The sequence below is a fragment of the Argopecten irradians genome, chromosome 12 (assembly GCF_041381155.1).
Source record: "Argopecten irradians isolate NY chromosome 12, Ai_NY, whole genome shotgun sequence".
NCBI lineage: Eukaryota > Metazoa > Mollusca > Bivalvia > Pectinida > Pectinidae > Argopecten > Argopecten irradians.
In genome coordinates, this window is record NC_091145.1 from 1,725,593 (window position 1) to 1,797,681 (window position 72,089).

The 72,089-nt window shown below is 35.1% G+C and overlaps 1 protein-coding gene across 2 annotated transcripts; it reads left to right on the forward strand.

Annotated features, from left to right (window-relative positions):
- Positions 1-10,518: 10,518 nt before the first annotated feature.
- Positions 10,519-33,059, forward strand: LOC138304873 (transcription factor GATA-3-like). 2 transcript variants are annotated; one of them, XM_069245224.1, is made up of 6 exons: positions 10,519-10,718; positions 11,118-11,502; positions 15,052-15,525; positions 18,235-18,392; positions 24,440-24,565; positions 30,746-33,059. In XM_069245224.1, exons 2-6 carry the CDS (start codon positions 11,295-11,297, stop codon positions 31,157-31,159), a joined length of 1,380 nt encoding a protein of 459 aa, XP_069101325.1. In that variant the 5' UTR covers positions 10,519-10,718; positions 11,118-11,294; the 3' UTR covers positions 31,160-33,059. The 2 variants fall into 2 exon arrangements, with proteins under 2 accessions (XP_069101325.1, XP_069101326.1); XM_069245225.1 differs by having other exon boundaries at positions 18,247-18,392.
- The last annotated feature ends 39,030 nt before the right edge of the window (positions 33,060-72,089 follow it).

Below are 72,089 nucleotides of genomic sequence, written 5' to 3' on the forward strand. Positions count from 1 at the left end.
TATTTCCCAGAAATAAAAGTAAAGAGAATGTTCCCCGAATACGAAGTCTTAGCAGGAAATGTATTAAGCTAAAACAATAGAAACGTGTAAACTACCACTTGGATATTAGTGGAAATGCGGCAGTGAATGCCATATCTTGCACTACTTGCCCATTTAATGTTCTTATTCTAATTTCCACAAATATAACGTTATGTTTTTTCTTGATGAGTTTATTTAATATTAGTATTTATCAGTCGTCCCTATGTCGCCATTTCTCTGTATAACGACATGTTAACCTTAGTTTTGTCGTGTTGGCAGGTGACTTTAGACACAACTAAACCTGATTTGGTCGACAGAGATGTACGTAATCTATATATCTTCGATATTCTAATGTTTGGTAAGGTACCGGTCCACTTTTCCAGATCCCGAAGGTGTATGTCTGTCGGTGCGGACAGGCTTCGTGTCTCCATCGAGTCCCAAACGGACACTAGTCTCTCGGAAAGTTCCCGTCGGTTCTTATCTGGCCGTCACGCCGTGCCAGTCGAGATAGCCACCCCGCGACCTCTGATCGTAAAACATTGTACATTATACTTGATTGTATTATAAATATTACGTCCAAAACATTTCCGCATGAAAAGGATGGGGTAAAGTTATAGTATTGAAGTATATTGTAAAATGATATATCTTTTATTTGCGGGCGGACCAAGGCAGATGCATTATCACAGGAGAGTCTGAAGACATCCCGACGCGGCCCGCCGTACATCTCTGTCGTAAATACCAATTCATCGTGTTATTGATCAAAGGACTGGGAGGCTACAAGTCAAATCAAATATGAGAAAATATATGTGTCTGGATTACAACACACGGACAAATGTGTCCAGGTTTTCCAAAGTTTCGCTGATTAATTCTGTCTGTCAGATCTAAGTTGCCAGGACCAATGTTTCAACATAAGATCCACAAGCCAACGTGGCTTAGGAACGAAATGTACTCAAAATGATTTGACAGAATATAAGTTCAGTACCAATAATTGATATGTGACATAGAGTTTGTGTCATTATAAAAGGTGCATATTTCACATAAATCACGCGTTCGTGCGTATAATTCATGCATTGTTACCGGAACCGGAACAACAAATAAAAGCGTCTTACTGACGTAGATGTAAATCCGTAAGTGAACAGGATATCCTTGTAATGGCGCTGCTTAAAAATGCTCCACCACCGACAGAGCGTAAATGACATTCATCATTTGAACAATAATTGCTGTTTAATCGTATATATATATGTCTAATTAACACAAAAACTATAATGAAATAATTTATTTTGCCTTTGGTGCCTGCGCAATCGGTATTTCATTCCATATAGGGTATAGTGACACGGAATTTTTTCGGAATGCAATTAATTATTTCTTTATATTTTCAACTTAAAGTAAAATTAGAAGCTCAAACTTTAAAATGGTGGTAATGGTGTAAAAAAGTAACTTTTGTAACTGTAGAAAAATACTAAATCGTTTGCTCATGTTTTTGATGGTGAAAAAATACTATTTGTCAGCGGTGGAGCATCTTTAAAATTATCGTTTTTGGATAATATATCAAATGAGATCACGACGAACAATTTATGTAATAACGGCATTGACAATGATGATGATGATGATGATGGTGATGTTGATGGTGATGTTGATGATAATAATGATGATGATGATGATGTTTGGTTTCATAAACTGTTTATACTACGTATTCCGATTCATTTTGCAATGGCTATATCGAGTTTTTTTCCTACTAGAAAACTTATCAAAACTATTTTGAGATTGTTAAGAATGTTCGCGTGGATTGAGCGCGAATATAGTGGAACACTTGTGATGTGATGAAACTAGTGATAACTGAGATTTTGTTTTGAATGGTGGATGGAAAAAATAAAATCAGATACGTATCTCTTGTATGTGTACATTTGTCAGAGAAGCATGTATTTGAAGTTTTGTCGATAGAGGTCCAGAGATAAGCCCCAAGTACCTAGTCAAGTGTTCACATTATGAAATTTTTAAGTTTATAAAGTTTTGCATCAGAGTTGATCAGATAGTCCTTTATATTGCTTTATACTTGCACATATATTTCGTCACAAAGGGGCTACCGGTCGGGGGCGCCGCGGGGGGTAAGGCGAGCACCTGTTCTGATGATGTGTGTATGTGCAATTAAACCCGAGCGTATCCGAAAGCTACACCTACAAGTTTTAGACGGTTTCTATGGAAATTCGCATCCATCCCTCAAACTAGTCAATTTTACAAGTTAAGTTCCATGTACCAATCCCCTCAAACCCTATTCGATGCATAGTTGTTTTAGAACTTATATTAAACAAAAAAATAGGTTTCGGTTTTACAAAAATGAATCAAGATAAAACATTCTGCTGTTTTCTTTGAAGTTTCTTTTGGGATTATATTAACTTCGTGCATCTTACGTTTTATATTATTGTTCCATAGTACATAGTATTCTGATATAATTCATGAGATATGTACTTTATCCGCCATATCTGACAAATAACGGTCAGACTGCTACACAGGACACCTCTATATAACGGACATCTGTCTATAAAGGACAGACTCATCAATCCTTAACCCTAATTGATGCAATTTACTATAATTTGGCCTGTCTATAAAGGACACCTGTCTATAAAGGACACCTGTCTATAAAGGACACCTGTCTATAAAGAATATTCTGTTATGTCGCTTTGGTGTCCACTGTAGCCAGGTTTGATTGTAGTCCTTCGATTTAAATTTTGTAACGTTGCCACGGTTCTCCTTTTCGCTTCTCTTGAATAACAAAACACGTCAGCCATTCCCTGAAAACCATGTCTCTTTGCCGCACACCTTTAGAAGTCCTGATTTGCCGTATATAAGGATAAGAATTAGGTAATAAAATTTCAAAACCATGCAGTGTCCCTTGGGACGTGTCTTGAATATCAGTACAGTTTGTGTCAGTTCAGTGTCTTGTTTGTCAAATAAGACTCAAGTGTGTCTTTAAGGAGAAATATTAAATACGATTGTTGCTTAAGTTTGTAGTATTATGGGATGTTTCCGTTTGAGTAGCTGTATTGGGTCTTATCGTTGGTATCGCGGTCCATCTGGCACGGTCACTTCCGAAAACTTAGAGTACTTAGGGCGTACCTAAGTTTCTGACCCAAATTCGGACGGTGATCCGGATAGATTGAGCATTGTCGAGTTGTTCCCCATACATATATATATATATATATATATGTTCACTGTTTACATTGACTAATGAGTTATATCTATATCTATAGTATACACATACACATCTAATACTGGTGTATTGCTGAAGGTCGAACTCAGCAAATTATATATAAAAAAAAAACATAAATAAAAAAAGTAATAATCATTCAAATGTACATTTTATTTCCCGATTTACATCGATAACTTTTATATTTTTATTTAATGAGATCAAATCAATAATCAATGGTCGCGGTAACTAGGACAACCTACCAAGTATACCTGTAAATTAACACGATGGAACTTACATTTACAGCATAACGTTTACTCCGTAATTGGTTACAACTCTACAGTTGGCTGTCGATATATTTTTAGATAAATTTACTGAAATGGGATTCAATGATATTTACTATCTATATGCAGAATATGTATACATGTATATATCTAGTTTAATGATTCTAATAAGCAATAATAAGATGTTGATAGTGAAGTATCTGTGTTATAATCTGATATGTGATATTTATAATTAATGAACTTCTGGAAAGCTGTGTTTTGTTTGAATATATAACAAGGACGTCAATATGATAAATCCCTGACAATGTGATAATATACAATAATATACAATAATATATAATAATATACAATAATATATAATAATATATAATAATATACAATAATATATAATAATATATAATAATATACAATAATATACAATAATATATAATAATATATAATAATATACAATATATAATACAATAATATATAATAATATATAATAATATACAATAATATATAATATAATATATAATAATATACAATAATATATAATAATATATAATAATATACAATAATATACAATAATATATAATAATATATAATAATATACAATAATATACAATATAATAATATATATAATAATATACAATAATATACAATAATATAAATAATATATAATATAATAATATATATAAATAAATAATACAATAATATATAATAATATACATATAAATAATATACAATAATATATAATAATATACAATAATATATAATAATATATAATAATATACAATAATATATAATAATATATAATAATATACAATAATATAAATAATATATAATAATATACAATAATATATAATATATATAATAATTATAATATAAATAATATATACAATAATATGTAATAATATATAATAATATACATAATATATAATAATATAAATAATATATAATAATATATAATAATAATAATATAATATAATAATATACAATAATATAAATAATATACAATAATATATAATAATAGTAATAATATACAATAATATATAATAATATATAACAATATACAATAATATACAATAATATATAATATACAATAATATATAATAATATATAATAATATACATAATATAATAATATATAATAATAATACAATATATATATAATATGTAATAATATACAATAATATACAATAATATATAATAATATACAATAATATACAATGAATATATAACAATATAAAATCATATATAATTTTATGCAAAATATATTATAATATACAATAATATACAATAATATATAATGATATACAATCATCTATGATAATATGCAAAATATATAATAATATTATACAAATATAGCATTTTGATGAGGTCGATACATGGTTATATCGACCAAAGAAAAAATATTAACCGAGGACGTAGTCCGAGGTCGATATTTTTTCTGTGGTCGATATAACCATGTATTGACCGAAATCAAAATGCTATAATTGTTTTATTATTTTTCTGGATTTTTTACATTTTGAAATGAGTGTGATACTAAATAAGCATCGCATTGTAAATTCTGCTACATGTACCTGATGACAGTTACAATCCTATGATTTTGTAACAAGAATAATTAAAAAGCAACATATGAAAACGGTATCAATTGATGCACTTCAAGCTTTTATTACATGGACCCGGTGCATGCGTGCTTGTAAATTGCATACATGTACATGTACTCCATTACACATGTAGCTCCGTGTCTTAGGACACAGTCAATTAAATGTATAGTTTGTTCTCCATTGAAATAATACTTTTCGACATCAAACATATATTAACAGATTCAGATTGACATTAAGATACATTCCAGGGGCGTAGCTTGCTCTATAAAAAAAAGCCCGGGCTTGCACATAAAAAATCCTAGTATGAGTTATTCATGGTCTGGTAAAGTTAAAACATCTATGTCGATCCGTTAAAGTCTTGAATGTAATTTAAAATCAAAGTTAAATAACCTAAACGTAGAGGAAATGGAAACTTGAAGTTGTATCTGTTGTGTTTAGTGCTTGTGTTGTTTGGTGCGTTAATATGAATCTTCTAAGACACAAGATGGCTTTTTCAAGCTTAAAACGATAGACAAACAAAGTCAAAGGACGACAGATGAAATATCGAAAAGTGACACATCTGAAATTATAGTGACACAGAGTAGATTCTACTTAGATAGTCTGCTAAAACCTGCCTATATTATTAGGCTTTATTTATTTATTTATTTATTTATTTATTTTGCCAAATGTAAAGTCTATATATTAGGCAAAAAAAACAACAACAAACAAACAAAACTTATCCCAACACAAAATCCCAACCCAGAGTAAATACACAATCTACTGACACATACTCTTGTTGGAACGATATAGAGAAATAAAACTTCCCGTCAAGATAGACTTTAAGAAGACAATTTAATGCTGTATTTTTCTATCAGTGCGACTTTTATGCCTTTTAATATGAGGCGCTGTTTTTATATTCATTCATTTTTTCACATATATGTATAATTCGATTTTTACACATAAAAAATTTCCATAACGTAAGAAAAAATCCGTCAATCTATCATCAAATCCTCTTAGAGTCACTCAAGATACTTGTAGGACTTATCATGAGATTTTCATACACTTTGTACTCAATATTAACGCATAATTTTCAGGTACAGGTAGAAAACAGACCTATACATTTGATTTTAATTAATCTAGTTTAGCAATACCAAGCATTATCAAACATCATTTTCGGGGCTAAACAATTCCTTTAAACCATTTTCCGTCGGGGGGCTTCGCCCCCCTGAACCCCCTAACCAGGGCGCTGCCCTGGACCCGCTGGGTGCCTAGGCGGCCCCCAGACCCCTCGCCTGGGCTTGCACATGTAAAAGACTCAAGCTACGCCCCTGCATTCTTTTATGCTCAGTACTCCATTCCGTAAAATAGAAATCGTATACATACAGTAGGATTAGCCTAGGCCTAATGTTGTAAGTATCCTAGGTGGAATTTTAAAAATAAATATCAAAAGTATTCACTATTCAATGGTTCCAGACGCTTAATGAATGTTATTTGATTATTTCCTACTCTCCTACCGTGTTTATATTGAAACTTTAAAAACTTAAACTGTAGTCATCAGCTGGAAGTCATCATCATCTTTGTTAGAAACCGAAACAATCAACGTCGTCTGTCACATTTTGTGGTTACGCTTCAAACTCAGGTCATCAAAGCGTTGGTTTCAAAGCGCCAGGAACACGAAGCGTTTTGGTAACGTAGACGATAACGTTATCTAAAAATAACCGTGCAATACACTTTTCTATAAACTACTTCCGGAAAAATCGTGCAATATAGTTTTTTATCGGTGATCACGTGGTGTGTTTTCGACCAATGAGAAGTGACAAAAAATCCAGAAAAATAGTATACAACAATATATGATAATATACAATAATACGGTTGGTACTCAGACACCACGAGTTATCTTTGACACATAAAACACAAACAAACCGACACATTTACCACACGTGCATCAAATTGATTGGTCTGGTTACATCACAAGCTCTGGATAAGTCACATAATCAGCATTTCTTGGAAAAGTTTTATAGTGTATCTTATTCCGGTAGAGCCTACGTCATTAGGCGTATAGTCATAGCATGCACTTAAAGGATGATAATTATTATAAATTCTGTCGGCATCTTTAATGTTGCTGATTTAGCACAAATTACGTTTTAAATCTATAGTTAGTAAAAACCTTAATAAGACTACAATGGTTATATGCTATCCTAGCCGAAAAGCACATAAACACTTTAAAGAGAATAATAATATCCGCTTTTGTCTGTCTAGATGAAAAATTATATATAAGTGTTATGTTATGAATTTCCGTTAACGTCACGTACCTAGTCATTTGTATTATGTCTAGTCTATAAAAACTCCATAGTACTGAAGTGATAGTAAGCACATAGTTTTGTCACACATTAGGGGTTTTATGTGTATTATTAACATATTTCTGTTTATGAGAAAAAAATAGCTCACAAAAATATATAAAAGACATTCTGTTTCTGTTTTCATAATTTAAATTAAATCGTAATCTAGTCATCCAAGTTCCTATAAATATATATGGATCGTTCGCTTTCTCGATGTAGATGATATATATAATTATAACATGATTACGTTTGTCAGTTGAAACCAATAAAACGTAGCATGGGGTACAAAATAAGATTAGCAATGTAACAATATGGAATCACATGCTATAGTTCTATAGATCACGTAAATGATTTAGGTATAAATAAAGTTCGAATGTATAATACATTTACAATATTATGTGACTTTTTACATTATGTATACTTTTATGAAGTATATCAATATTGCATTAATTGATACTGTATAATACAAATACCAAGCATATATTTTTGCAGCAACCATATCAGGGAAAAATATCATAGCCGAAACTATATAAAAATTGCTATGCAGAGTGGCTATGGCATGGGGCATTAAATAATAATCACGTCAGTTTTCATAATTTTTCTACCATCCATAATGTATTCATGTAAACAGAACTATTAAATGCAGTGCATTTGTATCAGATCGATTTATGCGCAACGTGAACGAGTTGCTTCCCCTTGATAGGGAAAATTTAGATATCGACGATATTTTCTGTATCAATTTACGCAAAATGATTTATCTTGATATTTGCTCTTCAAAGCCAGCATGTTGTACAAACAGTGGATAGTTTGATAAACTACGATATAATATATGTATCCCTTCGTAAATAATACAATATGTGTATTTTATTTTCTCCGGTTCCTGCTGTTCACATATTAAAATAATGGAAGGTTATACACCGACTCCTGTAACAGAAATCAGAATATCTAACAACGATCAGATACCACTTAGATATTTGATAAGTTCTGTTTTAATACACTCGTTACATCTATGTTACATATTTTAAATATTAACCCTTACCGTGAAATATTGCTGCATTTACGCGGCACGTGAAATTCGTGTCACTGACTGTGCTTTTAAGATTGCAACCCTGGGGTTTCCTAGATCGGATCCCGATACCGCCCAGGACTTATGTTTAGCTATCTTTTCCGTATCGGAACCAGTTCCGTCTTAGGAGGGGGCTCAATGTTATCGGCTACCGAACCACCCCGTGGTACAAACTCCGTTACGTATGGAAAATAACTTAATGTTTGGTTTTGTTGTGACATGCAAATTAAGACATCAAGTGCCGTCAAATCTACCTCATAGGGGTCCAATCATAACACAGCGGTATAGCCCGCCGGACCAACGTAACACACCCTCTGTGCCCGCTCTGTCCCGGGGGCAGGGGCTCCCGACAATCTTATCACGTTTAATTGGTCGAAAACGTTGATTTCCTACGGTTAGGTGAGGAAGACGGATAGGCTATGAGTGGCTGACATGGTTTTTCACACCCCTGGTGTGAGATAGCCTTGTTCGTCACTCTAATCGTCATGTAATTTAACTGATTAGGGGTGTGACAAATTGGATGTAATCTTAATCAGAGCCGGTATTAATACGAGAGATAATTCTGATCATCATCATAATCATTCTTCACATCCAACCTGGTAAGTCGTATGTGCTATCACCAGATCTATCTTAGAACCTATAGTTACGTATAAAACATATATAATATACACTAAATATATTCTCCAGCATATAATTACACACCCTAAGTGACAAAACACACACTTAACTTGAATTCAAAACAGCATTTTTTCACCAAAATACATTAGCCGTATAAATTTCCATGCGTTACATTAAATTCTAATGCATTATTTGTCACCAGTAATTCATAAAAGCGTATTTATATGTGTCTCTTTATGTGTCAATTTCACAAAATTGTTTGAATAATTATGAGTCATTTTTAAATATAAAACTTAAATAAATGATCTAAATGTCTATTTAATTCATAACACATTATTGTAATTTTCATCACATACTGTCGACATTCATCTTTAAAGATGCAAAATTTTGTTATAAATTGTTATTCTATTTCCTCCTCGTTTTTTTCCCACTCTTTGCCATTAACCCCCGAAAAATGGTTATAAGTTGTTTGACTTCCATATTAATGAAATCTCTGTTTTCAGATGTCACACTGTCCCGCCCCCCCCCCCATACAGTCGATAACTAGCAAATAAAAAGCCTTGGAAATATGAAATTTATTTTTATATGGGGGCCATATTTTACATGGGCCACAGATGGACAGTTCGCCTGTTGTATTCGATTAGAAAAAATACAATTATACAGAGAAATGTACATAATTATGCGTAAATGTATTTTGATGCACTTAGTGTGAAATAGAGGCGTACAGAAGCCGTGGTTTAGCCGTAAAGTATTTTATTATTTAAGTTTTGTTGTTTATTAAGTTCACATGGATATGAGATACAATTTGATGGAGTGCTATTGTTGATATGAAAAGTACCCGAGTATATAAATTGTCGATATCCGGGAGGGGCGCCGTAAAGATGGGGGAATAATAATCTGTTTTTGGAGGCTTATCGTCAATGATAAGGGAGTAGACTCCATCAGTAACAGCTAAACTTGTCCCCCTTTTGTAATTACTCAACCGAGGGTGGACGCCAGCTTAGCGCTCTGTTTCTCTCATACACGTTTATTTTACATCTCAAGTCATTTTACGTACAAAAACGAGTAAACATTAGCATTTCAAATCATTCAGTTGGAATAAAAAGGCTTGCTATTGATAACGCTTCTACATGAATGTGGGCGTGGTTAACTGTTTTTGGAGTGTGTATTGTGATTGGACAAAGTATCATATAAAATATGTTTATAGTTGGTAAAGCCACGCCCATATCTTGTTAAGGAGGAAGGCGTCCTGCTACAGAAGAGTACACTGTATTTGATTGGCAAATAAAATTCAATGCATGCACTCATGTGTACTATGAGGATCAGTAAAGGGGCGGAGCTTAGGGCGGTACGTCAACCGCAACAAAGAATGGTGAGCTGTGATTGGCTGATGACACAGTGTCGCGCCACGGCAGTCTCTCTATGTGTAACGACCGGCGTCGTACAATTGAATATGTTGCGAATCTACTCATGAAACAACGTGTAGTTGTATGCGGATCTCATTTAACATCGCTGTTGAGCGGACAAAACTACTATTTATACGTACGGGACTTGTCTAGTACTGGATGATACGCATCTCTGCAGCATGGTGCAGTGTGTTGGAAAACTAACATTGTTCATATAGTTGGAGGTTTTCAGAAATGTGCGTATATAGATAATATATATAAATTTTACCATTATCACAGTGTTTTATTAATCCCTAAGTGTAGGTATGTATACATACAGCACGTGGTGCAGACTGTATGTGTTTATCATACAATCACCTTACATGTATACAACATTATCCGTGAACCGTCATAGAATCTTATCATCACCGCCTTATCACCCACCGGTGTACGGCCCTACCGCTACAATTATGATTTTAGATTAAAATGTGATTTTTGATGATTTTATATATTTTTTTACACATGCATAGTGAATAATTATGTACAGTTGTAAAAGAATTATGCTTATTTTTTGTGGATTTTATGGCAAGTGGTGATATAATTTTGATAACGAATTTTGACAATTTTTATTGAAATTATCTTTTATTTTATTTCAGATAAAGCTTATTGGTGATATTTAGAAATCGGAAAAGACACCGGAATACAGATATACAGCATATTTACTGGATTTTACACGGCTACTCAAATCTTCAACCAACCGTCTGTAGATAAGCGATTAGGACTTGAGAATTATCTTTTCCCAGTTGTTGTGACAGTGTACTTGTATATTTACAATGGAAGTACCAAGCGAGCAGCACGCTGCATCCTGGTTGCGAGGCCCCGAGGCCCCACGGAACTACCCTGAGAATACCTCCGGACTTCTCCCTTCCGAGGACATCGGGGACATGTTTACTCCACATTTTTTGGACTCTAATGGCGGTCATATGAACCCTGCCGGCTACTACCCCAACCCACGGGCAATGGGATACAGACCTTCTCATGGTAAGATTGTGCATAAAATATCAAATTCAGTCGTAGTATGATAATAATTTAATAATATTTAAACAAATATTCATTCTAATAACTCTTAAGAGTGAATACATGCATTTTATTATCATCTCGTTTTAATATCAAAAATTTGTAAATAATGATATCTAAATATTAAATCAATAGATAAAAGATATATGAATTCATATAGATTAATATGATTTAAAAAAGAAAACATGCCACGGGAAATATAATGATATGCCACGCAGATATCTTACTTAATTTAAACTATATTTGAAATAAATGAAAATAAATTAAATATTAGAAGAACATTCATATCCGTTAACAAATATATGAGCTACAAAAATTAGAAAGTAATTTATCTATTCAATTTTTCAATATTTATTTACACACTTGTACACACAGTACATAGCTTTCTGTCTCTGACTACATAACTATAGTTTATCCGCGGTCTGCCAGTTAGTTTCCCAAACATAAACATTTACATTTTTGTGTCTCGTTCACGGTAGGAATATCTGTATGATATATTGTAATTGGAGCGAGTTAAACCTGCGGTGGGGGAATTAAAGTATAATCTCTTTTTGACAAATCGCGGAAATAAAAACAAATAGTAAAGCGGATTGTGGAATGATCACACCGGCTTCCCACCTGTCTCTGACGGGGAAAAAACTGGCCGACATTTTGTCATATTACCTCCAGCCAAATAACTTTTGATATTTAGGTATAAATATATTTGACATTATACTGTGTTAAAGAGTCGTGAATCTGCTGACGGGATACACTTCACGTGAGTTCTGTTGAAGAGACTGTTGAAAAACGGAAGCGATTGAACCCGATCTGGTCCGTGTATTAGTCTGAACTCTTGTAGTAGTCTCCTAAAGTCCTACACACAGTAAACTACCAGTCTATATACACTTTATAATTCTCTTTTTCTTATATACACCACAGGTCTCTAATTTCAATATAGCATGATCAATTGTAATTTTTGTTTCGAGCGTAAAGTTCCCTGTGTGGAATCAAACGTGTAATTGTTAAAAATTCTACTACGAAGTTAGCTACCATTTAACTCCAGTTGACTGACCAAATAAACCGATCAGTATTCAGATATTAAAATTATGTAACATTGGGAAAATATTATTTCAATTTATCTTTAATTTCGTGGAGAAAAATCCCTAGAAAAATAATTTCGGAAAGTGTGTTAGTTTATCGTAAAAGAACAAAGGAATTTTCAATGGAAAAAATAAAACTATCATTTGGATAAAAATAAGAAAGCTAGTAATAAATTATTAGAAATTATTGCCGATATATTTGCACTAAAATGAGTGACATTTTCACATAATGTGTTGGTATAGCACCAGAAAAGAGAGGCCGGCTGCCTTAGATAATTGTTTTAATTTGTTGCCTATTTTCTGTCGAGAAAGTATGTGATAATTCGTAGTCCGGCGTCACCGGGGTCCCTACATTGTCAGCACAACTGTTTCAGTAGCTGACTTCTAAGTATACGGCCCCCTAACTACCCCATCAGGAGCATGGGATACCGTTTCATTTTCAATTTCTCCGGCAATTACTCTCAGATTGTTTTACACGGCAAATTAAATACGCTATATAAATATAGCTGACTTAAAAACAATTGACATATAAAGAGGGTATTTATGAATTCCTCCATATCCACGGCGACGGGTTTTCTCTTATTCATATAAACCATTTTCCGCGGAGAAATGTGACGGTGTCTGCTTTACAACTGTTCTAAATCAAAATCTACTTCAAATTCAACTACCAACATTGGCTGTCATTTCTTTAGCCACTTTCGATGTATTAGAATTAGTTTATTAATTACACTCTCTGGAATTCCAGATGTTTTTCCTGCCAAACGTTTTTAGACGCTGTCACAAATTACTGTAGGTTGTGAAAGGTTCGTCTTTCTCAGCTGCGAAGCGATAGGTTTATAGTGCCCAATTGGACCCCCGCTGTATACTAGTCTTCTCTCAGCTCCCTGGGACCCAGCGATCTCCCCCTGGGCGGGCCAATTAACCCCGTCCCCGGTCTGTCTCGTCCCTGCTCCCACTCTCGAGATCTGACCACGGAATAAGTCGGTCTGGTGCTCCATCCTAAAACCCAGACCCTCTTCTGCTTCTCATTACCCACCAATTAATCTAATTGAAAGACAATTTGCCTCAATTTAAAGGTAGAAATCCTACAGTTAAAATGTGTTCCTACTTTTCCACTAAATTTCTCAAGCCACTGTCTTGTACCAATTGAAAGGGAAAAACACAGAACAGCGTCATGATATGTAGTTCTGAAGAAAATGAAACCTAAAACCAAGTCGTGGGGCGTGGGATTTATCCACCAAGTTCCCCTTTTACACACCCCATGTAGGTCAAAAATGAAAAATCTGAAAAATGCCACATTTTTCATGTAAGTGCGAAATATGACTCCTGCCAATTAATTTAGTTGGAGAAGCTGAACTCAGAGAATAAATATTTTTGTAATATAAAATCATAAATATAAATCATATTTTTAAAAATGTACTTGTCATTGCGAACTGCATACAGGCATGTGCACATGTACCTTATCGCTAAGTTAATGGTAAAATTAGATATCTGGAAGGCAATAAATATTTTCATAACATTCGCAGAAACAAATTTGAAACAGTGTACAAACAATTAGTATTGATAGGAAGCAAAGATTTCCTTTTGACACGGCATACTTCAAAGAAACACACGGAATAATTTGTATTTTTACAATTGTACAAACAAAATAATGTCCCAAATAAAACAATATTTACAGTAAAATTAATTCTACACTTGAATATAAATGATTCTATTCACATTTCATCTCCTATTTATAATCAATTTCAAATTTTTCAGCATAATGTCCTCTGATGGGTGTTCATATATATATATACATGACATGCGATTGTTTGTTTTGTTAAGGGATATTATTTTACAGAAACAAAATAAAAGCGAAATATTTCATTTTAAATATATTTGTCTTAAATTCTCCAGAACAGTTGTCTGTAATGTAACTTCTATATAATTCTATAAACCAAAATATTATTTAATTTTGTAATAAAAAATTGTAATGAATCAAAGATAGAATTGTATAATCTAAATTTAAAAAACGAAAAAGCGTCATTATCCCTTCAAGAAACGATACATTATAATTCGGAATTTAATTTATAGCCTTTTCGATTGGATTTATATTACATTAGTATTACAGTCATTTAATGAAAAAACGTCACATCGTTGTATATATCAGATGTAATTCAGATCTAAAAGATGGGTTTGGGAGACCATTCCGATCTCATTAGTAATGCAATTCAATTTTCCAAAAATGCAATATATCATGATATGTGTAAAATAAAAAATAAATATGTTAAGAAATTTATCAGGCATTGGCTACACCAAGTATTACAGTAAATAATATTTTTTTTAAATTAATTTTTATCTAAAAAAATGATTTGAAAAAAAAGTAATGGAATTATAATCAAACGAAAATTGCTTGTGTTTTCCATGTATTTTTTATTTGTTGTGTTCATTACAGGCGGGAGTCAGGTATGCAGACCTCATTTCCACAACCCCCTCCACAGCTGGCTCACTGACAGTAAGTCCATGGTTCCCCACGCTGCCCATCAGTGGATGAGCCCCTTCACGGGCAAATCCCTTTCACACCCAAATCCGGCCGCGCCTCTCTCCGTACACCCAGCTACCTCAAACGCTTCCAGTTCCTTCAATTTCCCACCGACTCCACCCAAAGATGGAACCCCTGAAAATGTCACCACCTCTACAGAGTACACACCGGAAAATAAGCCATCACACAAGCACGATTCTTCGCAGGAAAATGGTTCTTCCTTTTTTGGGAGTCACGGAAGCAGTCACACCGCACACCCAGTGCCCACCTACCCCTCCTTCGGGAGTTCGGACTACCCCAGTGGGCCCCTAGGGTTCCACGCAGCTAGTGTTTTCAAAGCCACATCCGCACTTTCCCGACCCCGCACAAAGACCAGGTCAAGTGCAGGTAAATATCATTACTACATCTCATTTTATATTACAATAGAAATACCCGTTTGTATGATCTGTTTCAATGCTGGCTTTTAATTCCAATCCCAAGGTTAAATCACTCTATCATCGCACTAACATTCATGTATAATGTACAGAATTGTAAGCATCTCCGATATATATATACTAGACTAGCAATAAATGTCTATTTTACAGGTACCATTTGATATAGGTATAACGGCTAGTCAGTTCATCACATAAACAAATTATATCATTTGAAGGTAAAATACTTAAATCATTCATATCATATTTAGATTTAATTTTGAAAATAATTTACCACAAACTCAAATCAATCTAGGTGGATGTCTTATTTAGTGGTGCATCAGATCAAATTTCCTGTTACATTTGTTCAGTATACATGTCCTTCATCTAAAAATTGTTGGCAACACTCGAGCTGTTCCGGAATATCCGGATGAAGGGACCGGTAGTCGGTTTGACAAACAGAATAAACGTGAGCGATCTAGTTCCTGAAGAATACATAATCAGATTAGACAACTTTGTATAATTTACCTTTTCTCCCAAAATATATGTATTTTAAATTTTAAATTTAAGCATTGATGAAAACCGTTATTATTAGCCTTAATGAAAACTTAATGAATTTGAAAATTTGACTGTAATTATAAAAATAAAACTTAACATTTCCACAGTTAGAAAGTTATTGTCACAGTTTCAGGGGCGTGACACTGTTTTAGTGTCCAACGTTATTTCAAATGATTGTTTTTGCACAACCACTAAACATTCCATCCGATACGTTATAGAATAACATAGTGGTTGTTTTATAAAAAGCATATGTTGCCTGTTAGCGCCACGGCTGTTTCTAATTATGAATGAAGGGGAAAACCATGTATACAAATGAACGTGCTTGGGAAGGCGATATATACTTAGTCAGATTTCGTCTCATAACTGTAAGTGGTGGGTTAATTGTTTAACACGTGTAAAATGGCAAAGTGAATCCCTGTTAGCAATGATGACAGCCTAAAGTGGGTAAAGTTCAAGTTAAAGAAACACTCAAAGATATTTATTTCGAAATCAATCTAAAAATCATGTATACATAGTCGATACTAGTATTTATAAAGTTTTTACAAACTTAAGAAAAAGATGTCTTTAATTTTGCATTTATATAGTATTCGCGCATAATTGAATGTAATCAAAACAATTTAAACATAAACCTATTAAAATGGTTTTATTATTTTTTAGTTAGATTAGAGTTGAAAGGAATACGTATCAGTTTTAACCAGCTTAGTGCTATGGACAGGTGTCTTCATTTGTCTTGTTTTACGAGCAAATCCAGTTCTTAGGACAGCGATTTAAATAATTAATGGGATCCACTTCATTACACTCCCATCCTCATACACATTGACACATCTGCTGAATCGAACATTTCTTTGAAATTGAAGTTTAGGATCAATAATTATTAATCCCAGAGGCCTAAACTACATAACTATTCCCATACAAAATGTGTAAATCATACATGTTTTACCTGCTTGTGTTATTTTTGTTTATTCTTTTAATAACACATTGGGGGCAGATAAACGATACTGTATATCTGTGTATATAATAAATGATCAGTACGAGACATTTGTTAACTCAAATTCGATGCCATCTACAGGATCGAGGGGGGTTTATGTAATTAAATGAAACGCAAATAAAGAATGCAATTTTACGCAATAAAAAGGGAAATTCCTTCCAGTGTCACAGCTCCCCCGTCCTCGTACATCACCCAGATAATTGGTCGATATGCTATTTACACTGACTAAATAGTCGTTTATGTAATTCAGGTTTTTTTTTCTTGAAGGAGAAAATGAATTATGTCAACATATCTTATGATGTGATATATGTCCATAATTCTTTCATAAATCATAAAGTGTACTTGGCATACTATAGAATAATTGAGGCATAACCAGATTAAACAAATAACCATTAGGAATAATAAGTCGCGCCAGGTCTTAAGGCACACCTGTTTACCATGGCCAGTGTTGAATGGGAATAACTTGCTCTAATGAATAAGTATTTATAGATATTTTGACTAATCTTATAATGGTCAGGGATTTGTCCACTGACTCGAGTCTCCGTTGGTGTCCGTAGGTGTCCATTTGTCCTGAATTCACTTGCCACAGAGTGCGAGCCTCCTCGTCTGACCCTCACCCTAGTGCTCTGTAGGGTGTGACACCCATACTTTAAAAAAAAGTGAAAAATTGAACATAGTGATCGAGCCGTGGGGCTTATAACTATGAGCCTGCTAATTAGGGTGAATAGTAAAAGACGTGTACGAGTTTGTGTTAGTGCTCGCTGGGTCAAGTACTGCTGGCGACAGGTGGCTGTGACGAAGGCAAAACCTGGCCACCCTAGCACAATCCGGACCCGCCATCCGGCTCCGCTTTGTAAAGTACTTATGACTAGTTACGTGAGCTATATGATAGCTTGCCTCCTTACAGGCACTGCAATTAAATGAATACACTCGTGATTATACTCAAACAGCTTCTCTATTTTACATGTACGTTTACCGTCAGTCAAGTACTAAACACTTTGTCAAAACGGAAAAAAAACGACCAGTTATTTCGCTGATAAAATCACACACTATCTGTCGCTCTAATTTTGTTGACTAGTTGCTACATATCTAATGACCTGTTTACATCATACCCAATTACAGAGGTTTTACCTTTTTCAGTATTTGTTTCAGAAGGAAGAGAATGTGTCAACTGTGGAGCCACGTCCACTCCACTGTGGAGGAGAGATGGAACTGGACATTATCTGTGTAACGCTTGCGGCCTCTATCACAAAATGAACGGACAAAATCGACCCCTAATCAAACCAAAAAGACGCCTGGTGAGTTATCTATTTATTATTTTTCAATAATTCTACAACTCCATTGAAAATTTACAAATAAGGTAAAACAATCTGCATAAAAATCCGTTGTTCGATTGGTGAAATATTTCAGTCCGACTCTGAAATTATTACGCGCGCATCTAACTGTAGACAGACACACAGACAGACAAAGAGTTAAAGATATGTTTGTCAACAATTTTCATCAGTGCTTTTTTTAGTTTTGTTAACATTATACAAATTTAATTATTCGAGTATGAAACATGGATATATATTTTAGTAGTAGTCGTCTGAATTTAATATAGCTTGGTAATTATTTACAGAATCGTAACCATATAATATTGTTACAGATTCTGTTTGAGCATAGTTCATGTCTACTTAGTCGGATACGATAAACTATGCAAGTGGAACTCGGACGGCCGAGAGAACTAGAATTTTAATGATAGTGTTCTACCGTAGTATTTCCCCTGGGCAAATGATACGCAAACAAGCGAAACTGCATCACGACATTAATAGCTTTCACTTTCCGACAATACATATATCCATATATGTCAAAATATGATATTATTTCGCGAGCTTTTTTATGAATATTATGACATAATTTACGTCATTTGGCGTTAAATTGTGTGCGCATTTTGACGTAATGCGTGCGAGCATTTGCGGTCCTGATTTTAACCATAGAGACACCGTGGTGTAACTTTATAACAGTGAGACATCCTATATTCCACAGAGCTTTTAACACCCTGTCAGCTCAGAAGCAATATGTTTATTTTCACTCCAGTTTATTTCTTGCCGAGATATGCATGTCGAAAAACGCCCATTCGCCCAACAAACCATTGCCTCAGCTTTACAAGCGGAGATCGATCAGTCAACAACATCACATTAAGCATTTTCTTCATAAATATTTCCTCAGAGAGATAAGCTTTGTTTTCTTTAAATCTGATAAAATGGCAGAAAATCCCCATGTCCGTACTATGTTTTTTAACTTCAAGAAAAATCAAGAAAAAAATATTTATAAATGTTTGTGTAAGAAGGGAAACAACGGACATCTATGAAAGGGAAAGAAGATTTGCTAAGCAGTATAACATCAAGTAATAGGTACACAGGCGTCTGCGTTTTTTGGTTGGATGGCCGTGGAATTCCCTTTTCGTGACAGCGGGGTCTTTACACGAAAACAGCGGTGGGTGGGCGATACTGTCTAGGCTTCGAGCCCTGGCGCCGGCCAAAAGTCGGATTTACTTTAACACACTCAGTTTGGCTTCAGGGTTACAGTTCCACCGAGAAAACTGGCTGAGTTAAAAAAAGACTATAATGACCCGTGGTCCGATTTACTCGTGTGGATATTATACCGGTCATATCTAGGCTTCAAACGGAACCATTTACCTTCCCCGTGTATAGATATAATAATCCCATATCAGCGGGATCTTTCTTATCGATCACAAGTTTATTTTTTAACAATATATATTTTAACACTTATTTAAATTTCTTTTGAATAAGATAACGGAAGGAGAGTGGCACGTGTCGTTAAGAGTGCTCGATTTTATTGATACGGGGATTAGTGGGGACACACCACCGTAAACCTAACCCTTATACGCCTGTATTGCTTATTTGTTTGGTTTGATGTGATAACACAAATAAATCGAGTCCTTAAGATGGAATCTCTGAATAGAGGGACTGCTCGGTTTATTTACACTCTCAGCATTATACGGTAACCGAAGGCGTGGCTACACTCACTGACAACGACAATAGAAACTGATATAAATTCATACGGTTTTTATAAAGCAATTGAATTCCTGCGAATCGCTCATACGAGTGATAATTCACATGTACACTGTACACTAATCTGAAGGTAATGGACTTTAAATGAACATTTACCCCTCGTTATCGTGTTGCCGTAGTCATATAAAGATTTCCCCATGTTTTCCGTAAAAGTTATGACACCTCAAGATGAACCGGTCAAGTTTACAGAAGTATGGCTATTTGATTTCCTGACCAGCTGTTTACACATACTCACTTAAATCAACCCCTCGTCTTGGAAGTATTTAATAGTTTATGCCTCTATTTTCCACATAACAAGAAACTATCAGCCCTGTCAGGGATACTATTTATCGGAACTGCATGGTAGCGGAGTTGGCTGGCACCGATCGAGCACTCCCAAGATTCATAACATGCCAAATACACATGGGAGGGCATTACTCAAATCTGCAGGTTGTTGTTTCCGGAGATATTCCCACATATATCTGTATTATACGTTTTTCTTATTTATATTTAATCCATAGTAAAATAAACCTCACAAACATCCATTATACTTCGCTAATATTTTTCAATGAAATTAAAAATTCATTAATTAGAATTTTAGTCAGCTATGATGCATAAATATTTCGTTATTTTACAGCTATGGCCAAAGGTTTTAAAATGATGATTTAATGTATAACGTTCGAACCGCCGGATATAACATGAATATTTAATCAGTTGTCGGCAAAATATATCTCACTTTATCGATATAGGCCCATTATATTGTTGCTCACGACAGCAGCTAAATACATGTGTAAATAATTAACGTGAAATAAAGGTGTTCATTCTATTTTTGTCCTTACATAAATCTAGTATTTTTTCTTTCATAAATGCTGAAAATAGAATAAAATTTTATTCTTCATAAAATAACCAATTGCAATATAATTCACGACAGAAAAAAAATAAAATGCTGCTTTATCTTGAAAATCTCATTATGAATTGAGGTTTGAATACAGTCATTGTCCTGGTGATATTATCGGTATACGTAAGTGTACATATTCCCGTCTTTCCTGTGAAATTACGTCAACTCTCAGTGATATATGCTTCTGTACACATTTTAACTATATCGCGCCGGCTCTTTGATTCTTTATATTTATATATTAAAGTCGGGAAATGAAAGAGCTGAATTCAAAAGTAGTTACTAATGTCCTCAAGCAGTAGTACAGTTCCGTTGTGTCCGTGTATACATCTCTATATTATCTGATCAAGCCCTGGGCAGGTAATGCAGTGTCTCTTTTAAATTTCTCAACTGACAGAGTTTAAATTATCAAGCCTGAGGTTATGATTTATAAAACTATACGTACGGTATCGCGAGCGACCAATATGTCAGCTGGTGGCAGGACATGGCGCATTCTGTTTGTCTTAACAGATATACATCAAAATGAGGCACAAACAACACCGGGTATAAACCTTATAATTTATCTATTTAAAATCAGCGTTAAAAGAAGCAAAGACATATTTTAAAACAATAGGAATAAATATTTTGTTGCGTTCTACGGGTTAAATATCCGATATTCAATTCCTTAGAGATATAAGGTTTTAAACAACACGACCGAAATATATTTGATCGTCAATTGGCAATTTTCTTTAAATTCAACATTGAGCAAATACCGTTTTGAATGCTATTGTTCCAAATTGATCAGTTAGAACACTGCTTTGTGCAGGATCTCTTTCGCCGGGACCAAAGATGGCATATTTACAGATCTAGATGGGAGATTTGAGGTGCAAGATTTAGCGATTAACAGTCAAGAACTAGTCTTTCTGTGTACGGGCGACTTTAAACAATCAGATGGATTCGATAAGGTGACAATAAAGGCCCCGGGTCGTATCGTTTTATCTAGTGGGACATTTCGATACATTCAAAAGACAGAAGATACCAGGGTCGTATGTGTCTCAGGACATCATTAGGAAACACATGAGCATAGAGCGACACTCCACGAGCCGTGACGTTTTGTCCTGACGTCAGACAATATGTATACACCCGCTCGAGCTTGTTTGAAGTAAATTATGTCATCGTAGACCCCTTATCTTGCGCCAATTTAGATATGGGCTAAATAATATCGCCAAGATCTAACTGAAACAAACCACGATTTTCAGCTCGAATGATCAATGCTTAAAGAGCGGATACAAATGTTTATTTGTTCGTCCACTTTGAACAAAAATGTAGATCTGAGCTCCAAGCCAATCTATGGGCCGTGCCATCTGATTTGGTCAAATCGAATAATTGGGGCCGGTCTATGAGGCAAATTGTTATTTAGATATCGCCTCAAAGCTGTCAGGAGGAGACAATCACACTATTTATCGTTGATGTTCCTCGGTTTTAGATTGTAAATTGACGATTCGAACAATTTGGTATTAATTTATCGTTTTGATTACACCCCGATTGAAATCTAATCGTTTGAATTTCTATCATCATAGTCTGCTATCGCAGTGAGCCGGTGGGTGGTATTTAGGGTGAAGACTTGTACTGATATCACTAATAAGAAATGTCAACACTCGTTCATAAATACGACCCATAAAACGTAATCTACATGATAATCGACAAAAAACGATAAACTATTTCACTTTACATGACTGAATTTCACTATATTTTCATCATAAATCATGGAATATTTTTGTTCTCCTTTTCCTGATATTTAATACTGCAGATTTCTAGACTATTATTTCTTTTGTACTCTAAAATTGAAATAAATGTTTTTGATTCGAGATTTTCAAAAACTTAACCGAAAAAGAAACTAGCAATTAGTCCTTTCACTATCCTGGGCCAAAGGCTAGTTGTAATTATAGGAAGCTCCGATTAGTTTGTGTAGGCAGCGACTCGGCATAATACCCTTCTTATAATATTAGTTTGTTAAATTAAGCACGCAGTTAATAGAATTCAGTGTTCATAAAGCCCCGGAGAAGTTGGACTTGATAAACAGGCATTTAACAGCATCTATTGACTCTTTGGAAACTAGGTATAATAGCCGTGTGTAGCTAGTTTAGCCCCAAATATTTACCCCTCCTATAGCGGTGGGAATTTGCCAATTTAAACGAAATGAATAGTGTTTGTCTTCTTCTTGCTTTTACAAAAATATTTTGGTTTGAAACAATTCGGTCTTTGTGCTGTGCCTCCGTACAGCGTGCACCCTACCCGGTAGCACTCCGCTCAGATTACGGCGCATTACTGATGTGAGCAAGGGGCAGACAGGTCACTGTCACGAATTGTCATCTTCCGCCACAAAACAAAGATCCGAGCGTGTGCGTAAGATAGATTTTGTATGGTTATATGTCAACCGAGGGTAAGAAGGCGTGCGGTTTCCGTCTTCTTTTGTTAAAAGCCATGTTCAGGTAAAAGGCGCCTAGTGGTTTGAAGGTTATACACATTTTACTATCGTTTTACATACGAAATTCAAATATTAATTTTTTTATACTCTGTCACACAGTTAGCCCGGAGGGTGCTCACGTATTCTTTCTGGATGGTATTAGGGGCGCCATGAGTGTCAGTAAGGCGGGGTAGTCATTTTAGTGATATGTTGTAGCTACAGGGGTAGAGGCTCGGCGTTACAGATCATTGCCTCTCCCTAAAATTCATTTAGAATGTACACTGAAACGGATATCACCAATATACCACGACGTATTGTACACACAGAGCGAAGAGTGATAGCCCTGGGATAGCTCGCCACACTCAGTTTCCTTATTTTCTTGTTATTTTGTACTGTATAAACTAACACGACATGACTATCCGCGAGGCAGGGACTTTGTGTGTAAACACTAACTTAGACCCGCTATGTCTGTTGCAGTACAATAATAAACTCGAGTCGCATCTCTCCCTATAAACACATTGAGACCTTACTATCACCGCTGTTCATTAGACAAATCGACCCGATCGTTATAAAATGTTGATGTTTTGGCTTGTAACAGATGTGAGATCTGTTGGCAGCAAACCTATTAGTGAACAGATTGTATTAGTACTATCAGTACAACTTTCGTAGATCCATAAAACATAGTAGTAAATAGCTGATCTGTTTTATTTCGACAATTTTACTTATCATGCATGTATTTGAAGTACAAATGTATGATATTATCTATACTCTCTAATGAATCACAAGTAGTCGTTGATATCGACAAACGTGTGAAGTGTTTATCAGGAGAATCTATCAATTCTTCCTCGCATCACATTATCATAGCAAACATCCAAGTTTTCTGTTCTATCTATTCTACATCAAACACTACTTGTATAATATTATTATAATTTGATGTTTTTGTTTCTACAGTCGGCGGCCAGGCGAGCGGGAACAAGTTGTGCCAACTGTGGAACGTCAACGACGACGTTATGGCGACGTAACGCTAACGGTGACCCTGTTTGTAACGCCTGCGGTTTATACTACAAACTCCACAACGTAAGTACTATTTTATAATTACCAAGGCATTGATGTACATTAAATACTTCATTTTAGAAGAAACGTTTATTTGGCCACTAATTTAAAAAAAATGTAAAACTGCAATAACTCGGAGGGTTGATGGAAAACATGTTCGTAAAAGAGTCAAACTGCCATAGCTCGAAGGATGTGATTAGAATCAAGTTTGTATAGGAGTCAAATTGCCGTAATTTGGGACACGTTAAACATTCCTGAGGTAGGGTGGGTGTACTACCCCTGAGAAGTGCCGGCCGACTGTAGTACATGTTTAGGGTGTGTATCTGACAATACTACATTGGTCTGTTGGCCATACTCAGTGCTTCAGGGTTTCATCCAAATCTACGACATAATCAAAGTCGACAAAAGCAGGGTTTCTATTGTATAATCCACAGCTGTGCATAGCTTAGGGTTTTGTTTTATCGGTCGAATTTCGCCGGTGAGTCAAATGTCTGGTGCTCTGTGGTCAGTTCCTGCAGGGTTGATACTGACCACCGGTCACTTATCAGACTCGCCATCAAACTGGCCTCCAGAAATATGTAATCTTGTTTGTTTGAAAAGATCCAGATATGTCATACATGTCAAACTCTATTGTCTACACGACTGGTTCCAGCTTTCGCTTTGTTACATGGTGTAGACTTTAACAGTTACAAACAAATACGGTATCAGAACACATTTTGCAACGCACCATATCATCGAGCTATCGCACTGATATTGTACGTTTTTGCTTATTTATTTCTAAAGATCTACTATGAATAAAAAGTAAAAGAAACTATATCATTTTCAACATTTTCAAACACCAAATATCATCATTTTTAGCAACTCTACCTGAACATTTCTATACTTTTATCTGCCTAAATTATTCACAATATTGAAACATTTTAAATTGACCTCTTACATATTTATATATATATCAAGATTTAAGATTTTGTGAAGGTGTATCATTTAAGTATTTTTTATACAGTAAACAGATATCGCTATGAATATATAATAGACAACTAAAGATTTTGTGCGCTGGATCATGAACAATTATTACTGTCACTACCCATAAACCCAAAAATACTGCCTTAACCCGCAAAAATAAAATGTTATCCGAACATCACTTAGTATATTGCTTTTAAATTAATCGTATTTCGTAAGATATTTACATTCTTATTAATGTCTGATCAACCATCGAAAAATTTTAATTCCAGATTTCAATTTCGATAAAATCATTTTCAAAATATTTCTAAAGTTCATTTGAGCGAAAAAGTGTGTTAATCTGAAGTTGACTTTCAATTTTACACCAGTGCACTTAACAAAGGATTCGTACTCAAGTCAGACCCCTATCGCATTAACTGCTCACACTTTCACGTGGGTATAGGACTCGGAAACTACGAGGCTACTTAAGTGTTTTAGATGAAAGTGGTGTTCCCATTTTCTGTATGTAATCAGGCGTGACACTGGCCATGAAGTCATTCTGCCGTACCTGGCACCTTCAGGAACCCTTCAATTTTAAAGCATATCCCCATAACCATTAACTTTTGTCGTTGACTGTATCGACAGTCAGTAAAAACATGTCCAAAGTTTCGCTGCGAGCTAAGATCTCTAAAGCATTATGTTCCTAAAGAGACCTAGCGTGTCTCTACCATGTATTTCACGAGCCAAGCGCCATTCCTCCGACGATCGGGCATTGGGCACCAATTTTCTTGTCAAAGTTGATACTAGTGACAGACGGGCTTTCATATGAGCTCTATCCCTTTACATGCTTTAGGTCGGACCTACGTAGGCATTTCATTAATATCCATTTTAGCTGGCCCGAGTTTTTTGTATTGGTGTCTGTATACGTATTGAAATTATTAATTTGTTTATTTCCGTGTATAATCACTGAAGGCGTACAGCGATCCTCGCCTCTGCCTTGCACCATTGAAAATACCTTGCATGAATAACTAGCATAAATTCATGACCTCAAATTGCGGCAATTCATCATCGTAGACTGTAACTATCATTCCGCTAATGACTTCTACGCTGGCGTAGAAACTACCCTGAATTCAGCCAGGAGTTGGGGACATTAATAGGCCAGTAGAGAGAGGTTTCATGCAATCCAGACCCGGTATGTTACAAGGCAAGAAGTTTACGTGTAATAATTGATAATTTCATGGGATCCCTTATAAAGCGCGTTATCGCTAGGTCTGGTCTTATCGCGGCAAACATCAGTAGCTGGCGGATCATAATCGTAAAATGTAAAACATCGATGAATAAACTGACAGGAAAAACATAAGACACATCCATTTTTTATGCTAACCTGGTTTGTGTTTTCCTAGTCTCGTACATCTACACACAATGCCATTCAGTAATCAAATCAAATCTGTTGACAATAGATTTCATTGTACAAAGCAGAAATCAACGGTAAACGAGACAGACCACCAATCAGTATATATTCGCTCATTATCCACGTCCACAGCCAACTCGCCACTCGTTTGTAAGACAAACGGTGCAGGTAGAAATTAAATATAGATGAGATCAATAATAGATAGAGATCGATGATCGGTCAGATGGGTTGGTCGGTAGGCTCTAGGGAGGAGGATAGACCGACATTACCGGTATTCCTCTCACCTGTCTCCAGTAGTGGCGAACAGAGCAAAGTAAATGAGCAAATATGATTTATATCTATATCTGTGGACAGGACAAGTAACACCAGTGAAATCCCAAGGTTGTTTACAGACCTGATAAGTAACCCGACCGCATCGCTGATACAGATATAGATATTAGACACGATAGATTTATTGAAGTCTCTACAAATGGCAATCTCTGCTAGACTCCAACGTCCTGTAACAGTTGGTGTAAACGTTTATAAGCAAGGCATATATCTGGTATGTCTGGACACGATTGGGCCATAAGCGCAAGCATCCTATTGTTTCTAACAAGGATTTCCATTAATACATTAACATCATGGCGGTATGAACCAGAATTAACATTATCAATTTCCCTATATATCTCTGTACCATTGCGTATCAGTGATCGGCTGGTTAGGAAGTGACCGCTAGGGTATGATAATAGAATAGGACAATGACGTAGCGGGGCTGTCTGACCCGGGATCGCATAGAAAGCGAAAGAGACACAGCAATTAAGCGTGTTTGATTTGTAATACATTGAGTTAAATCTCATTTCATTAAATAAGTACAGAGAAATATGCCATACTGAAGGTTAAAGTCGCCACCCTTTAAAATTTTGGGCTGGATCAAAAGGACAGAATTCCAACATAAGTATGTACGATAGAAAGTAACAGACTCACTGGAGTCGGTACAAACATTTTACATGGTCGATTGGGTTTCAATTTTCGGTCTCTTCTCCATTTAAGAAAGAGCTCTCATTTGCCCTTGGTGTACATCACCTTTGTACCTTTATTCTCGAAAGAGTTCCAGTTATTTCAAGACCAATCATTGCAATATTATATTTACTACAAACATGCCTTGGCGATCTGATTCTATAGAGAATATGACATAATTACACGATGAGGTCCTTTTTGAAAAGCAGCAGCTAAAGGGGTATTGGTTTCCCTTCATACAACCTGTCACACCGTTCTAAATAGTCCAACCAGTTTTGTCGAGAGCTTGCCTTTTCAGTTTTGTCTACTTTTAAATTCAAACAACGGTATTGATTTCTCTACATTGAAGAGTTCATTAAGGCCAACAACTGCGGCAGTTCCGGTTTCAGCTTTGCGGCGACATGAAGTAAATAACTTGCATAGCTTTTGAGAAAACATACAAACTAGCTTCTCTCCGCTTACATCGTTCCATTATTAGAGGGAATTTCATACAGAAACAAATTGTATATCGGATGAGAAAATTTAAAACTCTCATAACAAGAAAAAAAATGAGTTGAATATATAAATAACGTTCCCATGCAATATTTCTGCAGTTTTACTTGACGTTGTAGAGGTCATACACTCGATCTGGTTTAAATCTCGTGTCAGTCTATCATTACGGGCCTCTCGATGCATACCCGACACACGGTATTCACGATCTACCATTGATCTGAAATTAAATGTAATACATGGAACAAATCCACTTTTATACTTTGAAAACAAATTTGTCGATCATTTAATTCGGGACGTTGAACAGCTAATTTTAGTTTCTTACATAATTATGCTCGCGCGTATATCCATGTATTGTGGAAGAGAAAGTCACGGAAAATATCCCTATTAATTACGTTATCAGTTAGTTCGTGCTAATTATAGCTCATCATGGTTTCACGGTCAGAAGGTTCCGAACTCGTAGGAATTATTTAGAGATTAACTTGATAACGAGGCCACCGACTGAGATTCTACAGTTGTGACAGAATAGGGACAGAAAGTGTCGAAGCATTGGTGGTCTGTACCACCCTGATTAAATACATGTTGTCTGAGGTAGACTGGTAAGATATATCTAATACGAATGGTGATGATGCTGGTGAAAAATCTCCTTAGCTCTGTTATCGAGACAATCCTCTTTGGTTTCGATTCAAATTAATTGTACTTCTGTGCCTTATACTTCTATGTGAGTAATGCATGTGACTGGTGTGTCGACTACCAGGTAATCTATGGAATCGACTGCTCGTGGACGGCGTGTAACCACCAGTCGTTCAAACAATACTAGTCGTATCGATTGTTATAGGGAAAACTAGTGGCGTTTTCTGAAAAAATAATTCATCAAATGTGACTGGCAAGGTAGAGCGCATTAGCATGCAGACAGAGCTGGGTGTTGTAAGTCGGTCGGTGATTGGTTTGCGATTCACAGTTGAGATGATCAGCGATATGTTACCATTACTTACATATCAGACTTTGCTTTGACGAGAGTTTTATGTTCTTGGGATTAAAACAACAGCCATGCCATTATTTTCCCCATTGTAAAATCAATCAGAATCTGCTCCATATGGAATATTTGCAACTTTAGGCAATTGGCCAGGAGGAAATGATAGCCCAGTGACTTAAAAGCTTGGCGAATTTTCCAGTAATAAAAATTAAAACCAGGATTAAAATGACAACCCGTGCTCCCACAGGAGGAAGGAAAATGATGTCTCCTGGCAGAAAATGACGATCGTTTATTTTCTATTCAGACAGTAACGATCTAAGTATCTGGTGTTGCCGGTCTTTGTCCCTCCACTATAAACACGACTCGAATCGTCCTGATTACCGCACCATGAGGTATCGCTACCTGACAAAGCTAAATGACTGCTGAACGTCAAGCGAGCACCGACCACACGTTAGCGGAGACCAATCAGCGAACATGATGATCACTTAAGATAATTAGGCTGCGAATCTCGTACAAAGACGGGATTTTGCCTCTAGTTACCCATGACAGCTTTGCGCTTAGTTACTGCAAATGTTGGTATAAAGACATTGTATCGGCCTTCTGGTTCAATGAACATCCTTTTTTGCCGTGTGTGGCTGAAATGAAGGTTGTCACTGCCCCTCTAACAATCTATGTGACAAATCGCATTACATCAAATCGTCAGAGTCTAAAGATCTTCAAGTCAAAGTGACAACTCCATGACATGGTATACTTTACAGCATGGCTGTTTCACCCCGAAATCTCCCCACGAGACTCCCCCATTGTTACTTTGTTATTGTTCCATTGTAGACATTTCAGAAAGGCATGTCGGGGTAATTTTTTCAGTGTAATTCTGGCATCGGGCCCGTCCTAGCGAATCCCCCTACTCTCTCTTTCTTTATTCTTATATGTACGCGATACATCATTGTCTTCAAAAGTAACTTCAAATTAGCGTTTTCCTGACATAATTGGTAACGATTTTGAGTTTCAAATAAAACTTAGATATAAGTCTGAATCGATGAGCGTAAAAACATATTGTTCTAGCAATGGACCCAAGGTCCGACATCTGGGCTGGCCGGGAGAGCCGGCAACTATGTTTTAATTATCGTCGGCTTGTATGTGAAGAATCCGACCGAGTTGGCAGTTTGACTCTTTGAGAAATGGTTCGAACAATCAGGGCTGTCAGGAAATAAAACAAACAAATTGATTTGGTGTAGTATAGTTAGAGTTGGCGTTACAATCTGTCTGTGTTATATGAAACTTGTCATTGTTCTTCAGTGTCGTGTAACAGGAGCTGTCATAAATGTAGCCAAAGATGAGATGAGTAAATAGTGCGTCACTGTAGTTAATGCTTTGTGTACTTTATACATTACAGGTTAACAGACCGCTTACCATGAAGAAAGATGGAATTCAGACAAGAAACAGGAAAATGTCAACTAAGAGCAAGAAGAAGGGCAAGGGAATGCAGATGTCTGACTTCCTGAAACCACTCGACAAAACCTTTGGTGGTTTCCATCCCAACATGAACGCCATGCACGCTCCAATGCCAACATACATGGGTGGCAGTTCATCTTTGGGAGGATCATACATCTCCCCAGGCTCGTCTCACATGCAGGGAGCTGGCAGCATTGGCCATGGCAGCCTCGGAGGTGGATTCAATAACTTTTCATCGTCCATACCCTCATCTTTTGCATCATCATTTTCAAGTATTCCAAGCATTTCATCATCAGGATTTTCCTCTGGACTGAACTTATCTACGACGACAAATATGGTGGGAGCAATGGCGTGAAGATGATCGGTCAAAACTGACCGGCCGATAAGTGCACGTGAACAATGATGCGCGTATCCGGCCACTACAGGCCGGGGGTTCAATACAGCGTACTGAGGATAGATGACGCTCCGGCCCCTAGAGGCCTACACTGAAATGTTGGGTCTAGGTGAAGAGTGTGTTCGTTACTAAATCGACAACCGGTGCGTTTCTTCTTTTGCCTGAAACACTCTAGCTAATTCCCTTGGACAGAGCACAGTCTGTCATACAATACTCTCTCTCATGAGCGGTAACGAGAAAAAATATACGAGAGCTGTTTCATCTAATCCTGGGAAATGACAACATAGGTGTTTCGAATGCGTGCGAACGTCTCATCTACCGCGGAAGGATCTCAGTCACGAACCACCACTGCATAGAAATATTGTTATTGCCACGGATTATGACAATGCTGGACTCTATCCGGGTCTCCGATTTCACCAGCGCCCACTTTAACGTGATTTCTTTGAACAGTAAATCTAGGTAGTGATGTGTGTTGTCGTTGTGAAGGTGACATGGAGGAACTCTCTCGGGTAAATCGACCCAGTGGTGCCCCATAACCGCACAGAAGGGTCGGCTCACGTCCCGACCTCAGTATTTCACATTACACTGACTATGGTGATCTGCTGTAGGTCCTGTTCGCTCAAGTTTTCAAAACCCATTTTTGAATTCTTTTGCTATTAAATAGGGACAGGAAAATGACTATTGTCGATCTTGGAACATTGTCAACTAAATGGTGCTTGTGCGATGAACAATATGTGTGGATTGGTTGAATAATTATTGCCTAATATGGGATTACTGTAGTAAGACTAGATCACGCAATCTTTGGTCTGCTAACAATTAACACTAATAGACTGCGTTCAGCTAAAGTGCAGAATTGTGTTTTTGCTCAAACTGAGGAGAATTTTACAATTAACATTACATATAATTATATATTAAGTAAATGACCATTGTTTTCATTGCATTTTCAGATTTCATGTCACCTGTATATATTCTATTTATTATTGTCGGTTGAGAGAGTGGTGTGATTAGATGGTCATTGTAACAGTTATACAATATACTTGAGCTCGTTTTCTAGTCCCACAATTCAGAGCTGGTTACGGTTATATAGAATTTAATGTGTTGTAAAGATCAGGCATATCCCGAGTGCTAGACTAGATATCGAGTGACGTCATCACGATGATACGTTTCCATTGTGGAAGTGACGTCATCGTGGCGATGACTCGCTCCCGTTTGTTATTGGTGGAAGTGACCCAGATTTGTTTTGTATGTGTGCCTTTTAATAACATTGTACATTAAAGAGTAAAACCAGAAGGAACTATTCGTCCTTCAAATATACTTCTGTAGACATATATATCAATGAACGGATCTACATGAAATCCAATGTACAGCAGTAGATTAGTGGTCGGTCAGGGTACATTCCACAACCAAGTCGGACAGCATGGGCGGGATACTACGCAGTTTTCTCGTGAGGAATGTTGTATGTCTAGCATGGTCAAAATCGTACTTTAATAGCTACATCAATCTTTTTATGAAATATGTTCAAATCTAAAACAAAAATATGTGCAATATTTCTTATCCATGACAAAAATCAAATACAAACCCCATCCATTAAATTGCATCGCTATGTTTATATATTCTCTCTCAGAACTTCGGTTTTTTAATTGAGAATCGACAATTTTTTGTTTTATTTTGTTCAGCCATGTTTATTTTAAGGAGACGTATGATTTGACCATGTTGTACATTTCTTCACTATTGTGAACATACAGAAGTTATTGTTAGATATTTTGCTGTTCTATGCCGTGTATAATTAAATGAATGATAATGTATAATTGATGAAAATCAGAATTTTCCATTATGACAAATAAAAAGTAAATAAACAAAATCTGTTTTCGTTGTATATTTTTAGTTAGCTTGGTTACAATAGAAAAGTGAATTAATTCCATTCTGTTGCTAGTCATTCTATACAACATCAAATTGAAACATTATTGTCCACTGATATTTGAGATTTCAATCCGGTTTTATTATTTGGTTATTATCAATGAGGAATCACATTGGTACAAGCTTAATAAATAAAAGTTCTTATGTCAACAGCTTGATAATGGAACTTTTATTTAGTGTATTGCAATCAAAGAAGATTAGTAATTAATTGTAAAAGTCAGAATAATATTTAATCTAAAGAATACCACGAAAACATCACAGATTAATAGAAAGTATGTGTAATTGATCATTTATTAAATGCTTTTAAATTTACACAAGGTAAAACAGTACTTAAAATAAATACATGTAATCAAGGCTAAGTAATAATGGCGACAATAATACATATGTATGTTATGTTAATATGAGTTACGTAAAACAATGCTGAATATACCTCAAAATAATGATACTAATGTAAAGCAAATAGATTTATAAACAAACAAACAAAATATAATAATTGATTTTTAGACTGTTTTAAAATCCTTAGTATCAACTTATAGAAGCTGATTATATGGTCACTTAGGAAATTCCTAATGCTTCTAAATAATTAAAATTATATCAAGCAACATAAACTTAACGCAGGTCAACATATCATTATTCTAACAGTATAATGATATCTACTTTTCCCCATGTAGCATGCTACACGCTCAGCTGTTTATAAATGTGTACAATACACTCTTGTCTATCTGCATACGCACAACATGATATAAAGCACACACAATAGACTGCCAAACACAACTGGATCGCACCAAGACTGCCTATATAGGAAGAAAGTACTTTAACATTCTAAAATTAGAAATCGTCTTTCAAAGAGATGCGTCTGACTATAACAATCACCGACATTAAGGATTCAACATTATTTCCCACGTGCTCGATGCAGGCCTTTATTAATTTGTCCATATTTAGTAATGCACGTCAAAAAGCGGATTTCCGTGCTTGTAGAACTCCCTCGACTCCGTCTTCTGGTCCGGTTCTGATGGTGAAGACCGTGCATCGCGAGCCATGCATGTCTTGTGGACATTTGGGAGTAGTATTCTATATTTCATCCTAACTGTGTTCCATCGCCTTAATCTGTAGCGTTCCGTCAGCAACACGTCGTTTAACTTTGATTAATCAACGACATTCAATTATACTCGACCATTTTCTTCCATATTTATTGCAGATTACTGGGGGTGAGTATCACATACCTACTACACACCACGTAAATCACAGGCCTGCACGGTAAACCACGACCCAACCATACACTTAACTCCATATACACAATAATCATTCTCCATACTCTACAATGTGTATGCTTAATATTCTTAAAAAAACCCAATATATCATAGTTTCTATACTTAAAAGGAATGAGAATAAATTACAATATTGCCTTTGGGTAGTGTATGGGGACTAGCACAGAAAATACAGACTGATGTGATTGCTGTCGTGAAAATCAAATGCCAATGCATTCTTTTTGTTTATGACCAATAGATCATCACATTCTTGACTCTACACATACACACGGGCTGTCCTGTAGTAGTTGTTGAGGAGGACAAAGTAGATATGGAGAATAAATATATTTTCATTTATTTTAATGAGGAATGATTGTAAGCTGGAAACTAAATTGGTCATAATGATAATCATTAAGCAACGAATGAGTAATGGTGAAAATGAATAAATACATCAAACAAGCAAAATAAAAAGTTGATTTTACTTGCAGTGTTCCTCACAAAGCTGAAGGTAACATGACTTTCTACAATGCGTCGCTGATCATGATTCAATAAGATGGAACTGAAATCATGAAACAAGCTTGTTAATGTCAAACAAAGATACATAATCATTTTAGATGTTTTTACATGTATTTTCTGTTAATTAAGATAATTCTGAAAGCAAGTATAGTTCTGTTTCGTCGATAAGTAACGATTAAAATACTACAGTAACACCATAAGTTGAATTGATTTGAATTGAATTTATCTTATACTACTGAAACAATCATTTAACTTCCTTGTCATTTATGTTATTATTGTTTCAATCCCGGAATTTGAATCCCTGCTCTATGCTGGTCCCTTTAAATCGTTTCATGTTTACGTGGAGAAGTTTGGTGATCCTGGGTATTAGATATTACTTATTTAAGGAACAGCGATAATTGTCTCTAAATATAGTAGCTTAAAAAATCGCAACGACATATTGCTCAAAGTGCACTCTGGTATCCTCTGGGCTTATCATCCAACTCAACAAATTTGTAATAATGATTTATTTAAAACGGTAAAAATAGTTTCATAACGTGTATTACACGCGAGATCACCAACGGGGAATATGGTCACGATAACATATAAATAGAAATAAGAGTTTCTAAAAATATTTTATTTTGCAAATAAAGTGACAGATGTATTTAACAAATATATCAGTCAAAGGCGCTCCTATAGGGAATGGAAATAAACACATTTACCTCTCTGATGGAGGGAGAAAATGTAAGACCATAGCTAATTAAATGATAGTTCGACAGAAAATATGCTATCAAAATATTTCAAAAAAATTTCAGGAATGTTATAAGCATTTAAGATAAAACGTGAGTACATCAAATGCTGAAACCAATCTCAGCATTATTTCATTTTTCAACAGAACATCGTGTAATACGCATTAATCATTTACCAATACTAATATTTTCCATGCATAACTATAATTATTTGGATACCCATAGAACTGTTTTTTTCTTTAACTTTGTTTCGAGAATTCGGTCGGGCTTCGTAATTGTCACATACCGATGAGTTTTATGGGAATAAGTGTAACTGTTCTAATTGACCCCATCCAAATGGTTTTTGGAAGTACAGCGCTTTTGTAAAAAAACGACACATTCCTATTATTAATAACAGCTATTAAATACCTCAGAAGTATAATCAGAATGCGACAGAAAAAAAGACTAAATATCTTTAACCCCTTATACTTTCCTCTGAGAAAAAGTCATGTTCACACAAACGATGAATTCGTAAGAAAATACACACGGCACGATTTGGTTAAGGCTACAGCCAGTGGAGGTGTTGTACGATATCGGAGAAGGCGGAGGTTTGACGGGAGCCGACCCACTTGGATGTTTCGCTTTCTTCATGTATTCTAGCCGTATAAAACGCTCTCTGTTTCTCCAACCGATGGGTGTGCCGTCAATGGTAGTCGTAATTTGAGAAAAATAAAAGAACACTTGTTTTGGGGGTGTTCGGTTGTGCAAGGGTCACAACCCGGTGTACAATGTAGTCATGGGAACTGTATGATATATACTAGTATATATAAACTTACATATCGAAATAACTGTATAATATATATACAAATCGGTATGCAAAAACCGGATTTAAGTAAAACATTAAAGACATCAGTCTTAAATTACAGAAAACAACCCACAGGCGGATCTTTGATCGCCGAAAAACAGAAATTGGTAAAATGACAAAACACTGTAACGTTACTTTATATAGAACACTAATATTCTAAAGTGAAAACTAATCAATCAGCAAGTCGCTGATGCGAATTCTTTCCATAAAGTTTCAACTCAAAACTTTCGCGTAGATCTCCTCTTTAAAAAAGCTAAGAACATGAATTGTCTGTACATACGCATAATCTGCATGTGGCATGTCATGGCAATGCGTTTTTAATATTTATTTTTAGCTATCTCTTAAGCAATTAAGTATTCCGTTGATGTCAACATGTTTTTATTTGAATGGCATGTCGAGAAAAGGGAAAAGATTTTTTCTGTCTGCATTATTTAATGGATTATTGTAGTAGGGTATGTTCTGCATGTTTCTGCTGTCGATATGACAGAAGTGTCACGTGCCAATGGGATGTCAGGGGCGGGTCCGCCGCGCGATAAGCTCTTCCCCCGGGCCGGGACTTCAAAACATCCAGTTATCCAGCACTGTATGTGTACAAAACATACTAATAAAGCTGGTATTCGATGTCCAAACACTAACCCTGTCTGTCTCGCGACGATACATGATTAACCTCCGGGAACTGATTGTTTTTACCGCAGGGGACTAACTAGTTCAAACCGAAATTTCCTGAAACACGACATCGAAGAAAATCTGTGTGTGACATCAATTTTGACAGTTGAATTGTATATCTTTGACATTGATTTTATTTCAATTTTTTGAATTGGACATATTTTTGTATCTTATTTGCAAATGTCATATGTCTTTCAATCTAGACATCTAATCACAAATTTCTTATTTCAAAGGTACTTATTTATTTAATGATAATCTGATTAAAATAAAATGGGTTATTGAATTTATAGACAAATAAGTGATACAAAATGATTATCAAAATACATGTTTGATATATTTCCAAAACATAATATATACTTTGTGATTAATCACTATGAAATTGTCACTAGTCCCCGATATGCTGCAGTTTCAAAAACATACCCGTAATTACCATTGATGAGGCACATATATGACACCGTCCTGAAATTGTCATGGTTGTTATACTCAAGGCTTCCAAAAATGTTTGCTTCGTTCTATAAACCAGCAGGTATACTTGTAAAAACGTCAAGAAGAAGAAAAATAACCTTACGTAAACAAATTGATAATGAACCATTCAAATAGTAATCATATTTTTTATTAGGATTCATAATTGAAGTCCTATCATATGGTTACTACCATTATTTAAAGTCTCTCTATTTACAAATAATTTCAGCATCAATTAAAACGAACTTACATCAAAGCACTGTTGTCACAGCATATTTGTTATAGTGTGGTGAAGGAATGGAAGCAAATTAAAAACTTAAAGCAATTCATCCTTTTACCTTAGAAAATTTCGAAATTCATTCATAACAGTGAGCGACATTATTTTTCAAATTCTTGCATTTTGGCTGTTGTAGGCCTTTCATTTGTTACAATTTTATTAGTTTTAAGGGACTGGGGTTTAGACGCCTCAAGTTATCAACACATTTCGTTAGTTTTAAGGAACTGGGTTTTAGACAAAGTTAATAATACTTTTGATCATTAGCATTAACTTACAAATACTAGCGGCACGAAACGACTGTATGGTGTGCTTTGATTTTAAAATGTGAATTATGTCCTGTGTAACTTTCGAAGTACCTTTCGTAGCCTGATTAAATAAAATTGATTTGTTTGTCCCTGGACGCTAAAATGATGTGATTTTGATTATTAAAGACTCGGACTAGATACCTAATATCGGTTTGATGATTTGACACGGTACGTGTGTTGCGAGCGTAATACATTCTCGTGTATCACATGTGTTATAGGTACAATCCAATGTATTGTTTATAACAAGTTTCCGTATTTAAAACGCTGTTACAATATGCAAGTCATCCTTACTTGTTCTTTATGTTTCCTTCTTTGGGGTTCTTTATCAATTAACTTCTGATCGATTCAGAAATAGGAGTAACACGATATGTTTATATAAAATATAAAATGTATCATGTTGCCTTAGAGTCGGTTATAATAAAAAAAAACTCTTTAATTTGACAGTAGTGTAAGAAACCAGTCATAATTAGCGTAGGTTCTTTAGCACTTTCAAGAAACACACATTGGACGAGGTAAACTTCGTAAAAGATTAGTTTTATTTTTATGGACATCGAGTCCTGATCTAATCTACACTCTACACTAGTATGCGCAATAGTGATAAGACATAGAATATGTAAAATATTTTAATAGAATATAATTAGGTTAATCAATTGAGTAACAAAATAAATGCCAATCTGTTGTCTGTGTTTATAAAAAAACTTGTTATTAGCAAATCGATTGGATATAATTGCCTTTTGCGTAGCCGCTGTTCCATCGACCGCCCAGCAGATGACGGTATGCGCGTATATAGTATAATATCCCTAACACAGACTACCCAATATTTATTTGTTCTTCTCTTTTTCTAGCCTTGAAATTATTTTTATATATCTAGATGGAACAATTAAGATAACAGCTGTGACCTTCGACCTAATGTAGAGGTCAAAGTAAAACGAATAACCGTTCAAGGCTTGAATTACAGAAAACCAGTAGTGACATTTTGTCTTTTGTTGTTTTTTTTTTGCTATAAACTGTTTACTTCAATATAAGTCTTCCTTCAAAATAAAAATGTGATTTAATGATTGCTTGATTTATTTTAAGATATGATTTTAATGCTATTTACAACATACCGGATATAAAAGTTGTTAACTGATAGAATACTGATTGTTTTTATATTAAACTCCGTTTAAATAAGTCATATTTAGGAAAAAAGTGATATATATTTTACTAGTAATTTGTTATCGATAGATTACGAGGTAGCAGATTCTGACTGATCGTGCTCCTGATAGCATAATCTGGACGAAGTGTTAACAATTGTGACAGAACATTTGTTTTGCCGTATGATCCACTCAGCCATTTCCGAACACATTGTCCATAGGAAAGGCATGACTGTGGGGTTTGTATCACTCAAGTACCCACTTAATGTACAGTGGACGGCAAACGTACACTTATATCCCCCTTTTTATTTGTTTGCTTTCCTCTCTTCCAAGTAGAAACAACAGTAAGTGGATTAGATGGAATAACAAAAATATTCTAAACCCCCTTCAGGAAGATATTAATCCATTGAGGAGAAAGCAGTTAAGATTAGAGTTTTACTGTCAAATGTATCGACACATTCACGGAAAAAATATTACTGGTTTTGTAATGACTAAGCCGGACATTCTGCTTCTAGTTTCACTGGATAAGTCTTAATCGGGGTTACTGGTGACGTTGGAAAGGATATGCAAAATATAGGGAGTTTTAAAATCCCAATGAATCCTTAGGGGGTTTCTCCAAAGAAGTTGATAAAAATCTTTGCATCATAAAATAAAAAAAATATTATTAAGAAATGAGCAGAGTATATCTACTACCTAGAACAATTTAGAAGTTTTATTGACATATTTTCATTTAGTTTCATTTAGCTTGATATTTAATAATAAAAGCATCATGTAGATTGTATTGATCTAAGCAATGTAGACAGAAAAACTACGGTTGACGTGATTGCTATTAATGAAAAGCCACTTCATGTGCATAATACAGTAGAGCATTACGCGAGTGGCTAATTAATACAATGCTAATGCATGCGTACTTATGTGTGCTCTTTATTTGTAGGAATCTAAAACTTTTCGCTTTAATCAGTACCTCGCGTTATAAAACCTATTCTTTATTTAATTAGAAATGAAAGCATACCGTATAAGGTAAAATAAGTTAATAGTGTTTGTCTGTTTCCTTGGAGACACCAAATATATCACCAGTCGTAGAAAATGAAGTCAATTAAAAATGCAGGTCTGAATTTCCGAAAATGTCCCGGGGATATGTAAAACATCGTTATGCGGGACTCTAACGAGTGATCTATAAATTATGTATCGGTGTAAGTTAATCCTTAAATAAAACGAAATCAGAATTTGACAGGTAAGATTTATGGCAAAATACCAAAGACATCGCCGGTTTTTAAGTGATGGAAATGGGTTTAATGCACAGACGCTAATGCAACAGGAGACACGAGGAAATTTAATTAGGAAATATACACGTTAACGATGTAATTAAAAACTTATAACAAAAAGCTTGTACATTTCGGCGAGATCTATATCGGTATAAAAATCCGATATATTTTACGTGCTTTTGGTAAAGATCAAAGAGAGTAGGCTAATCACAGGTAACTCTGAAGAAGAAATGGATCCAAGTTTTTGTGGATCCTCTTTTATAAATAGATATCTGATCGGAATTTAACATAATAAAACAACTTTAGCCGCTAAGTGTCACTCGCTCTTACAGACGTGGGCTGATAGCATCTCGCCTTACTTGTGCACTCGGGGTGCACACCCCTAACCTTCTCTTGTGTCGACTTAAGCTTTAGCAGATTCCTGTCAGCTTACATCGGTCGGCCAAGAGAACTACCAATTAACAAATGAGTCTCCTTTTTATATAAAACAAAAATTCCGTACCCATTTAATCAATACAAAGTCAGGGTAAACAACAATAGCTTTTGTATGATATCATGTTTACTGATTACAATAGAACATATGGAGCTAAATGTTACACCAATCAATTGCATAACTATTTTAAGATGTATTTCTTTAGTTTACAATATACATAGATAACAACGGTTTCTAACAAATTCATCAATATCAGTATTTTTATAGATTTGATATTCCTTTGTCCTTTGTTATAACCAATGGAACAAATTGTATTTCATTCATGTGAGTTTTACATTATAAAAATAAGTGAACAAAATGTACAGGTACATGGAACAGTCATTTACATCTGTAGTAATAATGTAAAGCTTTATAACTCAACATACCAACACAAGAATTAGAAAGCAAGGGCATAGAATAACATTAAATGTTATAATGCCAGCACATCCCCACCTTATTACACAAAGGAGAGTCGGCAATGATGAAGTAATTATCTAATTACACATTGCAGTATATTATCTAACAGTTGAGCGTACTACAGCGCTACTTACTACCGCACGGACAGTGACACTAATCCTACCATGTTTGTGTACACCCCCCCCCCCCCCACCGGAACCACAGTTGTCAATCCCACACACTCCTGCTTCTCTGTGTTATAAACAGATAGGATTAATCAAAATATTGTCCGAAAGTATTTTAACAACTGGCATGAATTAATTTTTATGTAGATCAGGATCATTTTTGATAATCATGATCAAAACCATTTATTGACGATAATGAATGCATGGAAACTATTACTAAAGAAGAAAAACACATTCCCAAACTGATGTTCAATAAACCGCGGACGTATTGCCTGCATATTATCTGTCCAGAATTATTATTTATTTTCTCTCATTTTTACATAAACTTTCAGATATAGTACTATTTTGATCGAGGTGTGCATAATTAAATACTTAATTATTTATAAGTTTTTATATGATATTAAAACACATGCGATGCATGTACAGTATATTAAATATAAAAAAGCATGTAATCGAATGGAGGAACCAGATAGACAAAGGGTATGATGAGTCACTGACACATTAATGCAACTTTGAAGTACAATGTATAATAGAAATACTAGTATTGCACTTTATACTGTTTTCAGGCCTGGAAGTCATTTTTTACGTAAATGTTACAAACGTTTAATTGTCTCGGTTCTTGATTCAGACGAAAAATGTTCATCAAAACATACTTCCTTATTAAAAGCGGTGGATATACATAATTCAACACATTATACAGCATTGTTCTGCATATATTACGTATTGTCAAGAATGCCCCGTAGCACACTGCAGCATTCGAATTCTAAAGGGAGATGTGAATTAATAAACAACATTATATAGATTCTGTTGATACGGATATACCGATATACAATATGCTGGAAAAAACAGTTCTGAATGAGTAAAGTCATGCAAACGTGGGCCTTGAAATCAAATATTGTTCATTGGAAATATTGAATCTATAAATATTCAATAGATTTAGGGGAAATGTTTGCCGCGGGGTCTAGAGAACCTTTCTGACACTATAGGACCAGACTTGTCATGACATCAGTATATATGATCTAACAACTGAAACTAAATCACAAAGGCCGTAGATAGGAAGATGTTTTACCGATAACATTAATGTTTATTTTATTGTGGTATCAAATACCATACTACACATTACTAACAAGGCATACTCACATATCTAATGACACAACAAAATAATTTTCAACTTCTTCTATCTGGTTTAAATGTTCTCTTTCGTAGATTATTTCTAATAAAACATAAATAAATTATCTTTAACTACCCACAGGGGCAATAATTAAGATCTATAGCACGAGGATGGAACAATAGGTTCCGGAATTCTCTTAACTATTGCATACCATGTACATTTCATACAACACATGGAATCCATATTCTTATGTAACATCAATTACGTTTTAGAATATGGTATATGGTTTGACTAAAATAATTTAGGAATAAAATAGTAATGTCCTGTTTTGTTTAAATATAATTTCTCTAAACAGCAAAATCTTTCAATCCGAGTTCTACACAAGGCAATTATTAACGAATTGTATAGTGCTTTACACTCAAATAAGTTGACAACAATGATTTCAGTCTTCACTAAGTATATAATAATTTCAGTTACAAAATAAAGTGTCCTGTATTATGTAAATATTTTTTTTAATTATTTTACCAGATATATTTTTGCTGTTACTAGTTGATGTTAAAAGAGTTAAAATTATTTGTACCATAACTGGGCGAAAATTTCAACATGCTTATTTCTCTCGGGTAATCGATTGAAAAGCAAAAGTTTGATACAATGAACTGAAAATCATTCAACTGTAGAGACAAAATGTATGGTGCCTTATAAACAATACAGATATTTTTGTACTACAAAATTCTTGTTTTTATACTTTATGTATGTTTAGATGAAAACAAATGTTCAGAAAGTCACTATACAATTACAAATAACAATGTAAGAATGCGCAATAAAATTATAGACCACAATTTGGCTTCATGGACTGACCGTATGACCGTATTCATTTGCACTGAAGACATTAAAAAATGAGTAAAATAAAATCCTATGCCTATGCATTGTAAATATTGTAATTCTCAAAATGTTGGTTATTTGTGGTGGTCAATAACAAATGAAAAGTTTTTCTTGATTCGTCACTATGGAAATCACATATTACTTTAAATAGGCAGTATTCACCAATACGACATTGTTTTTGTTTATTGGTCGAGTATTCATATCACTGTTTTGTTATTTTTTCTACATACTTTACGGTAATTATATAAATGATATAACAGGCTACATGGTTGCATAAAAGAGGAACCGATTAAGGCAGACTTTTTGTGAACCTTTATCAGACCTCCATTAACAACGCCGGGTAGTGCTTTCGGTGGTACAAGGAGATACATGTGAAGTACTTCAGTAGGTGGCTATATGCATTACGTCCGTGCTATACCGGGGTGTGACCTGTCCAGCGTGGACAAAGCCTCACCTGTAGGATGGACATACTTAACACCCAACACACAATAGCCAACCGACAACGATGTGCAAATAAGGTGTGAGGACACGGCCATTTGTCTGGCGGACATTGTCAGTCGCCAACGGTGCCAATTCAAAATCACCCGGGGATCAAGCGGCGTCTTTTGAAGAAGCCACCAACATTTTATGACTTTATAAATAAAATCCAATGTGATCCAAGCTGTCTAGAGTACAATTTATAACTATTTAATACCTGCGGCGTCGATTTGGCGGTACCGTCGAGTTTTTCTTTTATATTTTAACTTTTAAAGGTAATCATAATTCCTGGAAATATGAAGGTATTGTAAAAGTTCCAATATTATTTCTTTGATTTTGAATTGCCTTTAGCAATTTACAATGATATAAATTGCAGACAATCAATCAAAAAATCACAAAGCCATCATATATTCGGTATTCTTTATTCTTTTAACAACTGCTGATTAATTGTATGCAAATGTAATTTTAATGTAGCGACTGTAAAATTCTAAATCAAAAGTGCAGAATTTCCTTTTTTAATTAATCGAATAAAATTGAAGGCACGCCCCAAACCCCAGTTTAGATGTGACAGGAAGTGTTGGTATGATGCCGGATACAGAAGGTTGTAAAACATAGACACTATTGTGTATGACAACATGTCAGGAATACCAAGTTCTTTAATTGGGAAAAAACTTACATCAAGAAATACCAGTTATAACTTTTTTTTTCAAATATTTAGAAGGATTCCCTTACGTTGTGTATTGATGACGAGATACTTAGATAATGATCAGGAAACAGTTACAGTGACTTTATACAATTTCTTACACGTGTGAAAAAACAGGGATATCGTGGAGGAAGTCGTCATCATAAGAGAAATCTGACAAAATGACTCACATTTACCGATGAACTTGGACATTTTATGTATGATCCATTTAGATTTAAATGGGAAGAGATAATCCCATTTTCGACGAGTTATGGTGTGACGCCGGGTACATTTAAACCTAACATTACATTAATGGTAATGTACCACGGGCTGGCTCTATCTGTTTATAATGACTACCAATAACAAGTATATGAAGGCCAGAGGACGACCTGCTCCTCACATCTGTCTTGGATTATCAGTGTCAGTGACAGAGGAAGAACAAATGTATATAAACAATTAAGACAACGTACACCGCTGTCATCACTTGTCACAATATGTGGTCGTTTGAATTAAAAAAATATATATAATGTTTATTCATTTTAAATAAAAACTATTCAATCAAGAATCGATCCCAAATCATTTCCCCCTCCTTCCCATTTCTTACTCTATCCGGTGTGTTGTCTTTACACAATATACATGCAAGTCAAATGAAACATACTGTAAAATAACAAATTAATAATGGTAAATAGTATTTATAGTAAGAGGAAAATTATTGAAGGAATGTTCCTACACCTTTCTTTTCCACGACGACGACAATGACGACGACAGCAGCGACGACGACGATGATAGGAAATTCAATTACAATGTATTGCATTTTTGTTAACAGATTTAGATTGTGATTATTGCATTAAACCTATTCTGAACGGTGATAATTGAAAGGAGTGCATGGAATAGTTAAAACAAACAGCTATCACTGAGATATGTCATCCCTTGGCATTGACATGGATGTAACACCCACGGATACACTGTCTTGCATAGCATCAACATTATTTCATTGTTAAACCGATCAACAGTTGTCTCATCCAAGCAGCTTCGAAAGTGTCCGGTTTAAAGTGTCGTCGATACATATATGATATAAATCTTAATACGATATAAATGTGATCAGGTTTGATAAAATCTTGACCACAACAGGGAATCATAATAACATGTTTTAACTTAAAACAGAAGAATTTCACAAACAGTGGCATTTATATATATTTAATTATATCAAATCTGTTCTGAGGTGGGGATATATCTTTATATTACGAAGCTAATACCAGTACATAACATTCAGAGTCTGTTCCAAGCAACAATGACATTCTGAGACTGCTGCAAGCAAACAAATAACATTCTGAGTCTACTTCAAGCAAAAAAACTTTCTGAGACTGCTTAAAGCAAAAAATAACATTCTGAGTCTGCTCCAAGCAAAAAAATAACATTATGAGACTGCTCCAAGCAAAAAAAAATAACATTCTGAGACTGCTCCAAGCAAAAAAAAATTACATTCTGAGTCTGCTCCAAGCAAAAATAACATTCTGAGACTAATCCAAGCAAAAAAAAAAAAAAAAAACATTCTGAGTCTGCTCCAAGCAAACAAATAACATTCTGAGACTGCTCCAAGCAAACAAATAACATTCCGAGTCTGCTCCAAGCAAACAAATAACATTAGGAGACTGCTCCAAGCAAAAATAACATTCTGAGACTGCTCCAAGCAAAAAAATAACATTCTGAGACTACTCCAAGCAAAAAAAAAAAAAAACATTCTGAGTCTGCTCCAAGCAAACAAATAACATTCTGAGACTGCTCCAAGCAAACAAATAACATTCTGAGTCTCCTCCAAGCGAAAATAACATTCTGTGACTGCTCCAAGCAATCAACTAACATTCTGAGTCTCCTCCAAGCAAACAAATAACATTCCGAGTCTGCTCTAAGCAAACAAATAACATTCTGAGACTGCTCTGAGCAAAAACATTACATTCTGAATCTGCTCCAACCAGACAACTTACATTCTGAGACTGCTCCAAGCAAAATAATAACATTCTGAGTCTGCTCCAAGCAAAAACATAACATTCTGAGTCTGCTCCAAGCAAACAAGTAACATTCTGAGACTGCTCTAAGTAAAAAATAACAATTGAGTCTGCTCCAAGCAAACAAATAACATTCTGAGACTGCTCAGAGCAAACAATAACATCTGAGACTACTCAGAGCAAAAAATAACATTCTGAGACTGCTTCAAGCATAGGATTTACCCTGTAGAGACAGTACCGAGGAATATTTCATAAAAGCATTAGATATTAGATATTGCCGTAACATACACACGTACATGCATTACACCAGGATAAACTTAGTTTAGGTACATATATAGGGAAAGTATTATATTTACAAAATCATATACTCAGTACTTATAGCTACATCCTGTCCAGTGGTAAAAATTGCGTAGTTTATTTTATAGAGCCAAATTTACTGAAAAGCGTCAAGATGGACATCAGATATGGTGGTCTTTCCTATTATTATTTCCGGTAAAGTTAAATGGCTACTCAGACTAGTAAGTTCAATGACTGTATAAGTCTCTCGAATACATTTTCTTTATATATGTAGCATTACAGAATGACCTATGACACTTACCCTTGGGGTATCAATTTAAATTGTATGGTTATGATCAAAATTAGTTATATGAAAAAGTGATATAAATTAACTGAATACTTGCCAGATAACGTGTATTTAGAGGTATATGGTAGGATAGTATATGATGAAAACATCTTCATAAAATCTTATAAAATGATTCAATATTATGGATAGTTGTTACCAAATAATGACATATTATTGTTGTAATTGGTAAGTTTCTATTTTTGTCAATAATCAGAAAAATTGATATGTTATATAAATGAAATTACATCATTTCGACCATAACCCCTAATCCAGTCATTAGAATGTGATACTTGGAGGTGAAATAACAAATGTCACCAGCCACTAACCTGTTCCTAACGATTTTTTTTTTTTGACCATTTTGGTTTGTATGATATTGTTGAACGTGACCTCAGTTACACAAGTGACCGAACTATACTCATTCAACAATAAACCACATTCCGATAGAACACAAGAAGCGCCATATTTTACTTTCATTATTGACTATAAAGACGTCAATGTTAGCTATAAGTATCCAAAATGTGATTTACTCTATTTATTACATTTTCGCAGTGAAATATAAGGTTTTACGGTTAACATGCAAGATTGTTACGTCATCAGTTTGTGTGCGAAAATGACGTCATATTTTTGTGTAGAAATATGACGTTATGCTCAAGAAAATACGACGTAATAATGCATTTCAAGGGCAAATAACTCTGTACAATACAATGGCATAATAACCTTTGGCGGAACTAGTAGTGATGGTCTTCTGTAAATAGAAACGAGAAAAACAAATATAACGAATAGAAAATTCCTTGATTCTTGATAAATACGAGTAATATTTTATCTCGTGATATGGAAACTTTGATATTATTTTCAATGCTTCCACCTCACTCGATGAAATATGGATGGTATTCATCAAGAAACAAGGTATATCCTCTATTTATGATTTTCCATACAGAAACGACATTCATAGAACGTCATACTTGCATTATGTGCTGTTTGTTTAGTACAACTTGTAGTAATCAACCATCAGTTTTCTATAAAGACTACTTTCGTGAGGTCGAAAACGACCAGTTTCAACACCATGTGATCTGTGTGTAAATACAAAATCATTAGATAGAGTTATAGGCGGCGTAGACAGAATTTTGTGAAGGTGTACCCCTTTACCTACCTCTTAAACGTAAAAACTATTTTCATGGATGAGCAAACTGATAATTAAAAAAAACCTCTGGACAACATATAGGAAATTTATATATTTTATTTATATACAATATTTAAGATGCATGATGAAAGAGAAAGCTTGGGTTCATCGTGCTCATCCTGTACCATGTCATGTGGAGAAAACGTGTGTAGAAATGTACATTAGAACGACGGCCTTGAATTTTTTTAATCATTCTGAGAAACAGTGAATTAACGTTAATGATGGTAATAATATGATAAATGATATATTTCTTTAACTGCTTTATATAATATTTCATAAAATATAAAGTTGAGTCATGACTACAATACGTTTGACTTTTATAAGAATATGTGAAATTCATGAGGGATGCCCTCGCATATTGATTATATTAATTGAGCACTTTGATGTAAGATAACAAAACAGGTACAAAATATACCTGGGTTATATAATTTATATAATTTTTTTGAATGTTACGTTTGCTGTGATTTTCGTGCAATCTCATTGGCTGATACATGACCATATGAATGTCGATATTTTGCATAATAAATCAATGTTTCATTTTAAGAAAGGCCAAGTCGAGAATACTATTCGTTCAGATTAAAGTACGCATCTTCATTACCATTCTGTTCCATACAAGATCTGGCAACATTTTATTATATATATAGAGGTTACTTTCTGGTGATCAATCAAGTAAACTATCCCAGATTTTTTGAAGGGGACGAAATAGTTTATAAGAGCTGTCTCGTGTATGCATAGCTACATGTTAATGGGACAAAGTATCATTTTCAGCATATGCAGTTATGTGGAAAAAAATGCATTTGAACAGAAGTACAAGGAATATAAATATTATCGGAAAATGACCCGTGTGATGGGGCGCATTATCTTCATCTGTAATTTTCAAAATAAGAACCTTTGAATTGGTTAATATCGTGTTATACCACCCTGGTATAATATACAATAATGACTCCGGGACTCAGGTCACTTCTTAATTGTACCAGGACGGTATAACAAAATAGTTACCTCAACAAAGGCTCATAATTGTTAAATAACTTTCGCCTTAAAATCACGAAAGAAATGCTTGGAACAATCATACCGAACGCTATATATGGCGATTTTCATTAACAACAGTTACTGAAAGACACTAAGGGCCAATCAACTGGATGGATATTTATTACTTTAATAACTACTGATATGTAATTCTTGTCATAGTTTATATTATTTCCTTTATTATTATTAATTTCACTTTTGGATATGCGTTTGGGTAAAAGAGACAATTTTGCTTTAATTGTAAACAAAGCGTCACGATGACAGTGAGCGAACAGTGAGGGTGGTGTAACACAGGTCGACGTTGGTGGTAAATCGTAAAATACTTCTGACGTGTCAAGTCATTTTAAAGTCCAGAAAAAGGCATAAGGGAGGTACTCAATGTGATCGTTTGATGACTTACATCACAGTCTTACCGAAATCACGCACGTGCAACGCGCGGCCCGGGGGACACCTGTATCAGGAGTTGGGTTCTACCAAAGCTGTTACATAAGTAATGACGTATCCACAGTGTTTGTCCTCTATATAATTATTGCCTTTGTAGCAAATATTAACTTCATTAAAAACGTAATTAAACGGGAAAAGGTGCAAGGAAACATTCATCATGTAATTTAATGTTGATGTTTCTGAGGCTGAGAGATGATTTGTCATATAACACTGTGGGACATGCACTTTGCCCTCCGCTAATGACATCGAGAAAGCAGTTTTCATTTTGAAAGGGTGTTCCTGAGAAATTTTGTAATTAACTTTAGATGACTGTTGTACTCCTTGAAGATGGACTTAAAAGGAATATACAGTGTTTTGACTCCTTCACCCACGACGATTTCTAAGAGTGATGAAAACGTTGTACTTTTCATTGTTAATATATCTTCGCCATGACCAGTCCGATTCCACCATAAGTGCTATGTGTACTTTAGTGCTTAACGAGGATCTGTACATGAGAGTTCCGTGTGAAATGGCCATTAGTGGCGCGCCAGGTCACCGAGAAACCATACCATAACATATTGGTGAGTTGGAATAAAAAGGATCATGAATAGTGTTGATAAGCATTTCTTGCATAACTGGTAAAGTTAAAGTGGGTTTTCGTTACTTTTCTGTGTTCTCACGTTTCAGTCCCTTGTGATAAGCCCAGAAAACATCCTTTATCCATTTTTTTCACACGATAATCCGTCACAAGATGACAAATACAAATACAGCATCTTATAAAATATAATACTTCTGAATATCAAACTCTTCTTAAATACTGATGTGTACAACCTATACTGTATGGGACACATAATTCCTGATCTTCCAAACTTCAACTCGCTAACATCAGTCATTTGATTTCATGATGAACTGTGTTATTGCAGTAACAGATATTGCATCACATTTAATCACATAACTGGCCCGTCCAGACATATCATACAGCCATTTCATTGATAAGATACATGTGGAATAACAATAGTATGACGTCCTGTAATTTTGGTGTCATAATCTGTATATGACGTCACTTGATTGTCTCAGTAGACGGAAACGTCACATCCGAGACAGATTTCTACTGTTTTATATCGAGACGAAATTAGAAGTTTTGCTTATATTTGTATTAGTAAACGTTATGTGATAAATATAATTTTACACTCATGACTATATAATATGACTTTTATCAAACTCGTTAAATAGTTTGATATGCCAAATTGATATCAAATTGAACTCGTTTGATAAATTTCATATTACATAACCACTCATGTAAGATCCTCTACATATTCGTCAAGCTCTTTGAACGCAATTAAAGTAAAGATGTTTATAAAAATAAGAAGTTAACCGATTAAACGGTAAATGTATATTCTTTTTTTTATCTTCTCGAACTTAACATTTGTTGTCTATGTTTTGATTCATTTACCTGAGTGAATCTATTTCAAATATAGAAATTGATTTGATGTCCAATCTGAACGCCTTTCAATTGCAATTAAAATTACAAATCAATTTCATATTAAGTACATCGGATTTTTTTTCACCTTTTTACTATTTACTTCTCCATGAATATTTGTCAGGTGATAAAATAACAATATAACCTAATATATATATATCATAAACACAGACATGTATGCCTATAAGTAGTATTTCCAAATGCAGTGAATGCCAATGGACTTAACTTAAAACGCCTATCTGATTCAAAAGTAGTCCATCTCATATACATTTGTTCTATGATAATGTTTCCTGTTTTTGGTTACATGTAAGAAAATAACAACACTTGAGTTAGTAATAGTGCTGAGGATTTTGGTGAAGTCTTACTGTCGACGTGTGGTCTCTTTTGAAGATTCTACCACGGTATCATTGGAGCAGATTTATTAAATGAGGGCAAAATATAAAGAACTTTAAGCTTTGTACAGCAACTCTTTAAAGGTATGTCAGTAAAGTACCAGGTGTTCCACCGGACAACGCATGCCTTCCAAATGTGTTGGCGGATAAGATACCACTTCGTTGTCTAATTATCAGTATGATGGATTTGGTGGCAGCGGTGGGATGGCAATTCTAAAGTCGTGCGATTGTAGGTTATAAAATGATAAAAACACATATAAGAACAGAAATGCAACCTGGAAATTTACATTTAAAGATATTTACTATTTACGTAAGAATTGTATACAGTTATAATTATAATTAATTATGCAAATGTAACTGATCAGTTATCGTGATCATTATAAACATTAGTCATATTAAGTTATATGTGTTTTCTTTACTACGTTATAAGTGACAAATGTAATTCCTGTATTCTCATTGACACCCGAGTGTATATCGACTCGGCTAGTCTCGACAACATATAACGCAAAATGAATGCACTCAGACATTGTGTAGTATTTAAAAACATTGCTCACGGAAAGTTTGAAACAAAACACGTCTGGAGTGATCTCCCTTGAAAATCAATATCCGCTCTACACGGGGTTAAACGCAAAGTGACGTAATGGAGATGTTGATACAGGTGATGCTTATCGGACATTTGTTATCGCGCAGTTAATACCTTTACAATCACACAAACAAACACCGATTGTCTATACACGACAGTACATTACAGTTTATGAAGGTTTAATGAACGAGTCAATGCCACTCTCATGTTTCAATTAGTGTCTATTTCATTCTGTTCTTTCCCTGTCAGAGCTGACATACATAGAGATATATTAGTCATCAGATTTAAGCGGTGTTCTATTATTGATAAAACCGATAGATATTGTGAATTATTTTATAAGACGTTACTAGTGATTTATTGTTACATAACACAGTAATTAACCATGGCTGCTTTGTTTTATTTCACACACGTGTTTATTTATACAAAGAGAATACTCAATAATATGGGGACCAAGAATAGAAACGATACAAGGCCCAATCTACAGGTACATGCATGACAATCGATCACGTGTATATTCGTTCACTCAAACCCACAACGGTAAGGTTTTTCTCATACATTTCAGCGTATCTTGGCATCTTATCTTCATCAGTTTTAATTTTTTGCATTTACATACATTTGATTTATTAAGATAACATAGCATTAAATAACTTAAAACACTGAATGCCACAGAGAGAAAAAAACTCTCACACCAAATATCTTAATTAGCATACCTACCATGATTACTGACACGCCCCCTTTCTTAGCTGCTGATAACTTTCTGAACCGGCTCCCACAGATGTCGTAGTTGCGGAGACGAAAGACATTCAGCTGTAATTTCGTCAATGTCAAACGTCTCTAAATGGAATAACCAAATATTTAGCTTATATTTAAATGTGAGTGAGAAATGTTGAAATTTTACATCGTGTGTGACTAGCCAAAGATAGTGTCACACGGGAGTCTCCTTGATACAGTGGTAAGGGGTGAGGAATGGATGGGCATGGCGCTGTGATCACACAGCGTTAACCTCACCTACAACATGTTTATATTACACATGGTCGGACTGACGTATACTCAACTCGTGAAACACTTTTTACACGGAGGCAATTAATATTGGATGTGTAATGCATTGTGAAAGTGATAGATAATAAAACCCGAACTCCTTTGCCGTTAGGGAACCATAGATTTACTCTGTTTGTACATCTTCTCATAGGAATACTTAAAAAGTGATGGGGAACTTTATTCCAAATATTCCATTGATGAATTTCATGTATATAGGGAATTAAGATAATGGAATTCGAGATCAGGACAATTGATAACATTGAATTTATTGGAACTATTTCGTTTTAATAAGCAAGACTGACTTTCCATTACAAAGTGTAGCGAAGCATTTCCTTGTGCTTCACAATACTATTGGATACTGTAAACATGTTTGTTTTCACGTTACACGAACTTTTGAGTAATTTCACATGATAGTTCAAAAGTAAATTAAAATATTTCATGAATAGCTGTATAAAACAATAAAACATTTAAATACACGATTGCATAGGCGTCCTTGATCGCGAAATTATTTACTTACATTATGTTGGACGAGAAATATTGTTTACGCGGTGATTTATATAGTATCCTTGGGTATGTGATTCTACTAGAAAAATCAGGGTTTCAGCAATACGGACGAGATGCAAATAATGATGATAGAGGCCAACATTTCAAAGCGTTCCCGACAAATTTCATACTGTCTTCATGTCGATTTTATTGACTAAGAGAGATACAAAACAGGTGGAGCGTTACCGCCTACTAAATGTCCCCCTTCTCACATCAGTCCATTTAGTGGTCCCGGAAAATATAAAAGTTAGACGCTAACAGAACAAAGGCTGCAAATGAGAGAAACGGACAGATGTACGCCTTCACTGCTGACAAAATGACCAGCTTAGTGCCCATTTGAATGCATTTTACATCTCATGCGTAATGAGCCCTGAAAACTGTTTTTATGTTCATCTTTTGACTTGTGTTTATTTTTCTTTGAGTTTTCTTTTAGCTTGTGGAGAAAACTGTTCAGTAATATATTTTTTCTTTGATATCATTGTTAATTCGACCCATGGGATATGGCAATGAAGAAGTAAAACGTTATCAATTAAAAATCTAAGATAAAAATTAGGCTTCATTTCATAGGCGGTCTTTACTAATTTATAAATCTATGTTTAATCTGAAGAAATTGTGAATAATCACCAATGATTTATTTGATAGGTTTTTATAGTCAGATGCAAACGTTATATTTTTTTCTTTTACAGATAATCGTTGATGATAGCATGTCATACGTGTGCTTGCTGAACCTGCGACCTTGGATAGATAAGAGTTCAATGTTACTATGTGGTAGCCACGCAATGTATCGTTCTATATCGGAGATAATATAGGGAAATTAAACACTAGATCTTCCACCCGTGTGTTACATTCATCAAAGGAGTTAAACTGCAAACTTTTTTTATCAGATGGTCCATAGAAAACATTAAAACTGAAATCATTATCGATAAGTAAGATAATGCTTTTGTTTATGTTTTATACAATAATGAAATAAATTATTAAAAATAAGCAGTATTTAATTGGTTTGCTGGAAAGTAATGTACCTAATTAAGGTGTTACAGAGAGGTTTGGCATCACAAAATAATATACTGCTGTATAACAGCTCTTTATCAATGACCATGGCCGAGGTGTAGACATAATCACGTATATCAACAGTTGCCAAATTAAGATGAAATGATTTACTTTAAGGCAATGCCGAAAGTATTTCATTCCTGACTTACTCGCCATTTTATGAGAAGATAAATTCACTTATTTTGAAGCAAAACACAAATGAAAATATCACTAACCCTTTGACTTACATGTAGTTAATCACTAAAGGCCCGTTCTTTTGGAGAATGTGGGCTATTGTCAAAATGATACAATGAAGTGTATACGATATTCAGAATTTTAAAAATTTATTTATAGGGCCACTACCTTTCTGAAACGGCTTTTAATTTTTAAAATGGGAATGAAAAACGAGATCGATAATTTTGTAGAGTCACAGAAGTTATTAACTTACCGATAATACTACACGTATCATCACATTCTGAACAATTTTATTAAGATAAATAAAATGTTAATTTTCATAACGCGGGTCGTTTTATGTTTCCCGCCGTCGTCCTAAATACCGCGCGGTAGTTGACTATCTCTGCGCCAGACGGCAAAACGGCGAAATGACTCTCCACTGTTATATATTACGCAGGAAATCTTGCATATGTTTAGTGTTGTAACCTCATCTTAGGCCATCGGTATATATTTTCTGATGTTATCAATATTTTTTTAAGAAACCTTTATGTTTTGCTCCGGAAAGGTAGTGGGCCTTTAAGATTTTAATTGTATAAACAACAACATTTATAAGTGTTTCATATCTGAACGCTTTGTCTTGGATTACAAAAGCAAAGCTGATTATTCTTTCAAAAATTAGTTAGGTAATCATAGTCATAATTAAGCTTTGTGTTCGCCCTCATGGTTATAGTGTGGTATTTTCACTCCCCATCAAGGCCCCTATACAATATTCGTTATAACCATGTAACTGTAAAAGCAGTAACCATTTGTTGTTTGTTTGTTTGATTGATTGATTAATGTCCTATGAACAGCTATAGTCATCTAAGGACAGCCTCCCCATATATGCGGTGTGTTGCGTGTATGTTGTGCGAGGTGCGTGTTTTGAGAGACTGCGGTATATTCACGTTGTGTCTTCTTGTATAGTGGTACTGTTGCCCTTTCTATAGTGCTATATCACTGAAGCATTCTGCCGAAGACACCAAGCAACACACCTCACCCGGTTACATTATACTGACAACGGGCGAACCAGTCGTCCCATCCCCTTAATGCTGAGCGCTAAGCAGGAGCAGAAACTACCACCTTTATAGACTTTGGTGTGTCTCGGCCAGGGGACAGAACCCAGAGCCTTTCTCACAGGGGCGAGCGCTCACCCAAAGGCCAAAAGTGAGGTGGTGTCAAGGTAGACGTTGGGAAGAAAGAAAAGATAAGATCCTAAATTTAGTCGCCTTTTACGATCATGCAATAATGGCAACAGGTACAATTCTAACGCCCTATCTGCAGGGAAGACTGATACATATGTGATATCAACAACTTGTCTCAAAATCGCATGATGTCATTTTTATTCAAACTTAATGTAGAGGTTAAATTGCACGAAGATAGATAAATGGGGGTGACCAAATGATTAAGGTAGCATTTGACAAGTAGCCCCTGATTGTGATTGAGAATTCTTGGTCTGCAATAGCCATTGACAGGTATTTATTAAGAAGTTATCATTTGTCTCTTTGATTTCGGGTATTAACCCCTACGGCGTCCTAGAATGATTTTCTACTCCATGTTGAGTAAAGGGATATCAAAATATGTTTTATAATAGGCTAGTAATGCCTTAACCCTATCATGGAAAACTCCATAAGCAAAAAGTGAATGGTCTCTCTGTTAATGTCATTTAAGATAGATTATGGTATAGGTTGTAGCTCTATCAAAACAAGATATTGTTTATGTTTGTTTAACTATGTTTATTTACGCTAAATCTACTGATAACTTCATACTTAAAAATCCACCACCGTGTAGGCACCTGTTATTTGCATTTCATCACGCGTACTTGAAACGCACGTACTAAAGCACGTGTTATATCGTCATTAAATGTCGAGGGGCCTGATACAGTGTTCAAATCACAAGCCACTAGGTAATTATCCGAGTATCTGTCCCAACAACTTGTAAAGTGATATACTTCTGAGACCTTTTGGCTTTTTGATGAATTCATGTATAGACTCTTTTCGGTTGAAATTGCTGAGAAATTCTATTACAGACATTACCAGTGAATTCATAACGCATAAAGGTTATGGTAGCGTTGGACTCCTGAGAAAGTGTGGTGCGGCCCGGCTCCAGGCCGAGTTTGGGTGAGGCGTTCTCACAGAGTACCTCCTAGACCTGCTGACAATCAGCTGTTGGGTTGTAAATGAATTCCTACACTTGCCTTCGTTACCTGCCAGCCACGGCACGGCCAATAATAAGCGCACTCACCAAGGACTAAGTAGAATGTCGAGAGGAAGGTGGGGAAAGGGTTTTGTAGAGTCATGAGTTTTATAGGGGCTATAGATTATTCAATTAGGCACCCGTCAAGAAAGATGGTGAGAGCAATTATATACATAGTAATAATCATGTGAAAACTGGAGTTAGACCAGACTTACAAAGAACTCGGCAGCCACAGGCTCAGCGAATATTTTCACAAGGATTTTTTGAAAATAATAAGGAATTATTTTTATGACATTCACGTTTGTTTCTGTTCTTATCCGTCAAAACGTCCGTCAATCTATTAACATAGAATCCCCTGCTCGGGTTTTGTAGCCAGGAATTTCTAGTTAAATAGTTCTCACACCCAATAGTTTGAGGAAATAAAGCGGCTTCTTCAGGGGGTCTGACATATAAAAATGTGTGAATATAAAGAGTTCCACTGGAGTTTAACAACAGGTGTCCCGGATTGATGACAGAGGTCATATTCCTCACTAATGCAATGCAATAATTAATATTTCCATTGCTTGACATGGGATTGTACTTGTTCGAATATTCATTTATGCGATGACTTATCAAAAGGTAAAAGAAATAGTATACATAATTTTTTGTAACTGGTGTTATTTAGTTTTTCACGTGCTTTCTTAAGATAGGTTCTTACTTTCACTCTTCGCAAATGCATTCACTTTTGATTCGTCAAAAACATTAATCAAATATATCGCAGAATGAGTTTAAACCCAAAATAATTAATTTTTCTGTTTCTGGCTTTCTGATTGGCCTTTTTCTTTTTTTGCATTCGGCGATGAAAATAAAACATCCAGGAATGGCGCGGAAATCCGACGTTATCGCGACGTCACAATAGAAACATTTACGTTGCGTATTGATTTGGCACAGTTTGCAAACAAAATTTCTTTCATACCCCGATGGAATTAAAAAAATAGTGACTTCAATGCATAAATGAATAAAACAAATCAAGTGACTTTACCAATTGGCATAAACACAAATCTCATAGCCCATACAACTGAAGACATATATTAAAAAGATAACTATAACGCCAATTGAGCGCAAGTGCTAATGATGCAAATAAAAACTACAATGTTTACAGTTGGTAACGTTAATGTTATAATGTGTACAAGAATATGTCAAATAACATACAACCGAAATGCAGTCATTCAATGTCAAGGTCATTCAATACATACAACGAATTCAAGTCATTCAATAACATACAACAATATGTCAAGGTCATTCAATAACATACAACAGAACAAGTCTTCAAACATGTCAAGGTCATTCAATAACATACACACATGTCAGGTCATTATACACAAGAACATGTCAAGGTCATTCAATAACATAAACAGAAATGTCAAACAATAACATAACAGAATATGTCAAGGTCATTCAAATACAACAACAGAAATCAATGTCTCATTCAATATCATCAAAAACATGTCAAGGTCATTCAATAACATACAACAGAATATGTCAAGGTCATTCAATAACATACAACAGAACATGTCAAGGTCATTCAATAACATACAACAGAATATGTCAAGGTCATTCAATAACATACAACAGAACATGCCAAGGTCATTCAATAACATACAACAGAATATGTCAAGGTCATTCAATAACATACAACAGAATATGTCAAGGTCATTCAATAACATACAACAGAACATGCCAAGGTCATTCAATAACATACAACAGAACATGTCAAGGTCATTCAATTACATACAACAGAATATGTTTAGGTCATTCATTAAAGGGGTCGAAATTTCAAGAAAACATACCTACCTTTACGAACCTCTATTACAGTTTGATCAATTCGATAAAGATATTATAGGATGGTAACTTACAGAAAACAAGGAACGTTTTATCTCAAGAAGATTAAAATTACTAGGAATAATTATGTCCGACATAAGAAACGTCCGACAAACAGGTAGGTTACAATTGTCATCTAGATGGCATTTCAGGAAAGAAAAATAAATAAATTTGAAAGACAGTTGGTAGGAAAATACTGAATTCATTTTCCTTATATAACTAACATATAAAATTATAAATATTTTAGTTCATTCATTTTGTTTATTCATCATAACTCATAATCTTGTGATTGGTAGAAAGTGATTGATAATTAATGCCACGCCTTAATGATAACATTTAACTATTCCATCTGGTTGACACATTATACATGTATCATTATGATAGTTTGATGTGAGCTTTGAACATTAAAATAAGATATTTTTGACATGCATGTATTACTGTAATTGTATATGCCTGTAGTTATAGAAAAAACCATGTTCCCGTTTTCACAATGTGTGGCGCGAAGCACGCGTTTTGCTATTTGTTAGGTTCCAATATCAGAAGTCTCGGATTTTGACGGGTGTAGCGAATGGTTTATTGTTTGAACTTGGTTTCATATAACCGAACAGTCATTGTTTGTAAACGGCACATCATGCACGTGCGGAGGTACGCCATCAGTAACTTTGCCTCGTTCTGACAAGCTGTGTGTCTTTCACTGGAACATAAGTCACACATACTTTGTGTCTCTTCGCCAGCCAGTCATCATAAAGCCACTGCGATACGTGTTATTTTCAGCAGCCGAACTTTCGGAGGAGTGTTAAAGAAATAATTAATACGAAATAAACATTTCAGGGGTCATTATTAGCCCCATATCATACGCTTGTTAAAGGTTTTCCATCAATACAGATGGGATGTTGGAACATTGTACACCCGGCCAGCTCCCGACAGACCGATGTTATCTAGCGCCCAGGCCGGTCAGCCGACTCTAATAGCTGTCGTGTGGTAGGGGCTACCGGGTCTGATCAAAGACCCCATGACTGTGGTGTGACTTCGGACTAAACCTCACCGGACTCTAATGAATCGTCACTACCGCGAGCCGGAGAAGAGGGGGACATTCATTGCTCATTCCCTGTATGTAATAACAGTGCCTACCGCCCAGTTATTGCGGAAGGTGGGTAGAGTTACACCGTCCGGACATCGAGTCTGCAACGCTCTATACCCACAACCACAAAAGCTAATATATAAACATTTTATATACGTCTGATGACCTACCCAAACAAGCGATCAAATGACGCTAGCATTGTTATGATAGTCTATAAATTCTAATATACAGGACCATCTATCATAAAGCCTTTGTATTTAATGGCGAGTGAGAAAGGCATTTAGAGTCATAGTTAACCCGATTGAAAAAAGAGTGAAAATAGTCAAAGGGAACACAGACTAACAAAAGGTAGTGATTTATACCCGTATGTGACAGGTGTTTTAGCGACATGTCGTCGCTCGGCCTGGTCCAAACGCCATTCAGAAGGCGCAAAATCATCTCCCTAATTACAGCATCATCTATCTTATTTACCTCCACATGGAATGTCTCTTATAATCAATTAATTAATACAACTTAACATTAAAATGTTTTACTACCCAGAAAGGTAATGGATAATGTAGATATCCCGCCCTTCTGATTTAATTTGGAGAAGTTGCCATCTTTAAATTTCGTTAACACACACAATGAGCTGGCTATTGACAATGACCTGTTACATATTTGAGGTCAGTGGTAAGACTCCTGTCCTCGACACTCTGGTCAGAAATACAATTCGGAGCAGACAATCAATTTTGAAAACAAAGTCACACTTACTTTCCAAACGTAACATATTTTGCGGATTACTGTGATATTCTATTCGTAAAATTGATTATCGCTGTTCTCTACGATAAAGATATTCCCCCTACAAGTCGTATCTAGTTAAATTTCGATGGTGAGTGAATAAGTTTTACCAAGACAGGCTTTCATTTCTATCATCTGAAACCGAACTCAATTATCTTCCCCTTTCATACATTACCGATCTGGAGATTTATTCATACATCTAATATCAGATAAAAAAACGTAATTAAAAAACTAAACTATAGAACCTTTATCATGTGACAACAAAAGCACAAGTTCTACCAAAATCCATCGAATGGACTAGATGCAAAGAAGCCAAAGGACTATGTATGGTTTTGAGCCCTTTTTGGCCCAAAACTTTATCACGTTGTATATAATTGATACATCCCTCATTCAACTATACTGACTGTTTTCTAAATTTGCAGATGTAGTTACAATGGTAACCATACAAAATATGCATAAATTAAAAATTTTGATTTTGGCCATTTTTATCTATGAAACAATAGAGCGCATCTTTGAACAAATATATATTGACTGAGAATATGCCTGCACTTTCAATACATCATTAGGAGAAATTTAAATTTTGTTCACGAATGCGCTCCATGGTTTCCAAAACAAAAATTTATCAAAAAATAACCAATATTGTCAAAATATTTACATTTTCATCATTTATGTACATTTCGAGTAGTTACCATGGCAAACGAGGAAAATTTGCATAACAATTAAATTAGGGATGCGCTAAATATGTCAAATTCAATAATATAGATAGTAAATAACAGTTTTAAAAATTTGACGGATATGGGGGGTCAAAAAGGGTCCAAATCATACAAATCCTTACATTTTGTGTTTATCATGATTTAGGCCATAAATTTCTTATTCTTTATTAGTTTGCATATGTGAACCTTATAACTAATGTTAAGATTCCATGCGTCGTCGATACTTGTTTAGAAAACCATGAAAGGTTAAGGAGGCTAATAGGTTACTACAGAGAAATTTAATATATTTCGTTAAGCTTTGTAAACGTGTAAATATGTTGATGTACATGGGTACAGATGAGTGTGTAATCGGTTTTCTTACAAACTGTTGACAGGCCGTGAACACGCTCAATAAACTAGTTGTTTTACTATATTAGACAAAATATTACGTTTTATGTTTGTTTCCACTTAACCAATATATATCTAGTGTATTCATTATACTGGGAAAATGGGTTATTTAATAAAACAAATACACTTTTACAATAGAAGCAGTAATTAGGTATCGACCTGACGAATGCTGATCACCTATCTAATGGAATTTTAAATTGTTAGTGTCACAGGCTGAATATATGAATCCACAATGAGGTAAGTCCTTCTTACTAGAACAAAACTTCGGGTGCAACTAACATCCACTTGTGTATTGCAATGTAATTAAGTATTATAAGCTTGGTTTGTAAGATCTCACCATACTACATGTATATATGTATTCTACAAATCATTGGCTTCTGGTGCCGGATACGATTTATCAATTTTCGTTACACATTTCGATTGAGTTACTATGTGATTGTGTTATTTTACATTTAAGAAATTCGGCACCAATTAAACGGGAATAGGTTTTGAATATAAGTATTAAAGTAAGAATTTTATGTATGGAAATATGTGACATCATACCATACTTATACCTAGTTGGGTGTTCGGTCATGGAAAACTTCTAATTAAGTCGCCTATTATCATCATGCAATGAAAATAACAGGCATAATCTTAAGTGAACGTAAGTTGTAAACTTAATGTTATATGCGTTTAGTTGTTAGCTTGAGAGTGATTTTCTTGTGGTATATTTAGTTGTTAGCTTGAGAGTGATTTTCTTGTGGTATATTTAGTTGAAATCTTTTATGGAGTATTTATACTTCCATGATTTAAGTCATGTTTCTAAGACTTATTGTAGACTATTATGACATAAAAACTTTTTTCAGGTCTTCTGATATGAGGTAAGTTCTTCATTGCATCTTGACGCTTTGTGCGTTGTTTCGTGATGTACATTACGAATGTCAAGACGTTTTTGTTTTATGTATGTTTTAGTGCTAGCTAAATGGTTATTTTGGTAACCAGGTAAACAGATCGGGTATTCATAAACCTAATGGTGTTTCCACAAGTACACCTGTAATGATGAGCACCTCAAGCAGCTACCGTTGTCATGTTACTAGGTGTCTTTACCTTCTGTTCATGAGTCTCATGATGGTGCACCACCCGAACAATGTACATTGTACCGCGTATACATTACATATAGTCGTTGTTAAGCATGTATTGATGAGACGAGAGACATATGATGACACTGTACTTGACTTGCCTGACTTGTGAGTTTTATTTACGTAACAAAGGGTGTCATGCTCATGATGTATAGTTATGGCTTGCCCCCTTGTACATGCAACGCCTCCTTCAGAAACAGAGGCTCATAAAAATGCCTTTTTTGACAAACAATTTGGGTTGAAATGTTAATGCTACGGTTGTAATACGTGTAGTTCATGCATCCAACATGAGAAATGGAGACATTCTTATTCACGTTGTCAAGGCTCCTATTATCATTACTACATTCAGAAAAAAATTCGTTATAAACCTAAAACATCTTGTCATAGAAAATTAAATAAAGAATTCTGCTAGTTATTTTTGGAATATGATAATATATGCATGTATAATACATTGCGGGTATCGCGTGCCCACTATGGACGTAGATCAGCGTGTCTGATACAGCGTTTTTATTTTAAATCTACGTTCCAGATGAGTGACTTCACGCTTTTGTATAGAATATCAAACTATTAACTCGGAACATGTAAATAAATGGGCATTTGTTTTGTTCGAGAGTAGAGATAAATCAACGAGGGCGATAACCAAGGGGACACAACTTAGCGGAACACACGGTTTAATATGTTTGCATGAAGTCTGTCACAGGTACACACATGCATACACACGTGTAAAATGCATTATCATACACAAAGATACTGCGTGCATGAACAACTCTAAATCCACCAACACTATTTAAGACAAACCATATACTGCCTGCATCAACCACGTGTAAGTATACAATTAGTTTTGTTAACTTAATATATCACCGTTCGTCTGTTCCGTTGACGATGTGCTAGGTCTTGGTGCCAGGAAAAGCTAGATTACCAATGAAAGGGTCCTAAATGTTCGAGTACTACCTAGACATGCCCAGTCATAAAAACATAATAATGTACAGTATATTGTAAATTTATTATTTCTTCCTAGGTAGTTTCGATGATTTAACAATTTTTTCAGAGTGATGTAATTTTTCTTATTTTATGGTTTGAAAGTCTACTGAATATCTGATTGAAAAATTTAACGCTGGACATATTTGTTCGTGAATATTATTCACCAACGAGTGTAATACCATTGTAATTGAAGCTTAAACAAGGTTATTCAAGGCTACACAATGATATGTACTACACTTGTGAACATATCTATAATGCTTGCATACGATCTTAACACTAGTGACGATACAAAGAAGGAAACACTAAAGTACTGGTTCCTTTGCTTATCAAATTTGTTATACGTGATTACGTAGGATAACAATAGTTACATTATCATGATTAAACACTTTTAAAAGACCTTTTTAATCTGATTGTGAGCAGGGGAAACAAGTAAAAATTAACAAGATTAAAATAGACGAGTTGATGACATAAAGTTTTGAGTATACTTCCTCCTCTTATGGCACGACGGAAACACCATCCGCAGACGACTAAGAAGTGGGACTGTTTTCTTTCTTTTTTTCTGTCTTTACTGAACAAGCTAATTAGCTATTCCTATTATAACACTTATTATGGAGCTAGTTAATAGGACTATTTAAGTTTACTTAGATATTGTTTCACTGTTAAGCCGTTCACACCATCATCTGGCGTAAGGCTAAATTCTGTGATGACAATAGACGAATGGCGTAATTATTCCATCTTTTAATCGCTTACATTCAGACGTCTTCATTATGAATAACATTCAAATGTGTCTACTAAGTATAAATTAAAAGCAAACAGTTGTATATTTGAAGTATCATGAGTAAAATACTGTTGTTTTGGGGTTTTTCTTCAAAGGTTGCTGATAATCCACGCATGCAAGGCACCATGATATTTGTATGTGAAACATAAATAATCCACGCATGCAAGGCACCATGATATTTGTATGTGAAACATACCACGGTATTGAACAGAGTTCTGTTCAAGCAAATGTCTTAATTACAAAACATCGTAATGGATTTAAATGTTTATAAACATTGCGTTATGGCAGGAACGATTCCGGAAATAAATTAATATTTCAAAGCGTTTCCGATATCATCCAAATACTAAATTTTTAATTGGCATTGCTGAATTGTTCGACAATTTTCTGTACCGAGAAAACGTAGCATCTATTTATATGTATATCATTAATTTTTCATCCTGTTAATCGTAATGTCCTATTAAGAGTTTATGGATTACCGTACAGTTGATGAACAAATTGATGTGCGACGTTGGGACGTGAATCATTTAAAATACAAACATCTTATTCTGCCATCAATTGCAGAGTTAAACTCGGTAAGTCGTTCTAATTTGTCTCAAATCTTCATATAAGGTTACTAAATAAATCGTTTATTGATGCAATGCGAACCCGTCTGTAGAATTATATTATGAAAAGCAAGCCAATGGGATTTCAATATTGGGAACACAAATGACAGTGTTCTCCTACGTTTCTTGAACGAAGTGAAGTTTCTGTCATTCAGGAATACCAAAGTTTCACTTACCCTATTCGACTCAATAAGCGCCCATGGCGTTAAAAAAATTGAAAAAAGAGAAAAGTTTCTTAGTAAGACGAAATTAAAGATAAGTGTAAACCTACACAGTTTTGATAGTTAATCTGTATTTATGCTCAATCAATTGAAATTGAGGAATCAAAAGGGGGAGGGGCGCTAATAGGGACATGGACGCTTATTGGATCGAATACGGTACTAGTCATTCATAAAGATGTGTTTGTAAGATCATAGTTCACAAACACTATACTTCGCGTGTACAATACTTCGCGCAATCTTTTTCCCCAACATGCTCTCAATCGAGAATTCATATATATTATTGCAGTTATTCGCGTAATAGTTGAATTCGCGGTCGAACCCTCTCACAAACTTATGCGAATTTTAACGTTCATTGGGCATAAAACATATAAGATACGACATATCTGATATTAAATATCTGCGTTTCTATGGGACTTTCGGGATCACCAACGAATCCTAGAACGGTGCTTCCTTTACCAACGAATCCTAGAACAGTGATTCCTTTACCAACGAACCCCAGAACGGTGCTTCCTTTACCAACGAACACTAGAATGGTGTTTCTTTTACCAATTTACCCTAAAACGGTGCTTCCTTTACCAATGAACCCACAGGTAAGGCGCTTCTATTGCACATCTAGCCCTAGAAAGGTGCCTTCAATACCCAATATAGAAGGGCGTCCCTATAATTGAGAACCCCTGGGGAAGGCATCTTCATCACCAAGAAATGTCTCAATCAGTAATGATAGTTGAAGCTTCCATCACTAAGCAAGCAGAGAAGCGTGACTGTATCATTTACCAAGGGCGCCGTCGTCACCAACGAACCCTAGAAAGGTGATGGCATCGTCAACAAACTCTAAAATAGCAGACGGCGACATAGACTAGTTGTATATTACTTCTAGGATTGCCATGTTAAATGCATTATGATATTCTGTGATACGCTTTAGGAAAGCTTTTCAACAAATTTCGTCCGAAACTGTAATTTCCGATTTTTTCCGGAAATAGTCAAGGATTGAAAAGGAAAAAGAACATCCTAAAACAGTTCAAATTTCAATCAAAACTGTTTCCTTTCATAGACCGAGTTACAATACTAATGTTTTTTCTTATTATTTGATATTAGAAGCAATTGCAAGATATCAAATTTTTTTTTACAAAAATGAACGCACCCCGAAACATTTTCTATCAAAATTTAATGTTGATTCACGCCACGAATAATCCATCGTGAGTTAACCTAATTCTTTATTGATAGGAATTTGTAATAACACCATTTTAGCCGTACATAACCACGTTCTGTGGTATGTCATTTAATTCCCATCAGTATGAAATATTCAGATATATTTAGTCGTGCATCAGTTTATTTCATACATAACTGGCTATGAAATGACCCGATATTGCTATTCCAACACTAGTATTCAATGTTACGCTTCATCATTCTACTAACTCTGCATGATGATGTCTTCAAAACTAACTCACTGGTGACCCGAATTTGAATATATTTCAAATAAAATAAATTGAATTGATATATTGATAGTCAAATTTTAACAAAAAGTAAAGATATCCCTAAATACGATTTTCCTCATGTGTAGAATATGAAAGCCCAAACGGTTTATTTTTTCGTCAACATGCGTTTCACGAATGTCATATGTTTCATCACCTGATCTATTACACATAAAAAACCTGTTTATTTCACTGTTGTGAGTGGCTGCAGCTTGCGAACTGAGCATATGTGTTTCAGGGCACAACAACAGCTGTCCTCAAGGCATACGTATTGAAAATATATGGAGATATGTACAAGACCCGTTATTTTCATTTCCATTTATTTTCGTCGTTTGTGAAATTTAACAAATATGGTATGTTTCTTTACCGATGAAGAGTTTTGGTTTCAGAATAATAATAAATAATTTTTTTCATAGAATGTAAATTGTACGCTTATATACTTCAGTGCTGAGTGTGGTCAACTTGTTTGGTAAACGAACAAAAGTTTTCTACTGAAAGGTTAATATACTCCTGTTAGTACCGTTTACATAAAGTTGTGATCATCAAGATATTCTCAGGATGTCTGAGTCTGGTGTGTAACTGTATCGATGTTACTCGTACGATTCTGAATGATTTATAAATGAGTATCATAGTTTTTAAAGCAGTATTTTAGAATTCCAATCAAGTTTCCGATGCAGAAATATATCAAAGTGATAGGATACATATCTGTATGATATAACCTAAAAAATGTAAACAATTGCTGTTTTATTGAAATACATTTCAAAAATTACTTTTCTGAATAATAACACATTCATTTATTTTTCGAAAATGCTGCAACCTTAACCCCCAAAATAAATTTAAGTTCGAAATGATGTTGTTCCCCTTATTGTTCTAACTTATTATCTATATGAAATGGGGTTATTCTATTCTGTCTGTTTTAGGCTGCCTACGGAACACTTTAATTCCATGATTTAACTATTTTTATGGAATGCGTTCTTTTTAAATTCCAAGGTTATCCAAAATGAAAGTTTAACGTATAGAATATTTAAAACAGAACTTTTATAAGACAGGTTTTTGGCCTAGTGAATACCTGCTATCGGATCTTCTCACGTTATAGGGGTAAAACTTCATGTTTAAAGTTCATTGGGAAAAATTTACAGTGCTTAATCGTGGTAGGATCTACACGACGTGATGATGTATACGTTGATCAGAGATACACACAAGATTGATAGAGTTACATCGAGATAGTGCTGTAGCATCGCCCTAAAGTGTATTAAAAAACTTACTCTCAAACAACATACTCAGGCACTGAAAGTAACTGTTCTACCGCCACATAAAGTAGATTAGCTAATAACACGCGACAGGTATCTATAATATTATCAGTTGATATTTCCGTTTATAAAATGCCTTTCATTCTACAGTATTTGAAGGTGTTGAAATTAGGCGATGACATAACGGATAATTCAAAGTTAATAGCTATATTCGACATTTTCATGATTTCGTATATCTAATATGATATGTGATTTTGCAACTGTTACAGAAATTCAAACAAGAAATTTGAAAGTACAATTATTCAATGATTGTTACTTCCGGTCCACCTGTGCGAACTTTATCCACTTTTAATGCTGGATTCATTTTTATATTGGACAATCCTACCATAACCTTCTACACAATGCAGAGGAGGATTGGATTGGGGGGGGGGGGGGGGGGCTGTTCTTTGCGAAATCTAATTAATGCATATTCCTAACTAATGTCATATTCGCATTGTATTCGGATGATTATCAAAAAGGTTTTATAAACATTAACCTTTTTTAAAACAATTTGTTGTTTATTTGCTGTCTTTCAAAACATTGGTTTGCTAATGAGCTCCTAAACTTTGAAAATGTTTTTTTTTTCTTCAGAAAATTTTGCAAAACTAATGGTTTGAATGAGAGATTTTCACGTATTATCTCTGGTATGAATCATTTTTATGATAAGGATAGACTTTTACACTTTCATTGAAAGATTATTCGTTTTATATTGAACTTAAACCATCATATTTATTCAAAATGTATTTAAAATGTCCACTTGTATGATATTGATAAGGTTTGTAAATACATTCAAAAGAAAACATTATATGATACCAATGATGTAGCAACACAAAACTACATTAAGACAATTGATTATATAATATCGTGTAGTACGAGTATTAGTGATTCGGAGAACATACTGCATATTCCTCCGGGTGTGTACTAATTTATGAAAACAAACATAATTTCGTTCATTACTTGTACCAGCAGATATTACCTATTAGAGAATATTCAATGACTCCCCCTTGATTTATCTATTGTTTTTCAGGTAACACAATTGACATACGTACACACCTCGGTGTTGTTGTACGCCGTTTCCTTTCGAAGTAAGAGAAGGTGTACACACGGACAGCCAAAGTCGCCTGATAACAGCGCAATATTACAACTACAGCCAAAGTCGCCTGATAACAGCGCAATATTACAACTACAGCCAAAGTCGCCTGATAACAGCGCAATATTACAACTACAGCCAAAGTCGCCTGATAACAGCGCAATATTACAACTACAGCCAAAGTCGCCTGATAACAGCGCAATATTACAACTACAGCCAAAGTCGCCTGATAACAGCGCAATATTACAACTACAGCCAAAGTCGCCTGATAACGGCGCAATATTACAACTACAGCAAAGTCGCCTGATAACGCGCAATATTACAACTACAGCCAAAGTCGCCTGATAACAGCGCAATATTACAACTACAGCCAAAGTCGCCTCAGCCAAAATAACAAGCGCTATAACACGCATATTACAACTACAGCCAAAGTCGCCTGATAACAGCGCAATATTACAACTACAGCCAAAGCCTGATACAGCGCAATATTACAACTACAGCAAAGTCGCCTGATAACAGCGCAATATTACAACTACAGCCAAAGTCGCCTGATAACTACAGCAAAATATTACAACTACAGCCAAAGTCGCCTGATAACAGCGCAATATTACAACTACAGCCAAAGTCGCCTGATAACAGCGCAATATTAATAACCAAAGTCGCTGATAACGCGCAATATTACAACTACAGCCAAAGTCGCCTGATAACAGCGCAATATTACAACTACAGCCAAAGTCGCCTGATAACAGCGCAATATTACAACTACAGCCAAAGTCGCCTGATAACAGCGCAATATTACAACTACAGCCAAAGTCGCCTGATAACAGCGCAATATTACAACTACAGCCAAAGTCGCCTGATAACAGCGCAATATTACAACTACAGCCAAAGTCGCCTGATAACAGCGCAAATATTACAACTACAGCCAAAGTCGCCTGATAACAGCGCAATATTACAACTACAGCCAAAGTCGCCTGATAACAGCGCAATATTACAACTACAGCCAAAGTCGCCTGATAACAGCGCAATATTACAACTACAGCCAAGTCGCCTGAAACAGCGCAATATTACAACTACAGCCAAAGTCGCCTGATAACAGCGCAATATTACAACTACAGCCAAAGTCGCCTGATAACAGCGCAATATTACAACTACAGCCAAAGTCGCCTGATAACAGCGCAATATTACAACTACAGCCAAAGTCGCCTGATAACAGCGCAATATTACAACTACAGCCAAAGTCGCCTGATAACAGCGCAATATTACAACTACAGCCAAAGTCGCCTGATAACAGCGCAATATTACAACTACAGCCAAAGTCGCCTGATAACAGCGCAATATTACAACTACAGCCAAAGTCGCCTGATAACAGCGCAATATTACAACTACAGCCAAAGTCGCCTGATAACAGCGCAATATTACAATACAGCCAAAGTCGCCTGATAACAGCGCAATATTACAACTACAGCCAAAGTCGCCTGATAACAGCGCAATATTACAACTACAGCCAAAGTCGCCTGATAACAGCGCAATATTACAACTACAGCCAAAGTCGCCTGATAACAGCGCAATATTACAACTACAGCCAAAGTCGCCTGATAACAGCGCAATATTACAACTACAGCCAAAGTCGCCTGATAACAGCGCAATATTACAACTACAGCCAAAGTCGCCTGATAACAGCGCAATATTACAACTACAGCCAAAGTCGCCTGATAACAGCGCAATATTACAACTACAGCCAAAGTCGCCTGATAACAGCGCAATATTACAACTACAGCCAAAGTCGCCTGATAACAGCGCAATATTACAACTACAGCCAAGTCGCCTGATAACACGCAATTAAACTACACAAACTACAGTATACCACCAAAGTCGCCTGATAACAGCGCAATATTACAATACAGCCAAAGTCGCTGATAACAGCGCAATACACAAGTCGCCTGATACAACTACAGCCACAAAGTCGCCTGATAACAGCGCAATATTACAACTACAGCCAAAGTCGCCTGATAACAGCGCAATATTACAACTACAGCCAAAGTCGCCTGATAACAGCGCAATATTACAACTACAGCCAAAAAGACACAGGTAGGTGTTTGAGGTATCGAGGCGATTGTTATTTCTCAAAGAACAAAAGTAAAATGGGATTTAAAAGAACGCATTAATAGACCACAGTAAAGTAAAACTTAGCATCAAGTTGCACTGAAAGGACTTTTCCCACGGTAATCA

Excerpts from the sequence above, each read along its gene's own strand:
- LOC138304873 (XM_069245224.1), top strand. The coding sequence starts at position 11,295 with ATGGAAGTACCAAGCGAGCAGCACGCTGCATCCTGGTTGCGAGGCCCC. Across the intron at positions 15,526-18,234 it reads AAAGACCAGGTCAAGTGCAG|TATTTGTTTCAGAAGGAAGA; the intron begins GTAAATATCATT and ends TACCTTTTTCAG. Across the intron at positions 24,566-30,745 it reads TATACTACAAACTCCACAAC|GTTAACAGACCGCTTACCAT; the intron begins GTAAGTACTATT and ends TATACATTACAG.